At 31.9% G+C, this 72,089-nt stretch overlaps 3 protein-coding genes and 2 non-coding genes across 7 annotated transcripts in view; 4 read left to right on the top strand and 1 right to left on the bottom strand.

Annotated features, from left to right (window-relative positions):
- Nucleotides 1–2,674, top strand: part of LOC114192670 (heat stress transcription factor A-7a-like) — a 2,694-nt gene extending 20 nt beyond the window's left edge. Inside the window, exons 1-4 of one of the 3 annotated variants that reach the window (XM_028082448.1) lie at nucleotides 1–664; nucleotides 976–1,872; nucleotides 1,979–2,044; nucleotides 2,140–2,674. The exon at nucleotides 1–664 is cut by the window's left edge and continues 20 nt beyond it. In XM_028082448.1, the coding sequence (XP_027938249.1) occupies nucleotides 371–664; nucleotides 976–1,743 (1,062 nt within the window). In that variant the 5' untranslated portion in view covers nucleotides 1–370 and the 3' untranslated portion in view covers nucleotides 1,744–1,872; nucleotides 1,979–2,044; nucleotides 2,140–2,674. Of the gene's footprint in view, nucleotides 665–975; nucleotides 2,045–2,139 lie in introns of all 3 variants that reach the window. The other 2 variants (XM_028082447.1, XM_028082446.1) reach the window with 2 other exon arrangements.
- Nucleotides 2,675–13,693: 11,019 nt separating this feature from the next.
- On the top strand, nucleotides 13,694–13,766 carry TRNAK-CUU. Its single transcript has one exon. It is a non-coding gene; the product is annotated as a tRNA-Lys (tRNA).
- A 139-nt stretch (nucleotides 13,767–13,905) lies between these two features.
- TRNAK-CUU lies at nucleotides 13,906–13,978 on the top strand. Its single transcript has one exon. It is a non-coding gene; the product is annotated as a tRNA-Lys (tRNA).
- Nucleotides 13,979–33,092: 19,114 nt separating this feature from the next.
- On the top strand, nucleotides 33,093–37,332 carry LOC114189868 (protein indeterminate-domain 12-like). The gene is made up of 3 exons (XM_028078589.1): nucleotides 33,093–33,983; nucleotides 34,131–34,527; nucleotides 36,086–37,332. Exons 1-3 carry the CDS (start codon nucleotides 33,824–33,826, stop codon nucleotides 36,873–36,875), a joined length of 1,347 nt encoding a protein of 448 aa, XP_027934390.1. The 5' UTR covers nucleotides 33,093–33,823; the 3' UTR covers nucleotides 36,876–37,332.
- Nucleotides 37,333–41,151: 3,819 nt separating this feature from the next.
- LOC114191112 lies at nucleotides 41,152–49,261 on the bottom strand. The gene is made up of 15 exons (XM_028080289.1): nucleotides 48,940–49,261; nucleotides 48,755–48,832; nucleotides 48,545–48,628; nucleotides 48,281–48,451; nucleotides 47,770–47,838; nucleotides 47,527–47,653; nucleotides 47,133–47,205; nucleotides 46,748–46,864; nucleotides 45,149–45,268; nucleotides 44,996–45,014; nucleotides 44,021–44,093; nucleotides 43,571–43,896; nucleotides 43,049–43,164; nucleotides 42,876–42,969; nucleotides 41,152–41,615 (listed from the first exon to the last, which is right to left on the bottom strand). The coding sequence occupies exons 1-15, from the start codon at nucleotides 49,033–49,035 to the stop codon at nucleotides 41,565–41,567; spliced, it is 1,614 nt and encodes a 537-aa protein (XP_027936090.1). The 5' UTR covers nucleotides 49,036–49,261; the 3' UTR covers nucleotides 41,152–41,564.
- Between the last annotated feature and the right edge of the window lie 22,828 nt (nucleotides 49,262–72,089).

Genomic DNA, 72,089 nt, shown 5'->3' with positions numbered 1-72,089 from the left:
TCCTTCCTTGGTAGGACACAACCAACTCTTTCTAACTGCATAAACGACTTATTTTCTCAGAGGAGAAAGGGTTATCCCAAAAACAAAACTTAATCATTCATTTCTTCTTCATTTTCATTCATAACTTTTCTCTTCAACCCCCTTTTGATTCCGCCTTAGACTTTCTTCTTTATATTATATTTGTACCTTTTCTCCCTTTTCATCTTAGTCTCAATTAAATTCTCCATCTTCCCTTTTAATACTAATACTCATCAGTTTTATACTCTATGGTTAAGTGCAGATTTGCTTACTGCCCAAGTTACCAATCTGCTTTAGAACCATAAATAACAATTCCACAAAACCCATTAAGTTAATCAGAAAAAATTGAAGAATGAATTATATGTATCCGGTGAAAGAAGAATGCTTGGAATCATCATCATCATATCAGTTAGGTAATGAGTATCCACCAAAGCCAATTGAGGGACTTCATGACACTGGACCACCACCATTCCTCACCAAAACTTTTGATGTTGTTGATGACCCAGTTACCAACCATGTAATTTCATGGAGCAGAGACGGCACAAGCTTTGTGGTCTGGGATCCACATACCTTCTCTGCAACTCTCCTTCCCAGATACTTCAAGCACAACAATTTCTCAAGCTTTGTCAGGCAACTAAACACTTACGTATGTATTATCTAATCACAGTATCTCTTTAATTATTATTTTCTTTAAATTTTAATGCGTATGTGGTTTATGATTTTGCTTGATTAGACAAATCTATAAAGACTCACGAACTGGTTTTGTTTTCTATTTCGATGACGTATACACCCTTTCTCTTTGTTTTTCTGAATTATGTTGTATCTTGATTTCTCTAATTCTCCTGATGATTGAAGTAGTTTGTGATTGTGATTAGAGTTCCAATTTATTCCTTGTTTGTTGTGACTTTGTTCAATTTTGATGGTTTGAAATATTGATCGTGGTGATCGATTTTACAGGGTTTTAGGAAAATTGATCCAGATAGATGGCAGTTTGCAAACGAAGGATTCATCAGAGGGCATAAGCATTTGTTAAAAAGCATAAGGAGAAGGAAGGCACCTTCCCAACTAACACAAAGTCACCACAGTGTTGAAGTTGGACGTTTTGAATTAGACCAAGAGGTTGATCGTTTGAAGCACGAGAAGATAGTGTTGATGATGGAGCTTATGAATCTAAGACAGCAGCAGCAGAAAGCCAGAATGTGCATTAAGGAGATGGAGCAAAGGTTACAAGTGACTGAAATCAAGCAGAAACATACGATGGCATTCTTAGCTAGAGCTATAAAAAATCCTGCCTTCATACACCAACTCCAACAGAAAGAGAAGAGAAAGGATCTTGAAGAAGCCTTGACTAAAAAGAGAAGACAAATTGAGCAAGGAGTTAGAGGTATTGGAGAATCAAGTAGTAGGGGTGAAGGAAGGAGCAGTGTTAAAGTTGAGGCCTTGGAATTTGGGGAGTGCGATTGTGATTTTGGAGTGTCAGAGTTGGAAAAGTTAGCTATGGAAATGCAGGGATTTGGAAAGGGTAGGATGGAGCAGGAGGTAGAACCTGAGGCACTAGAATCACAAGAGAGATTGGATAGAGTACTTGATGAAGAGTTTTGGGAAGAACTGCTGTTGAGTGAGAAATTTGAGGGTCGATTTGACATTCCAACTACTGAAGATAACGATGAAGATGTTGTCAACATATTGGCCAATGAACTTGGTTGCTTGGATTCAAGTCATTAAATGAACCACTGAATCATTTAACCTTTTCATTTTGTTCACTAGGTTCAAGACTTCAACTGAGTCCAGTATAAAGGAAGCGCATGTGGTGGAGCCTAATTGGGGAGACAGTAAATTACAAGAAGGGAAATAGTATTATCTTTGGCGTTTCTATTCTAACTTTATTACATGTCCTTTTGTAGCACTTGGTAAAACCCCATATTCTCACTTTTCTCGTTATCATTGTTTGATGAGGTAGGTTGCTGATGGCGCTTGGACAAGAGTCTTTGGTAGTGATATCAGTCACTACATATACCCAATTAAGGTTCAGTTTTTTAAACCCCTTTCAAACAATATGCATGTGTCAACCCATCTATGTCACTGCTTCTTGTAATTTGTTCTTCACCTCAATGAATGTAGATTAATCAGAAGATGTAGAATGGACAAGAAGTAGCTTTTCTCCAACAATAGTAACTGAAGATCACGAAGCAGGTTAAGGTTGTCGCTTTGATATTATTTCTCCCCTACTAAAATTTTTGTGTATATCTTTAAGGGAGAACACGTAATGGATGATGTCACTCATGTACTATCTACTTGGGTTTCATCATCATCACATGTTAATGGTTTGCAGTCTTCAAGATGAGTAGTGTCAAACATGTTCAGTATGTGATCACATTGTAAGAGGATCCTTCTCGTTCCTGTAGGGTGTGCATAACTATAGAATACTGGAGAAGAGATTTCTAGCCTCAATGATGAGATATCGGTTTTTTCTCACATTCACAGTTAGCAAATGACGATTCTGAAGAGCATAGTTCACATCTTATCACAATAAATCGAATTTGAAGCATGCATTCGATATCTTAATTATTTTGTTATCATTATAGTGCAACGAGAAAATAACTATTTCATTTTGTTCTCGTCAAAATTAAAAGAGAAACACAATTGGTGAAACAAAGACTTTCTTAGTAAAAGTTTTTTTTTGTCGGTTCTAGATCCGTCATAGATACACCGATATAAAAAGTTTTTACTTTCTATGCCGGTTTTGACTCGTCATAGAAAGTTCACTTTATGTGTCAGGTGTAAGATAATCAACATAAAAAAATCTGTCATGTTTGTAATAGAAAGTCACTTTCTATAACAGATGTGCTCCCAATCGGCTTTCTATGAGTGTTACAACCAAACCATCATAGAAAATGGATTTCTATGTCGGTTATGGCAATAACCATCATAGAAAATGGTGTTTTTTTTTTTCTTTTAGATCATTGGTTTCCCTACTCATGTAACAAAACCTGCATAATCATAATTCTCAAACAAAGATTTTCATATACAATCTTAATAATGTAATACAATCCATGATCATTTAATTTTTACAAATAAACTTGTTAAACTTAAAATGTTGATAATCCTAACATCATTTACCATAAATATTTAAAAGAAAGGATGCCCACTCCTCACAAACTTCTTGTAAGACTTTATCATTCAATGGAAAGGATGCCCACTCTCATGATCAAATATAAGGTGAAATTTACATTTATATATTTATTATATTTGAGTTAATTGTATTTACCAAACTCCATGACTCAACAATGTTTATGGATACAATTCTATGCATGTGCCTCATCACATAATATCCATACTCATAGCTCCTTGGTTGACGTGAGCACTACAAGTTAAATTCATAGAATATCATATAGATGATAATTGTATTTCAATAGTTATAAGATTAACTACTTATATTTGGCGCAATGCACTGCAACTTCTTTCTAGCAACATTTGGAAGTCCCGACAACCTCAAATGAGCTTCAAAAGCTTTGTAAAAGTTAATTTACATTCAAATTGTATAAGTATTAAACTTAGTAAAATTAAATTATATAACACAACAAATACATTAATAAAAAACTTACAATCTAGTATATTTCTAATTGCCAAACTATTAATTGTTTTTTTATGTAATAAACACGAGAAACACAAGAGATTGTTGAGGAATAATTATTATCAACCGCTAGTGACTCTTACAACTTAAATTAATACTAGTAACAATTAAGTTTTATATAAATATGCATTAATTTATAAAATGTATACTTACTGATGCAAAGTACACTTCTTTGGATTCGTTTTCAAATGTCTCTAATAAATATGTTTGCACCTCACTATATAGGTTTATTCCCAACACTTTAGATGGCAACATGGTCAATAAATCAATGTATGTGAACATTCTTCCTCTCAGTGCATGCATAATGTAAATACCTTAAGCTTTGAAAATAAATAATGTTAGAATAATATATTGAATATATCAATGCCAATGAGAATATAAAAATATCCATTTGACATATAAAAAGGTACACTTAAGGTTACGATAATGACTTCAGGAGACACACTTAGCTATATAGGTTGCAATGTGATAGATTATTGTTTTGAACATCATATGTGACTTGTACAATAAATATCAATTACATATGTTAAACATAAGTTGTATGTTCATAATAAATTAAATAAGTTAAGATTTCACACAATGATGTAATATGCCAAATATAGTTCTTCAGTGTCTCTGGAACATGGTACCAATCATATATAAGAATATTAACCTCGCTTTTACCAAGTCAGGCCACGTAGTTAATGAATTTTGTGTTATGCTTTCCCAAAGCTTTACAATTTTGTATATCAAACTCAATTGGCAATCTTTGATCAACATTATAGATAATTGTCAACTCTCTTAACCTATTCCCACACCTACCTTTTTTTTTGGGTAGACATTTGAATCTTGTCCCCACCTTGTGAAGTTGGACACTGCTAATTTGATGAAGGATTATCTTGTTCCTTTTTAAGATTATTGAATATAGTGTGAGTTGATTAAGAAAACCAAGGAAATCCCCACTGGACATTAAGATAGCAAGCTATCTAGATGTGAAGGTTCCTTTCCAAGGTTCTAGAGAGGAGGAGAATGGATTGATGGGGAGTAAGAAATCAAAAGGAAAAACATATAATAGAAATAATATAAACCAAGAAGAGTAAAGAAACATAAAATGAAAAGCAAGGGAAATGGGAGGAATGGAGGATTCACGCCACTACAAGGCTAGGCTAGAAGAAGCCATGGCAACCTTGAAGATGAGTGGTGTATGCCGCCACTTGCCAAGGCAAGATAAGGCTTGAAAGAACTCCACTCCCTAAGGAGGAATGCTCTCACATAAGGTTGAAACACAAAGTGTATAATTTCTCCAAAATGTTCAACCCTTGTACAAGTGTTAGAGGTCCCCTTAAATAGACAAGTCTAGGGGCCCCTTAGCAAAACAACTAAGTTAAAGGATTACAAAAGAAACCTAGCATGTTCTAGAAACTAGGTCATCCTAGGGTGCACATGGGTGAATTTTCGTCCAAGCCATCTAGGTGGCAAATCTTCATGGCCTAGGCTCCCAAAGGAAGGTTCTAGAACATTCTAGAAGACTTGGTGTCCAAGGCATGTGGGCCTCCTCTTTCTAGATGCTTCTAGAAAGTCTTATTCCTTCTCTCTCTTCCTTAGGACGCCAAGTGTCTCCTATGTGGCCCTCCTCCTTTCTTATTCCTACAAAAGCAAATTAAGGAATTTATTAGCATGTTGGTTTAAGGTTAAGCTAATCTTTTGAGTCAACAAGTCAACCCAAAGTCAACGTCAACAAGTCAACTCAAAAATAGTCAACCAAGCCAACTTAAAGGAATTTTAAACTAAAGAAAATAAAGGTAAAGGAAGGGATCAAGGAACTCCCTTTCTTTAAGCATGTGCCATGGGCCATCACCCTTGGTAGGGATCAATCCTTTATCATAATTTTTTTCCACATCTGTATGTTTCCTATGGTCCATTCTTTCCATCAATTATATGTTTAACGTACAGATCAATGACTTAATAGATTTCGGTATTATTTGATGGGGAGAGATGTGAATTTTGAACTAATTTGTTGATCAATTTCTTGTTATCTTTATATATTAGGTGAAACCACATGTGCATAATAAATCTGCTCTAATACTATTACAAGAATTTAAGAATTCTATTTAGGAAGTATGCAATGTTAGAATATCAAGTTTTGTCAAGATGCATAGTTTTCCAAACCTATGGTTGATTAGCTTCATATCCTAAGTCCCACTACTACAAAATGAGATTTCAGTGATGGTTAAAATGGTTCTCCAACGATAGTATGGAAAAAATGATGACAGTTCAATTGACCGTTGTTGAAAGATTAAAAACCACAACATTGTGGTCTTACTCGTACTAAAAAAAAGGCAAAAACATACAACAATGGTTCAATATAAAATCGTCATTAAAAGTGATTTTTTTTAAAATTTTAATGATTATTTTTACGAAAGTCACATAAATTTTGAGATACATATTCATTTTTCAATCATTCAGGAAAACAATTCATTAGATTATAAACAAAGTTTAATAAATATATATAAGGAATCAGCTCAATTGAACATGTGTATAAAACATTATGAGTAAAACCGTAATAAATATGTGTGTGACGTTGTCACTATTTTGCAAATCTCTTTAGAATTGTCCAAATTAAACTGGAACATCCACAAAACTCCAAAATTATGTTCTAGTACCCGAATTAAAGATAGTTGTGTCTAGAATCTAAGAAAAAAGGAATCAAATTATTTCAAGAGTTTTGGAAAAAGTTATAAGCAAAATAGTAAGAAAAGGTTAGGGCTACCAAAATTCAGTTTTAACTAGCTTACATTGCATGTCATTGCTTGTAGCTTTCATTCTATAAGATTGCTTGTAAAATTGACTTTTGATTGCATGATTTCATGTTATGGAATGTGGATTTTGTTTATTTGGTTTTGTAATACATGAGTTTGAGTCAGTGCATGTGAAGTTTCAGATGTATGTTAGATGCTGGTGATGTATTAGAAGTTTTATAGTATTGCTATTTTAAAAATTAAAAATGTTGTTGTCGTTTTAAAAATTTGTGTTCGTTGTTTTAAAAATATTGTTGTTTATGTATTATTTGGTGCATAATTATGGTTGCTAGTTTTGGTATTAAGTGGTGGAGAATTATGGTTGTTATTTTTTGTTTAATTGTGTGCATAGTTTTTTTGGGAATTATGTGTTAAAATTATAAAGTGCAAGGAAATAATGCTTGGTTTATGTTACGATGATTGTAAGATGTCAACATATTGATATACATGTGATGATGAGGCCTTGAGGTGCTTGTGTGATTGTTGATCACTAGTGCGGATAATCATGTGATTGTTGTAACATCCCGTCAAGATATTACTAATTTATAATTAAATAAATGGAATAAATAAGACAACACATTTAATAATACCTCATTTTCCCAAAACGCGGGAAAATTTAAAGCTTTATTAATTGAGCGGATAAAATTTAGAACGTCCATTACATAATTAAAACCACAATGTTATTAAGTCACCCATCCGGGTTTACAAATGTTTCCAAAACCAAGTAATACAAGTAAAAGTTTCCCCAAATCAATCCCCTCTCCGCGACTAAGCTGCACCAGAGCCACCTGCATCACCAACATCTGCTCCCGTGTACCGCGTACACGATCATCGCCACACACACACAGATAGGGTGAGCTTAGCAGATAAAACACATATATATACAAAGCTATAAACATATATATATATATATATATATATATATATATATATATAAATCAGTATACATACACATAACATCACTTAAATTAACTTTCCACATTGCCCTATATTTTTATTCCCTCAATTCGATCTCCAATACGTTTATTCGTGTTCTACTTCGACTGCTGATTACTTCAAGGTGACTTGCTGCCATACCTATCGGCCACAACCGATAGAGCACGTGCGGGAAAACATGCTACGGATCATACACCGCAACGCCAGGTAGAGTTCCCATATACGAACAAAGCCCGTATCGTCCTAAGACTACCAAACTCGTCAGCCAATAACTGAGGAGGGCAATCTATCTGGACCCATCCGTACTGGCCACAACCAGCACACTCATACCGGCAACACTCGCCAACCCGAGCCACAACTCAAGGGTTTCTCGTGTTCATCCGCCATCCCGAGCCACAACTCAAGAGATGCTATTCTGAGCCACAACTCAAGGAATACCACGTGCTTAACCCCTATCCCGAGCCACAACTCAAGGGATACGTTCCGAGCCACAACTCAAGGAACTCCAGCAACCTCACCTCTAAAGCACTACCAGAAGCCTTGTAGAACACCCTGCGAAGTCCAACAACTAGGGCTTACAGCAGCTAAATCGCCTAGCGGGGGACACGTACCGCTAGGCGCCACAGCTTCCAGACCGCCTAGCGGGGGACACGTACCGCCAGGCGCCAAACGCCTCAAACTCACAAAGTCTGCAACCACCGCCTGGCGGGATAGTCTACACCGCCAGGCGGACGCTGTTCCAGGAACCACTGTCCGTGTCGCCGCCGCCTGGCGGAGCCTATCCAACCGCCAGGCGCCATCCAGTCCAGAACCCCACTAAGTCCTTGCCGTCGCCTGGCGCTACCCACTCCCACCGCCAGGCGCTGTATCAGTACAGCAGCACTCCACTTGAGTTCCCTGTCACGAGTTTTCATGGTTCACTGCTTCCAGCTTCCAATGCTATTCTCACTAACTGACTCATAACAAGTCCCTTAGACTTGACCATTCACAATGCCCTTGCATCAATGGAAGTACCTTACTTGAAACCGTTTTCCTAGTCTGGGTTCACATACTCTTTTTATAATTTTAGTATAATTCACCCTTTTCTCCAAACAGTACTCCTGCTCCTACTATACTTGTCCTCTTTTCCTTCCCCTTTTTATAACCTACTTAGATACACAAGTTCATCTCACTATATTTTATACTTATTTCTACTATACCCAGATTACAGTCCACTATCTAACAATACCTCTCAAGATCCAATATTGCCCTCACCCAATTATATCACTCATACCAAACCTCAATTTCAATTATCCTTCGTTACTCTAATATACTCGTCCTTGCATATCTTATCCTCCATCTATATCATTCCATTCCATCAACTCCTATCTCTAAGACTCCAAACTTCAACCAAATGCACTCATTTTTACACCCAAGCTCCTACTGGCACTCAACACTCGCTCCATCACAACGAGCACTCCCTCTGCGCTGTCACCTACGTCGCCTGGCGGCCAGCTTCGCGCCGCCAGGCGGTGCGTCAGTTTTGGAATTTTCCAGACTCCACCTGCAACCAATTTCTCAGCCATTTTTCCATCTTTAAGAGTACACACAAAACTAACCCCTGCACAATCATAACACTTAATTTATTGATCACTAATTCCTATGTCCAATTCATAGTAATCCATTCCAACTCGTGATTTCTGATAACATTCGCTCAACCCTAACTCGTATTCACTGTTCCATTCGATTAACCTTCGATTAGGTGGTTATACCTACTGTTGATCATCATTACCCCTCTATAAGGATCACCACTACCTTTTGCTCCGATCAGATTTAACCCAGAATTCCAGAAAACCCAAAAACGAGTTAGATTACCCCGCGCCGCCTGGCGGTTTAACCAGTCCCGCCAGGCGCTTCATCAACAAACCCAGTAATTGGTTAAGACGCCTTGCGTCGCCTGGAGGCCGGGAATGTGCCGCCAGGCGGTTCCTCTTCCAGGAACCCAGAACACACCAATTTGCATGAGTCGCCTGGCGGTGGTTCATCACCCGCCAGGCGGTTTCTGGAAAATCCCAGAAACCCAGAATTTCGAAGACTTTAACAGTACTCAAACAATCAATATACCATACAGTTATACACTTATAATTATATGCATAAAATTACGGAGTCCAGCTCCCCTAACCTGGTTCCTTAGCTTAAATTTGCACAATTGATGAAGCTCTCCCTTGATCACCAATGGCCAACCTTGGTTTCCCTCAATTTTGCCTTCAACTCCCTCACGTCAGCCCCTCTCACTCACTCTTGCCTCTGTTTTTTTTTCTAAGTCTAAGTTCAGCCTTCCAAAACCTTGCCTAAACTCCAACCTTTTTCCTTTTAAACTAGTACTTTAGGTTACTTAAAATATTAAAACGAATTTAATTTCATTTACCTTTTAATAACCCTCCATCTCTCATCATGAATGGGAATGCAGCCCCCCCCCTTGGCCGTACTGCTTCCCATGGCCTCTGTTAACCTTTCCCATTTCCCTCTAAAGTCACCATTAGCAAAATAAAAACAAGCATAATTTCCATTTAGCATTTCCAAGGTTTGAACCCATGACCCCTTTGTTACCACTCAAGTGCATAACCATTTCAACCAATCATGTTTCATGCTAACCATCACAATTCAAGCATCATATCATAACAAAACATGCTTTCATAGATTGAAATAATAATAATAACACAAAATGTATCATGCATAAGACTCGAACCCAAGTCCGCTCACACAATCAAAGTACTCTCAACCACTTGAGCTAGTACTTTTCCACGTCATACCAACCATAATTTAATGTCATAATTATTACCCCTCCCGTATTTATTAATTAATTATTTATTTAATTAATTAAATTCTACGGGTCTTACAATTGTTGATTGATGAATGATCATTATGAGATAGTCTTATACTTAGATGTGAATATAATGAAAGGTAACTCTGCGTAATTGTATTGGAGGTGCAGTTCATCGGGGCTCTCAATAAAAGTAATGGCAAATTGCATATCTCGCTAAGCTTTTGATACGAGTAATGGGAAATTGTGAATTTCGTCAAGACTCTTGATATGAGTAATGGAAAATTGGGTATTTTATCGAGGCTCGTGATATGAGTAATGGAAAGTTGTATACTTCGTCGGGGCTCGCTATGAAAGTAATGGGAAGTGGCATCATTGGTAAGTTGCATACGAGAATTACAAATCAGTTCTTGATACCGAGTTTACTAGTAGTCGTATCATTTGTGACTATAGCATGTTTTGTATGGATTGTGTGGAACACCTAGTGTAATTATATGACAATGTGAGGCAGTGGTTATTTAAGGATTTGTGATGTTATTATTTATACCTTGATGATGTTATTTGGATTGGGTGAGAACTTGTTTGGTTAATTGATGTTATTTGTGATTGATGTTAGCTCACCCTTTCTTTTGTTTATGTTTGTGTGATGAACGTATAATTTGTGTTTTACGTGAGTAGTGGATGATACAGGTGCCATTTGAAGCCTCAATGATGAGAGATGTGCTGGGAAAAGCTTTGGGATTTTATTTGGATAACTTTTGTACAAGTTTTTGGAAATTGTTTTAAGTTAAGTTTTGGAATTTTTGTTTTACAATTTTAGTTTTATAATATTAAAGATTGAGGTTAATTTATAAATATTTTTGCAAGAATTTTTATTTGAATGAATTTGGTAGGTATTATGAATGGGAAGTTTTAAATTTTCCCATGTTAATAGGATGGTATCAGATGTGTATGAAATGATTTTAATTGAATTTAAACTATACCAAGTAACATCTGGACGCGATGTTACAGATGTCACATGTCAACTTCTAATTGGCTAGCTTTGTGAGTGTGACCCATAGGAAAAAGGGAGTGTGTAAAATAGAACTAGGGTTGTATTTAGCTATGTGTATATTTTTCCCTTTCTACTTTTGGCCTTATTTTGTAGCTTGGAATTTATTTTCACACTTTGAATGAATCAAAACTTAACTTCAGTTGCATAAAAATCATTAGAACATCCAAAAATATTTCATGCAACTAAAAAACACTTTTTAAGACATTTTTATCGCACAAGCTCAATAAGTCAAATTATCACAATTCCTAACTAAATTAATCTTTTAAGCATAATTCATAATTAAAGCTTAAATGAAAGCATAAATATGCACTCGTCGTCATATAAGAAAAGCAATTTCTAAGCATATAACAACCCGACATTACAATACACGAGTTCAAGAGAGAACGTTCCCCAAGATATACCTAGTTTGGAGAAAGTTCAACAACACTCGAGACTTTAAACTAGATGAAAGCTTGCACCTAATTGAGACAGACCATATCACATTACAAACTTCCTTCAAAACAAAGGCTACAAACTAGGAGAACTTAATGAAAAGTTATCACTAAGGTCACATCAAGAAAAACCTCAAGGGAAATAAGTACAAGACAAATGTCCACTAATAGAACGCCTACTAATGAAAAGCCGAAGACCCCACCTGCCTAAGACGACAACCTAACGAAAGCTCAACAATGCCCACCAAGTTAAAGTAGAATACCAAGGGCGATGACATTGATAAAACCACGCCCCCTCTTTCCATAATCACATATCCTTTTTTTCCAATAGACAAAGCAAACATCTATTCTTAAAAGGGCTTAATTAGTGATTTATTCCTTTAATTTGTTGGTTTGGTTCATTTTGGTCCCCTTAATATATTCTTGGGATCAATTTAGTCCTCCAATTTAGTCCTCTAACTTTTCAAAAATTGTTTAAAAGGGTTTTATTTTCTTAAAAAAAATCAATTTAGTCTCTTTACTTAAAATTTTGATTCAATTTAGTCCTCCTAGTTTTTAAAAGGTTAAATCATTCCATTGGTCCCCTTCTTTTTATTTATCTCAATTTGGTCCAAATTTTGAGAAATTTGTTTCAATTAGTTACTTTCCGTTAGTAATAGACTATGTGTCACATGTCTACTCGTAGTTTTTATAATTTTTTTTTATTTTTTTATTTTTTATAATTAAAAAGAATTGTCACGTGTCAAGCTGACGTTGTGCCATGTGGCAGAGGTAGTGTGATGTGGTAGTGGCCGCATGTCACTATTGAATGTGAAAATTCTCAATTTAGTTCCTATATTTGTCGTTTTGTCTCAATTTGGTCAAATTATTTTAAAACTGAAACAATTTCATCCCTATCCAAATTGAGACCAAATTTAATTTTTATATAAACTTTACAATTGTATTTTTATTATAATTGATATTTTTAACCAAATTAAGTTTATTTAAAGTTATATTTTGCATTGAACTTTATATAAATTTTGTTTTAAATATTTATATATCTATAATTTATAGATAAATATTAAAGTTGCTTTAAAAATAACAACTTTATAAATTCAAATACAATTAGTGATTTAATCCTGTAATTTGTTGTTTGGTTTATTTTGGTGTCCTTAATATTTTTGGGTTCAATTTAGTTCTCTAATTTTTTAAAAAGGTTCAATTTAGTCTTCCAATTGTTTAAAAAGTTCAAAATGAAGGACCAAAATCCTTTTTAAAAAGTTAAAGGATATAATAAAACCAAAAAATAATAAGGGGACGGAAATGAACCAAACAAACAAATTAAAGTATTAAATAATTAATTAAACCCTTTTCTAATTTAATAACCTGCTTTTTTTTATCAGCATTTAATAAACTATTATGATAGCGGTTGTCACGATGGACAATGTGTTTTTATGCTAGAAACATTTTACGTTGTTTTCTTGCATAAGCCTTATTGCTTTGCACATCAAATAATGTAGTAAGTCTGTCTAGCTTAGTTGGTAGAGTAGAGTGCAAGGTTCTTAACCTTTTCTCTTGAATATTTTTACTATTGATTTTATAGTTTTTTCCTATTCTCTTGAATATTTTTACTTTGTTCTCTTGCTACTTATCATAAATTTTAGATAGAATTTCTTGAAATAGGAGATAATGGACATTTGTTAATTTTTTACCCTAAAATCTAAAGTGGATCTAATTTAAATTTTATAGTCCCTAATTTTTGTATAATTGTGGCCAAATTTTGAATGTGAAACTATTGTCTGGTTTTTGTACAATCGTCATCACTTTCATGTACAATATGATTATGATTCCAACCAAAATTGCTATTGTAACTCCTATAATTAATGATGATTTGAGTCGTTGTTGTTAGTGTATAACTTGTAATGACATCGGAAAATTGTTGTTACATATCATAATATTTGTACCTTTAAAATATTTTAGGAATCACATTTGCATATTTACAAAACTTCATAGCTAAAATTGAATGTGGAATTGAATGATAACATTAAATGAATGTAATAAGCCCGTCTAGCTCAGTTGGTAGAGCGCAAGGTTCTTAACCTTGTGGTCGTGGGTTCGAGCCCCACGGTGGGCGTTGATTCTATGGTATTTTCATAGTCTCTAGAATATTTTTACTACTTGTTAGTGTATAACTTGTAATGACATCGGAAAACGAAACTTCATAGATAAATATGAATGTAGAATTGAATGATAACATAAAACAAATGTAGTAAGCCCGTCTAGCTTAGTTAGTAGAGCGCAAGGCTCTTAACCTTGTGGTCGTGGGTTCGAGCCCCACGGTGGGCGTTGATTCTATGTTTTTTTCCTAGTCTTTTGAATATTTTTACTTTGTTCTCTTGCTACTTATCTTAAAGTTTGGACAAAATTTCCATGGATTCGAGCTTGTCTAGTTTTTAATATTTGTACCTTTAAAATATGATAGGAATCATATTTGCATATTTACAAAACTTCATAGATAAAATTGAATGTGGAATTGAATGATAACATAAAATGAATATAGTAAGCCTAGGTTTTAGCCCCACGATGGGCGTTGATTTTATGTTTTTTTCCTAGTCTTTTGAATATTTTTACTTTGTTCTCTTGCTACTTATCTTAAAGTTTGGACAAAATTTCTTTAAATAGGAGAAATAGACATTTGTATAATTGAGCCAAAATTTGAATGTGAAACTATTGTCTAGTTTTTGTTCGATGACATCAGAAAATTGTTGTTACATATCATAATATTTGTACCTTTAAAATATTATAGGAATCATATTTGCATATTTACAAAACTTCATAGCTAAAATGTGGAATTGAATGATAACATAAAATGAATATAGTAAGCCCGTCTAGCTCAGTTGGTAGAGCACAAGGCTTTTAACCTAATGGACGTGGGTTCGAGCTTGTCTAGTTTTTGTTTAGTGACATCAGAAAATTGTTGTTACATATCATAATATTTGTACCTTTAAAATATTTTAGGAATCATATTTGCATATTTACAAAACTTCATAGCTAAAATATAATGATAACATAAAATGAATATAGTAAACTTGTCTAGTTCAGTTGGTAAAGTATAAGGTTCTTAACCTTGTGGTTGTGGGTTTGAGCCCCATGATATGTTCTCTTGGATATTTTTACTTTGTTATCTTGCTACCTATCTTAAAGTTTAGGCAAAATTTCTTTAAATAGGATAAGATAATAGACATTTGTATAATCTTTTTACACTAAAATCTAAAGAGGTTCTAATTTAAATTCTATAATCCCTTATTCTTGTATAATTGAGGCCAAATTTTGAATGTGAAACTATTATCTAGTTTTTGTACAATCGTCGTCACTTTCATGTACAACATGATTATGATTCCAAGCAAAATTTCTATCTTAACTCCTATAATTAACGATGATTTGAGTCGTTGTTGTTAGTGTATAACTTGTAATGACAAATCGAGAAATTATTGTTACGTATGATAATATTTGTATCTTTAAAATATTTTAAGAATCACATTTGCGTATTTACAAATCTTTATAGCTAAAATTGAATGTGGAAATGAATGATAACATTAATTCTCTTGTATCACATGTGATACGAGAATGAGCTTGTTGTGCTAATGTTTGCAAAGCCTTGCTGCTAGATATATAAACCCTTGTAAATCATTGTTCGGTTAAACTTATCAAAATAACTTAATTATTCTAGTCTCATTTTATAAGAGAAAATGCCTCAGCTATATCTAAAGAATCATATTTGCTTACCACAATCAGCCTTATGATTCTTAAAATATTGAACATCATATATAGAGTTAGGATCACAAAAATAAAATTTCAATGAAAGTCAAAAAACAAGATTTATTAAAACCTTTTTTCTGTTAATAATTTTTTATTCCCATTTCAAGTACATCTTGTAGTATTAAAAAACATATATATTTTAATAGAAGTCTTTATTTTTCAAAATTTTCAAGGTACACATTTTTAACATCAGTTAAAATTAGGGTAAAGAAAAGACAAATTTTATCTTTGTCCTTTGTGAAAATTCTTTATTGAATTTTAAGTAATATTTAAAATAATACTAATTTACTTTTTTAATATAATTTATCATATAAATATAACTTCATGGATTGATTTGAAAGCGTATAAAAGAAATGGAGAGGAACTTGGCTCAACCATAATTTCTTGGTTAAATAAAAAACTTTCAAAGAAAGTGTAAAATTAACCACAACTTACTTATAGAACCAATATCATAAAATTTATAACCCAAAAATAAAGAAGTTATAATGGAAAACTACTTATTTTGATCAATATGACACTATTGTCTTGGAAGCTTATAAGAAAATTTTATTCATAAGTTCTTTGAAATTGAAACAAAGAAGTAAATTTTCACTAATAACTAATACTCACTAACATTTATTTTTCATTGACCATTTTTTTCTTAGTAACTAAATGATAAGGGTATAATATGGATATCAAATCTAATGGTAAGGAGGTGTTGGGTATTAGGCTCCCTTCAGTGGCGGATGATTTTGGAGGCAGGGAGGGGCCTTGGCCCCCCCAAATTTTGAAAATTTTTTAATTATATATATATATATATATATATATATATATATTATTTTTTTGGAAATTTATTAAAATTTTTAATTGTAAATATTATATTTTAAGAATTGATCAAAATTAAATTGTGTATTTTTTATTTATTTTATAAAGCACAACATTTAATATTAATAGATAATAAAGAATAAAAATATTTAGGTTTAATTTCTCTTTTAGTCTTTATTTTTGTCAAAAAAAATGAGACTAGGATTATATTAATTACATCAACAAAGCAAATCATCCATATTAAAAGTTTCAATTTTAATGAAAGAATCATTAATCCGTTTTAAGAGATTTAAAAAAATTGATAAAAGACCAAATTGCATTAGTTTTTTAAAAAATCTAGATAAAATTGAGACTAAAATAAATTGGAGGACCAACTTAACATTTTTAAACAAAATCATGAATCAAAAGAGTAATTAAACTAAATATTTATTAAGATAATTTTTATTTTCATTCTTATTGTGTTTTTTAATTTTTCACAAATTGTAATCATCTTTCACTCTCATATGTTTTCTTTTCTTTTCTTTTTCTTGAAGAAAAAAAAGTTAGACACAAACATTTTTTTTGCTTTCATTTCTCATTTATGCTCTTCCTTCCTTGTCTCTTGTCTCACTTGATAATAAAAACATTATTTTTTATCTCATCAGCTTTTTGTTCACTTTTGTATGAATATAGAAAAAAAATGTATCACATATTTTTTGCATAACCGATTTTTAATTGTGACTTAATTATAATATATTTTTCTTTTAATAATTACGTGTCTCAATTGTTTATTAGATTATGATAAATTATTTTTTAATATTATTTACAAAAAAAAAAGAATATTGATAAAGAATAAAAGAATAAATTCATCATTTAAAAGTGATAAAAAGAAACTATTAATGAAAACAATATAGATTCTACTTCTTCACATATTTTGAAGCATAAGCATTATACTAATGATCAAATTGTTTAGTAGACAAGTGATTCTTTGAAGCATTATACTAATTGTCAAATTTAATGATTTCAAAATTATATTATTTTGGCCCCTTTAATATTTTTTGTCAAGATCCGCCACTGGCTCCTGTGGAGAAAAGGCCAAAAACTTGAAAAGCCCATGTCTCACTTAACCCAGTGGAGATGGGGCTATAAAATACATAGAGAGGCAGAACAAAAGAGTCAGAACACATTGAAAGCCCTAACACATAGAGGGAGAGGTAGAGGGAAAATTTTGTTCACGTTTTTCACAGAGCTGTATCCGTAAATTCGGCACTACGGATTCGTTCACCGTTGGATCGGGCTGAAATTTTTACAGCAGGTTTGAAACTCATTGCTCTTCATTCTGACCGGTCGGATCGTTGATACGAGATCTAAGTTGGGAGATATTAATTTCGCATTGCAGCAGTGATATTATAGGTTTTCCTCTCTTGTTCTTCTCTATTTTGAAAGCTTTGTTGCTTTGTTATTTGGTTGGGTGTTGGTACTAATTTGTGCTATTGATTGAGACTCTTTTGTACTCTTATTGATCATAGTGGAGCTATTTCTTTGGTTTGGACGACTCGTGGTTTTTACCCTTGATTTGAGGGTTTTCCACATTAAAAATTTTGGTGCCTTTATTTGTGCCTTTGGTGATTTATTATTGCTGCTCTTTAATTATTGCTTCTCATAGATTCTTGCAAGTTAGGAGAAATTATATTCGCTGCATTCTCTGGTATATTTTTTGTGTTATTGTTTTCCCCATCAGAGTGGTATAAGAGCTTTTGGTTGGGCTATATTTACTTGCTTGAATGACGGAGGCAAATGCAAAGATGGTTGCTTTGAATGGTACAAATTATCATTTATGGAAGGGCAAGATGAAAGATTTATTATTTGTCAAGAAATTGCATCTTTCGGTCTTTACTACACAGAAGCCAGATTCTATGTCTGAAGAAGAATGGGACTTTGAGCACCAACAGGTATGTGGTTTTATTCGGCAATATGTTGAAGATAATGTTTATAATCATATTGCTAATGAGACACATGCCAGAGCTTTGTGGGAGAAGATTGAGTCTTTGTATGCTTCTAAGTCGGGCAATAATAAATTATATTTGTTAAATTGCTTGATGAATTTGAGGTACAAGGAGAATTCTTATATTTCTGATCACTTAAATGAGTTTCAATGGCTCCTAGATCAATTGTCAGGAATGGGCATAAAGTTTGATGACGAAGTTATGAGATTATGGTTGCTTAATACTCTACCAGAGTCTTAGGAGGTATTTCGGGTTTCAATTATGAACTTTGCCTCAAATGGTGTTGTTTCTTTTCAGATGGTAAAAAGCGGTGCTCTTAATGAATAGATGAGAAGGATGGCACATGGTTCTTCATCTCAGTCTGAGATGTTTGTTACAGAAGCTAGGGGGAGAAGTCAGAAAAAGGAACATAAAAGTGGTAGAGAGAAGAGTATGAGCAAGTCCAAGTCAAGATACAAGAATTTAGAGTGCCATTTTTGTCATAAAATTGGGCACATTCAAAATATTGTTTTAAGTGGAAAAAGGAGAACAAAGACAAGAAGGGCAAGCAGAGAGAGAATGACCATGATGATGATGATCATGTCACTACTGCTACAGATGGTGATCTTGTTCTTCTTCGTGACTTTGAGTCCGTTAATCTTGTATCTGATGAGAGCATGTGGATTATTGATAGTGGTGCTACACTGCATGTTACACCTAGGAAGGAGTTCTTCACATCTTACACTTCTGGTGATTTTGGAGTGTTGAAGATGGGTAATGATGGTGAGTCTAAAGTGATTGGTGTTGGTGATGTTTGTCTACAAACCAACATGGGAGTGCAGTTGTTGCTTAAAGGAGTCAAACATGCTCCGGATGTCCGTTTTAATTTAATCTTTGTGCAGTTGTTTGATGATTGTGGTTATGACAATCACTTTGGTTCTAGTAAATGGAAGCTCACTAAAGGTAACTTGGTTATGGCCAGAGGGGAGAAACAATCTAAATTGTACTGGACTAAAGCTTTGGTTGCTAAAGACAATGTGAATGCTATATATATGGAGGCATCTTTGTGGCACCAGAGGCTTGGTCATATAAGTGAGAAAGGGCTTAACTACTTAGCTATAAAGGATGTGCTTATGGGATTGAGGAATGCAGAATTGGAGAAATGTTCTCATTGCATGGCTGGTAAACAAACCTGAGTATCTTTTAAGAAGCATCCTCCCTCAAGGAAGTCAGAATTGCTTGAATTGGTGCATTCTGATGTTTGTGGCCCATTAAAGGTAAAGTCATTTAGTGGTGCACTTTACTTTGTTACTTTTATTGATGATTGTTCCAGGAAGCTACGGGTCTATGCTCTTCAGCGGAAAGATCAAGTACTTGAAAAGTTCAAGGAATTTCATGCTATGGTTGAGAGGCAATCAGGCAAGAAGATGAAATGCATCCGTAGTGATAATGGTGGTGAGTACCGTGGACCTTTTGATGTTTATTGCAGGCAGCATGGTATTAGACACGACAAGACTCCTCCTAAAACTCCTCAGTTGAATGGTCTAGCAGAGAGGATGAATAGGACCTTGGTTGAAAGGGTTACATGTATGCTTTCCGAAGCAAAGTTGCCTAAGCACTTTTGGGGAGAGGCATTGCTTGTTAATCTCAGTCCCGTAGTTTCTTTGAATACTGAGGTGCCAGATAAAATTTGGTTTGGTAAGAATGTTAGCTATGATCATTTGCGTGTCTTTGGTTGCAGGGCATTTGTTCATGTTCCTAAGGATGTAAGATCCAAATTAGATAAAAAGACAAGGCAATGCATCTTTATTGGCTATGGTGAGGATGAATTTGGCTACAAGTTTTATGATCTTGTTGAGAAGAAGCTTGTTAGAAGCCGTGATGTACAATTCATGGAAGACCAGACCATTGAAGACATTTATAAGGTGGAGAAGACCACACCCGAGAAAGATAGTAATCTCACCGATGGTAATCCAATGAGGTTGCCCGCTCACAATTTGGAGAATGTTGAAACGGAAGCTCAAGACAATGAGCAACATGGTGATGTTGATGATCAACAGGTTGGAAGTGGAATAGAGGTTCCAATTGATGATGCTCAAGAGGAACATGGTGATGATGATCTTGGTGATATACCTGAATCACCTCAAGTCCAACTCAGGAGGTCTAATAGACAGAAACAACCTTCTACAAGGTATTCTTGTGCTGAGTACATAACCTTGACTGACGGTGGAGAACCTAAGTGTTTTGAAGAGGATTTGGATGGTGAAGAGAAGAAACAGTGGCTGGATGCAATGCAAGATGAGATGAAATCTTTGCATGACAATCACACTTACGACTTGGTGAAATTGCTTAAGGGCAAAAGGGCATTGGAAACTAGGTGGATTTTCAGGGTGAAACAAGATTCAAATTCTACGCTTCCAAGGTACAAGGCCAGATTAGTGGTGAAAGGTTTCAGACAGAAAAAGGGTGTTGATTTCAATGAGATTTTCTCACCTGTGGTGAAAATGTCATCCATCAGAACTGTGATAAGTTTAGCTGCTACTCTTGATTTGGAGGTTGAGCAGATGGATGTGAAGACAGCTTTCCTTCATGGTAATTTGGAGGAAGAGATATACATGAAGCAACCTGATGGTTTTCTTGTTAAAGGTAAGGAAGATTATGTGTGTAGGCTAAGGAAGAGTCTATACGGTTTGAAGCGGGCTCCAAGGCAGTGGTATAAAAAGTTTGAGTCCTTTATGTGTGAGCAAGGTTACAAGAAGACTACTTCTGATCATTGTGTCTTTGTTAAAAGTTTTTCTAATGATGACTTTATTATCCTGTTATTATATGTTGATGACATGCTTATTGTTGGGAAAGATATTTCCAGAATTGACAGGTTAAAGAAGACACTTGGCGAGTCTTTTGCCATGAAAGACTTGAGAGCTGCTAAAAAGATTCTTGGCATACATATCTCACGTGATAGGAGAGAAAAGAAGATTTATCTATCACAAGAGCAATACATTAGGAAGGTGTTGTAGAGATTCCAGATGGAAAATGCTAAAGCTGTGAGTACTCCTCTTGCTACTCATTTTAAATTGAGTGTCAAACAGAGTCCTTCAAATGAAGTTGAGAAGACCAATATGAGTAGAGTTCCTTATGCATCTGCGGTGGGCAGTTTGATGTATGTGATGGTGTGTACAAGACCAGATATTGCACATGTTGTTGGTACAGTTAGTCAATTTTTGTCAAACCCAAGTAGAGAGCATTGGAATGTTGTGAAATGGATTGTGAGGTATCTTCATGGTACAGTTGATATGAAGTTTTGTTTTGGAGGTGATAAACCTACTTTGATGGGTTACTTAGACTCATATATGGCTGGGAACATTGATTCCAGAAAGTCCACTTCGGGCTATTTGATAAAGTTTGCAGGGGGAGCTGTGGCTTGGCAATCAAGACTACATAGGTGTGTAGCGTTGTCTACTACAGAGGCAGAGTTCATTGCTATTACTGAAGCATGCAAGGAGTTGCTATGGTTGAAGACATTCTTGCAGGAGCTTGGTTTTAGGCAAGATAACTATTCATTGTTCGTTGATAGCCAAAGTGTTATCCATCTTGGTAAGAATCCAACTTTTCATTCTAGATCCAAACATATTGATGTAAGGTATCATTAGATACATGATGCTTTGGATGCTAAGTTGTTGGAGTTGGAAAAGGTTCATAAAGATGATAATGGTGCTGATATGATGACTAAAGCATTGCTAAGAGGGAAGTTTGAAGTTTGTTGTGAGATTGGCGGTTTGGCGGTTATCTCCACATAGTTGTGAGGGGGAGATTTGTTGGGTATTGGGCTCCCTTCCTATGTGGATAAAAGGCCCAAAACTTGAAAAGCCCATGTCTCACTTAACCTGGTGGAGAGGGGGCTATAAAATAGATAGCAAAACAATAGAGTCAGAACACACTAAAAGCCCTAACACATAGAGGGAGAGGTAGAGGAAAAATTTTGTTCACGTTTTTCACATAGTTGTCACCGTAAATTCGGCACTGTGGATTCGTTCACTATTGGATCGGGCTGAAATTGTTACAGCAGGTTCGAAACTCATTGCTCTTCATTCTGACCGGTCGGATCGTTGATACGAGGTCTAAGTTGGGAGATATTAATTTCGCATTGCAATAGTGATATTATAGGTTTTCCTCTCTTGTTCTTCTCTATTTTGAAAGCTTTGTTGCTTTGTTATTTGGTTAGGTGTTGACACTAATTTGTGCTATTGATTGAGACTCTTTTGTACTCTTGTTGATCATAGTGGAGCTATTTCTTTGGTCTGGACGACTTGTGGTTTTTACCCTTGATTTGAGGGTTTTCCACGTTAAAAATCTTGGTGCCTTTATTTGTGCCTTTGGTGATTTATTATTGGTGCTCATAAATTCATGCAAGTTAGGGAAAATTATATCCGCTGCATTCTCTGGTATATTGTTTGTGTTATTGTTTTCCCCATCAGGAGGTAATATTACACATAAAAGAAATGTCTACTTGTGACTAACTTAGCTTTTTCATTCCTTACCAAAATTAGTTAAGTTAGATCTAGGACAAAAATGGATCATTTGCTTTTACTACAATTGGTAAATCAATTGATATTCTTATGAGACTGAATATACTTTGTAAAGATCTTCTCCAATTTCACGTATGTCCCAAGCTATAGCTTCACATCAAGATGTTCCAAGTACTCACATTTTTTGAACTGAAGTAGAGGTGTACCTACAGAAGATCTGTGACGCCCAAGTTAGCCAAGTACGTCATATAGAAATAAATGCAGTAATAATGACGAACATATTAATTACCTCGTAAACAATGTTATATTATAGTAACTACTAGGTTTATGGGCCCTTACCTGATTTGGCCTAATATGTAAAAATAATTACTAGGATTAATTTCCTTAATGATGTTAGTTAAAATGATTTAACTTTTAATCTTATCCATACAAGAGATAACAAGGCTGATATGATCTCGACTATCACTTGGTTGACATGGTGTCGACTAGTCGAGGGTGTCGAAAGCACCTACACTAATAGGGACTTGTATCTCACGTTCTTCTTGGTACTTACCAGCTTGGACAACACGTCAACTCTCATGTTATTCGCCTCATGGGGATATGCTTCAATTTAACATCTATTAAACTCTCCAACATAACCTTGACTAGATGATAATATTGGAGCAACAACTCATCTTTAACTTGATATTCTTTAGTAAGATGACCAATAGTGAGTCGGGAATCTATTTGGCATACCCTTTTTGTTATTACCATTTTGTGGAATTTTTATTATTTTTTTATTTTTTTAAACTTTTATTTTAATTCTTAATTTTTAATTTTTTTAATTAAACTGTCATGTGTCACGTCATGATTGTACCACATGTCAATTCATGAAATTTTTAATCTTTTTTTAATTTTTTAAATTTTAAAAAAGAAAACAAATTGTCACTTGGCAGGTTATGATTGTGCCATGTGTCATACTAACCGTGTTTGTTTTCAATTTAGTTGTCTTATTTCTTAAAATGATCCAGTTTGAAACCAAATTAGTAATTAAGTTTAATTACAACTTATATATACATGTTAAAATAACTTTTTAGAATTTATACATAAAATTACTTCACCTAAATATTCAAATTACTTTTTTAGAAAAAAAGTTCAAGTATAAAAAACTACAAGTGAAAAAAGTAAGAAATAAAATAACATGAGTGAAAAAAGTTAGGAAGTGATTAGATGTATAAATGACAAAAAAAAATATTTTTACATAAATATATAAGTTATAATTAAGTTTAATTACTAATTTTGTATCAAATTGGAGAGAACAAAGTTGAATTATTTTAAAAAATATGAGGATTAATTTGAATTAAAATCATAAATAGAGAAACTAAATTGAGAATTGTTAGTCTAACATGTGAAACAACCGTTACACGTCACGTGATAAATTTCTTTTTATTAATTTTTTTTATAAAGATTTAAAAACTTAAGAAATAAATAAAAAAGAAAAAATTCCACAAAACATGTGATATGTACGAACCGTGTCAACTTCAACTCTTCTCGACATAGACTTATAAGCCATTATCCAAGACTCTGAAGCTGTCAGTGTAAACCTCTCGTTAATCACTTAATTATTCATTTTATTTTAGACACCTAATAATCACTATAAAGTCACTATATCTGTAACCAAATAAACCTTTATCCATTACACTGATAATCATCTTCATCACAAACCCATACCCACTCCAGAGGAAAATGTTGGCTTAAAAAATAAGAGTAAACAAAACTTAAAGAATTAAATTGAATTAGAAAAATTAAAGCAACAAAGTGAAATTTAAATTTAAGGATTATTTTTTTTTTCAATTATATTTTCTAAATTTTAAATTCAGTAAAAGGGTGATATAGTAATCAATGATCAGTTTAGAGTTTTTTTTTTTTTTTTTCAAAAACAAGGTGTTACAGTATAATAAATAAGTGAAACATTTATTTCTCAATTCTCCTTAACTGGTTATTACATTTATTGGAGGATGTATGTTTTTCCCGATTATTAAGTTCAAATTACAAATAAGAAAAGAAGTGTGCTAAGTATGTAGAAGTTTATTACACGCATTATTCTACTAATATCATTATTGCTTAGTAAAGTTCAATTTTTTGAGTTAGTTAAGGAGTCAAAGATGTCTATTCCTAGTAAAGCTTTTTGAGCAAGTTAAGGAGTCAAAGATGTCATGCTAACTAGTTAACACTAAATTGGATTTTTTGTGAAAAATAGCATGAAGCACAAATCATATTTCATTAATTAAATTACTCTTTTGCCCTTTGAATATTCAACCAATATGAGCCGATAATGTTGAAAATTCACTCAAGTTTTATTCTCCGCAATGGTTTTATAAACACATTTATTTTATTGGAAAATTATGTGACCTTCATTTTCTTCCCACTGTCAATTATCCTTCTCTAATTTTCCATTTTGACAACATTTTATAGGTCATTGAAAAAGGCCACTAAACTTGGGACTGCCTTAGAACTTGGGACCCATAACCCTAATAGTCAATCATCTAGAGAAACAACTAGGCTTTTTGTAACCATTCACCAATTGGGCTTAAATGTCCTAACTTAACCCCTACGATGACGGTGAAGGAACCAAGATAACCCATAAAAAAGGGTAGCTTAACATATCTTCTTCTGTATCTTTGTATAAAACAAAGTCTTCACTGTTAAGGTGTCAACACTTTCTCAAAATTTTCCCCTTCTGAATTTGAACTATATGTCACTTCGTTGCTATCACCATGTACTGCAAAACTAAAATTTTGTATTGGAAAATAAATCATGTGATCATTCTTTCTTTTCTTAAAAACCAAGTTTCTTCCATTTCAAACTTCTTCAAATATATTGATAGCAATCTTTGTCATTCTAACATGACACCACAAATTTATTGGGTGGTAAATTGGAGCAAAAAATCCATTTCACTATTCTCTTAGAAAACCATCTTTTAAAGTTAATTTTCGTTACAAATGCATGGAAGAATCTTTTTCAATATTGATATTATAGTTTTAGAAGAGAGTAAAATTTCTTTGTTTGTAGTAAAATTCCAATTTTCTTTCTTTGTACGTTTTATGCTGTATGTAAAGGCTTATTTGATTATAATTTTACCATAGGTTTGTTTTGTAGTAGTTTTAGAATAGGTTTGAAATTTTTTGGTTTAATTATTCGGATGGTACCCATTTTGGTACATGTGTGTCAATCTGGTATCCGCTTTTAAAAAAGTGTCAATTGCATCCCAATTTTTAAAAAAGTGCTTCAATTAGGTCCCTTTCAGACGGAGTTGATTAACGTCGTTAGTCAACGTGTCACGTGTCAGTTTGTAGTTTTTATGACTTTTTTTTATTTTTTTTATTTTTTGAAAAAAAAATGTCACGTGTCATGTTCCTGTGTGTGACATGTGGCATTGTTAATGACACGTGGCATTACAATGCCACGTGTCAATGTCATTATCAGATGTCATTGTGTTGATTTCGATTAATCCCCATATATGTCTTTTTGTTGTTTCAATTTAGTACCTACTTATGTGTATCTGATTCAATTTTGACCTAATTTCTTTTAATAATTAAAATCTATTTTTTATAAAATTAAAAGTAATTAAGTATAAATTTTTTACAAAAATTAAGTATTTGATATTTATATTAAAATTTAGTGGTAAAAGTCATTTTATTAAGTCGTTTTTAATATAAAAAAAATTAGTATAACATTCAGACATATAAAAATTTTGGTTTAAAATTAGTAAGAGACAATATTGTTCTATTTTGGAAAAAAAATAATAATTAAAAAAACATGAGTACTTAATAAAAAAGTAATTAATAAAGTAATATGTTAAAAAGTCATTTTTAATAAAAAAATATTAGTAAAACATTTTATACAAATAATAAATTTAGTCTAAAAAATATTAGTAAAACAATATAAATATTAGTACTTAATTTTGCAAAAATATTTATACTTAATTAGTTTTAATCTTAAAATAATGGATTACAAAAATAATTTTCTTATTAAAAAAATTAGGACAAAATTGAATCAGATACACATAAGTTGGTATCAAATTGAAACAAAAAGACATTTATAGGAGGACTAAATCGAAATCAACACAATGGCATCTGATAGTGACACTGACACATGGCATTGCAATGCCACGTAGCATTGACAATGCCATGTGTCACACACAGGGACCTGACATGTGGCATTTTTAATTTTTTTTTTAAATTTAAAAAAATTTCAAAAATTTTAAAAAAATATATAAAAAAAAAACCACAGACTGACACGTGGCACGTTGACTAACGACGTTAGTCAACTCCGTCTAAAATGGACCTAATTGAAGCACTTTTTCAAAAGTTGAGATGCAATTGACACTTTTTTAAAAACGGGTATCAGATTGACACACCTGTATCAAAGTGGATATCATCCGAGTAATTAAACCAAAATATTTAATTTCAAAATAGAGTTTTTGTTCAAAAATAGGAATAAAACATGATAAGGAGTGCACCATTTTGAGAATAATCTATAAATTTTATCAAAGGTTGTGTTGCAAATCAAGCGTAGAAACGGGAGTTTATATTCTCAGCCAAATTAAGCAAAAAGAGAACATGAAACAAGGAAAATATGTGCATTTCAGGGAAGGTGAAGTGTGATTACTTTTTTAATTTTCAAACTTTTGTGATGAAAATGGATAAGAAAATTTTGAATTAGATATGAAATTAATTAATACATTTTTAATCTTGTTTTAAAATTAAAAAATGGTATTTAAAAGTAAGAATGTTCTAAATATTTTTTGGCTTTGGTACGTTCCTCTTTATTTTAGAGTTTAGCCTCAATGCATCACAACTTATAAATGAATTGATCTTCCTTTTGAATTTGAGAATTTTGTCTCTTAAGAATAATGTAATTTTATATTTTGTTATCTTAAAGTTATTAAGAATTTAAGCGGTGACTATCCCTTATTTTAAGTTAATTCACGAAAAGTGTTCTTCATTTCTTTAAATACTCCGTTTTTTTTATTTTTTTAAATTACTATATTGACACCTTCATCCTTAATTATTGACTCATATATCTTAAACATGAGTATTCTCATGTGGCATAACAAAGGGGAGTTTTTTATTCCTTTGGTTATCATCTTAAAAGGAATTGAATTAATTGATTCGCTTCCATTGCCAATTTGATTCAATCGATTGTAATGAGTGTATTTGTGAAATATCAATTTTTCATACTCTTTATTATTACATGTTTAAGTCAAAGTTCTTCTGTCAGTTTGGTTGTTCACGGTTTTTACTGTTTCATTGAACTTCGTTTGTGACTCTGCTGTATAAATACATCACATGTCAATTTATAATGAATCGATATTAATGAAATCTATTCATGCAAAAAAAAAAACATTTCAACTGATTAATTAAATCTACTAATTCCAAACTTCTGAACTTATCTAGTCATCCATACCTATATAACTCAAATAAATAATTAGAATAAAATATAGCACACGTGTGTGTATATTATGCATATATAATGTCCAAAATAATTTTATAAAAATAAAAATACAGATTGTAATTTATTTTTAAAATATTATTCTTATGAATATGTCTAAAAGGTGATGATTAGTACAGAGCCAATTAGGAGCATAAGAGAATTGTCCCCTTGGTCCCTCCTTTTATCTTTCGTCATTCTTATCCTTATTCTCTACATCTTAAATCTACCTTTTCTTTATTTCTTTATTATTTTGGTTTCCTTTTCTTTTTGTTTTCTTAATGGTCCCTTTATGTTCCTCGTCCTTCTTACCTGAGTTTTAATTAAGAAGATTAAGGTAAATGATGATTTCATCGATAAATAAATTTAAAAAAGCGTGTGAGAAAAACAAAAATATGACAATTGAAATTTACTCCATATATTATATTATTAAAATGAAATCATTAAATGCAAATGAAGTGAAACGTTGTGGTAAAGGTCGTAATGCCAAATAACTATAAATGGGTTATAGAATTTCATAGTGGATCGGCAAATTCTTGGGCCGAGCTGGATTTGAACCAACGTAGACATATTGTCAACGAATTTACAGTCCGTCCCCATTAACCGCTCGGACATCAACCCAACACAATAGGAAGAATACATTTCAGTTTTTATTAAAATTTTTTGATTAATTTCCTTTCGTAACACCCTACCCACCTCTGACTAATCTTCTTATAAATGAGAAAAAAAGAGGTTTCTCTATAAACATTTTTAAGATAAAAAATATTAAAATATTAAAATTTAAAGCAAGTAATTTTTTGTATGTTAAAATTATAATTTATGTGTAAGATAAAAATAAGGATTAAAACAAAATATAAAAATATAGTTTTTACATATAACTTGATATATACTAATTTTAGCTTTATTTTATTCTTTCATATTTTTACTTCCTTAAAATATTTACCTAGGATCCAAACCATGTCTGAGTACAATGTTGAGAATGGATTAATTAATATCTTCAAATTTATTTTTTGTGAAATTCAACCTCTTTGATATAGGTCGTATGAATGGTGAATACAAGATTTCAATACCACTTTCAATTTTTACCTAATAATGCAGGAGTAGGATCCTTGCAGATAAAACACCAGAGACAAAATTAATTAGAGACACATATGAAAAAAATATGCACAAAGATGTCTTTCTTACTGACAAAGTCTGAGAGAAAGTCAATAATTGAATCTCCACAGTGTTTATTTTTCACTGCTGAATTTCTCATTATGTGTGTATGAAAACGACAGTTAAGGGTTGTTTGGAGAGACTTAAATTTCTACTGTTAGTAAATATGAAATAAGAGACACATCTTAAAATGAAAACTTATTTTCTGTTGTACGCATATATAAAAACAAATATACTTTTAATTTTAACATAATTAAATGATAAAAAAACTTTCATAACCTTTCTTGTAAATAAATATGTCTTAGTATAAAAAAAGGAATTCGTTCCCATACTTTACCAAGGTAACAATAACTATAATATATATATATATATATATATATATATATATATAGTTATCTCCTAACAAAACGTTCTTATATACATTTAACCGAATACATCAAAGATGAGAAAAACAAGTTAAAATTTGAAGTATTAAAACGGTTTTGTATTATTCAATAATAACTTATTAAGTTAATTATTTTATAATAAATATACCTATTTTGGATTTTTTTTATATGATAACTTAAGAAATAGATTTTAAACTTAACTAAGTCTTATAAAATTGGCTTGTAAGATTTTAAGTCTATCAAAGTTATGGATTAGAATATATCCTAGCGAGATTTGACATTTGTTATGTTCACTGTTTCACCTATTATATTAGAGTCTATCCTAACGAAACTTGATGTTCGTTGGGTCTATTTTTTCATTCACGATGGAACTGTTATCGGATTACCCATTATGATGTGAAGAGATGTGCTACAAGTTCCATATCAAATAGAGATAAAAACAAATTAAAATATATAAATGAGTGTGAATCTCATTTTACAAGCTAATTTTATAAGATTGCATTAGATTAATCTATATTTAACTATGAATACAATAAACAAATTTATAAATACTCGAGTCCATATTTATATAATCCGATCCCTATCCAACTATACTAATTTTATTTGATTAGCAAAACCTTATCTATTAATAGTGATTTTATGTCTATTATTCATTGAGTCTAAATTATCTCTCTTTAGCCTTTGGCTGAAACGAGGTCTTATATTCAATGGTATGCATGATAAATTAATTGTCCGTTTTACGTTTATAATTATTTATCCTAAATAGTTGTATTTTTTTTCTGTATACAGTGATTATTTTTAGTTTTTTTTTTTAAAAAAAGTGTTAAAACAGTTTTCTTCTTTTTACATTTTAGGAAAAGCAAATAGTTTTCAATAAATTTTAAGACATATTCTTTAGTAGAAAATACTTTTCAAAATATACAATGGGCCATTAATCTAAGCTTGACCTGAATACATGGTTGCATCTATTTTTATCCAACTATATTTTATATATATATATATATATATATATATATATATATAAACTTATTTTGATATGCGATGATGAGATGGAGAATCTAGTAATAGAAGAACCCGTGAATAATGTCTGGCCCGCATGGAGATAGATGAGGTTTTCTTTTCCACTCATCATCACTACTCTTTCTCTTTCTCTCTCTCTGTGCATGCAGAATATTGCAGAACAACAGTAACAGGAATATATATTGTAAGAGAATTGGATCAAATTACAAAACCAAGAAGAAACACTGAAACACTATTATGAGATTGTTATCATCATAACCTCAAATGTGTGCATCAATCACTTAGTAAGGAAACAGAATATATATCTATTAACCGATCCACTTGGGAACATTCATTCATACATGCTCTCATCATCATCATCTAAAAACGTCATATTATTTGGAATCGTGCACCATTCATAAAGTAATTTTCAGTTCCTCTGGAATATGTTATGTCCATAGCATGCATGTTCATACATGATTGAGTGTGTACTGTTCTAGGAATACGTGTGGTTTTACTTTTCAAATCTCTTTCTCCAAAATCAATCTTATATTATAAACATGGATATTCCAGATCGTGTTTGGTATACTACCCACAATTAAGTAACCATCACAGATAAGGAAAACTAAATAATTTTTTTCTCTTTTCTTATTATAATTGCCTACTCTTATTACTACTGATTTTCTGCATAAACTGATAAAAAGTTAGGCGCCCACCATTTCAAATATATATATATATATTAAGTAATGAGTCAAAATTGAAAGGCCGCATCATTATTCATTAAATATAAGATTTCTCAATAACTTCCAAAATTTTTAATCTATCAATTTCCTGGTAGAATTTTGAGGGATGGAAAACTACGTGCCAAATCAAATTGTGATATGGTTCTAGATAATTAGAGATATAAGCTTTAAATATTTAAATAATATATTTTGAGCTGCTAATTAAAAGTGAAGTACTTCAACATATGCAATACTCTTGAGATTCCGCAGAAACAAATTAAGTAAGTCTAATTAAGCATTGATCTAATCTTTGTTGAGGCTGGTTCCAAAAAGATTGGATCAATGTAAAGAACACACTAACGAGTGGTTGGTCAAAAAAGAATGGAATTGGGAGTCTTTAAAAGGTTTGGAATTAAAATTTGATGAATGATGAAAATATGGTTAAAAGGGAGATGTCACTAAACATGACCTAATTAAGTTATTTATTTAAATAAATGTAAAGAGCGCACATAGGATTCCAAATGAATTATATGATATAGAGGAAGAGAAAATGTGAAACTTGGTGGGTGTAGTCACAAAGATGTAATTTGTGATGGGTCCCTATTCCATACACGCCTATGGTTTATGAATGGCTTGCATGGCTGCTTCCACGGAAGTAGCCCACGCATGGCCCCTAAAGTTAGCGAATGCCAATGTTGATGTCCAAAATGACATCTTTGACCTTTGACGCAATGCAGGTTTAAACACCAAACCATAGCCCATGTTGATTACAGAAATGGCAAAATGGACAATTTGTGATATCCTTCCGTAGCTTTAGATTTGGGTTTGGAATAAAGAGCAAGGAAAGAAGAAAAGAAGAAACCTTTGCAAATTCTCTCCTTAGTGGGGTTTTTTAAGCACTTTCTCTACAAACTAGGATGTAAGAGAATAACACTGAAAGATAGAGTGCCAGAAAATCATGGCTATTATGGACAACAATTATTTGATATTACATTCCACGAACCAAATAATAAGCTTGTGGAAAGTGTATATACATACATCACCGAGAGAACATGCTACTTTCACATGAGTTATCAATTATTGTGTATATCATCCAAAAGGTGCAAGACCATCACAACTTTAAAACCATACTTAAAGAAGTTTTTTTTTTAATTTTTTCAGAGTCATATACATTACATATACGGTGTTTAAATTTTATATTAAAGGAAACGAGTGACTGTATGTATATATATTATTAACTTATGCATGCAAACTACATGACATGATTATGTTCAGATTATTACATTCACAGTTCGCAGTAATGTCAATCAGTGAATCAATCATGTTAGTTGTGGGGTTATCTCTTCAAATTTCTTAATTATCTTAAGCCATCTCATGAGTTATTCCTCTCTTTTAAGGCCCTTTTAAAAAGATTTGGGTGTTTATTACATGTAACAAAAACAAAAGACAGAAACTGCATCAGAGCTCGCTAAAAGAGAACAAAAAGATAAAAAATAAAAAATTATAAATAAAATTAATTGAAGTATTTGTTAATAAAATATAAAAGTAAAAGGGGAATTTTACGAGTCAAGTGGGTAGGAGGATAGTTCCTAGTCTTTGCCCGGTCAATTCCGTCATCCACATCTCTCTTTTTCTCTCTGCAGACTTCTTAACCTTTTTTAGTCCTCTTGCCTTTTCCTTCACCAAAATTTCTTTCTTTGTTCAATTTTTTCTTAATGTGTTTTACAATTTGCCACCACTTTTGTTGTCATCATCACCTTCTCCTCTCTACAAATACTCAGTTATTATGAACTTCTCTTAACACAATAGATATATTAAGAAAACCAAAGTCAGGTTATTGAGTACTGAGATTGTATCTTCCTTTTTTCAATATGGTTGTTGATTGCATAGAGGATTCTATCGATGAGCATGGTTAATTTTACACATATACATATATCTAAAGTAATTGTTCAGAGTTAGCTCAGACAAACAATCCACACAGCTTAGACAGTGACTTCAAAAATAACCCACCATCATCATCATCATCACCTCCTTCCTCTCTTCACGAGATTACTTACTCATTTTACCTTTTTCTTTTATTGTAATGTTTTACCACAAAGTAAATGATGTCTTTCTCTGTCTATGAGTCCCTGCCACCCCTTCACTAGCAAGGTTCTGCATATATAATTATTAGGATTTTGCATTTCTTGCCTCAACAAGGAGCAAAAAGTAGCCATCACCAAACCAAGGTAATAAATACATAGCTACGGTTTGGAACAAACAAACAAACCAAGACATTAGAATATCGTATCTTGCTTTTCTTCTCTTTCCTTTTCCTCCAACTTGGAGTTTTTCTTCAAAGCCAATGTTCCCTTCAGTTATGTCCAATTCCAATTCCTTGTCCGAAGAGGCCACTGTCTCCTGTGGTACAAGAATCGCTGGACTCAATCACGTAGTCACAACAATCATTTCTCCACAACACCCTCAAAAGATCAAGAAAAAGAGAAACCTCCCTGGAAACCCTGGTAATCAATTAACTATTTTATCATTATATGTATAACCTCTTTTGGAGTTTCGATTATATATATGAGATGTCAATTATTTATTATCAGATGACATGTGTGTGCTGGTTAATTAGGTTCGTTTTCTGATTTAAACTGTGCACGTTTCAGACCCGGATGCTGAAGTGATTGCTTTATCACCCAAGACTCTTCTAGCTACCAATAGATTTGTGTGTGAGATCTGCAACAAGGGTTTCCAGAGAGACCAGAACCTTCAGCTTCATAGGAGAGGACATAACCTCCCATGGAAGCTGAAGCAAAGGAACAACAAAGAGGTGAAAAAGAAAGCCTATGTTTGCCCGGAACCCTCATGCGTTCACCACAACCCCTCAAGGGCTCTCGGGGACCTCACAGGAATCAAGAAACATTACTGCAGAAAACATGGAGAGAAGAAGTGGAAATGTGAAAAGTGCTCAAAGATCTATGCGGTTCAGTCTGATTGGAAAGCTCACTCCAAAACTTGTGGTACTCGAGAATACAGATGTGATTGTGGAACCCTTTTTTCCAGGTATTTTATCAACAAAATACTTTTATAAACTAGAGCTCATGCAGACACTCAACTTCTATTTATTTAGAAATTTTGAAGTGTGTTCATATGTTAGATTCAACTCAATTCAAAAGGGGTTCTCTTAAAAAATATTGGAGGATCTTTGCTCTTTATAAGAATGGAATTCAACCTGGTTTTAAATGCTCAAGTGCCGTGGTAGGTTGCATGAAAGTGGACAGAGAAAAATACAAGTGTCAATTTGCAGGAGTCACTGAAACTTTACCTGTTTCTGAATCCTAAAACAGCCAAATGAATGCGCGGCAATTAACAACAAAAACAAAATCATACATCGTTTGTTTTTATCTACTGTTTTATCTGTGACTCAATAGCATTTTGTTGTTCATTTTTTTTAACTCGTGATAATACATTCACATGCATGTCAGCATGAAGGGCATGATATGTACTATGTTTACATTATGTCAAAAAAAATAGTGTTCAATTCGTAGGGTTTAAGGCTACGAAAAAATTTCAAGGGTGTCAGAGAGTGATCAATTGTTTTCTAGACTTCTATTCTCTCTCTCTTAACATGTATGCACAAATGAGCGTATATGGAGTGGATGCAGTCTCTAAGAAAATGATGGGATCTATTTTTGTCTACTGAAAAAGTAAAAGAAGTATAATTAACATCGTTCAAAAATTTGTGATGATTTCTTACTTTTTCTTAAATTTTTTTAGTTTAGCCATTTTTCTCTGAACTTTCATCATTGTGAAACCTGATAAATCTGCAAAAATATCTGATATGCTAAGTTGCTTTCCTCTAGCATCATCAGTGCGTATATGGGATTCATTTACATTTCTCACCATTAAGTGTCGTGCATGAGCTCTAGTTTCCCAAGACTTCCGCCATCATCACAACAATGCCAATTATTCTTTTACATTGAATCGGTATCAAATTTTGGACCAACTTTGGATAATTTCCAATTCAAATCTATATACACCAAAATAAGATTTCATTTTTATAGTTCAAAAGGCTACTAACATATATAATGTAAGTCTTTTCCAATATTTTTTTGTTATCTCCATGCATGAAGCACATGAGCATTCATCAAATTTCTACATTCATTTTCTTCTCTCTCCTACTTTAAATTTGACCCTGAGACATGATTCATGCCCCATTAGGTCTAATCCTTTTACACTTCAATCCGTGTATGGATTATTACCTCTCTCCCATGCATGATTTTCCCCACCTTTTTTGAAACGGGGCACATTCTACAAGGATATGTAATAAGTCCTTCTTCGGTTTTGCAAACTCCACAATTGACATGCATGATTTCACTTCATTCATTAACACCCCCAAAGAAAAAGGAAAAGAAAAAAGAAACTCCCTTGCTCCTATAATACCCTAGTTTCTTAAAATGATATATCTAAAATGTGAAAAGGGAAGATTAATTGATTCATGTTTTTTAGTAAAAGTTTATTGGTTTTGTTTTGTATAGTGTGATATGGATGGAGGAATATATCTGTAGGGTTATCTTGTGCAGTGGAAGTAAAATTTGTATTATTTGTGTGAAAACTGCAGGAAGGACAGCTTCATAACTCACAGAGCATTCTGTGATGCATTGGCTGAAGAAAGTGCAAGATTGTCAGCAAACCAATTGGCCACAAGCACCACAAACCCTTTGGTCCAATCCCTCTTTCTTTTCCCAACCCAACAACACAACAACAACAACATCAACACCACCAACTTCATCAATCCCTGGGACCCAAACCCAAACCCTAACCCTAGCAACCTTCCAACCCTTCACAACACCATCAAACCTGAATCTCACAACTTCCACACCCCCATCTTCAACAACACCAACAACATCTCTTCTCCTTCATTGCTTCTTCATCATCCCCCCAAGACCGTCATAACCTCACCCTACGGTGACCTCCACGTCCGCCCCTCCAACGCTGCCACGTCAGCGCACCTCTCCGCCACTGCGCTGCTCCAGAAAGCTGCAACCTTTGGCGCCGCCGCCATCACGGGCCCCACTCACGTCACTCCGCTCAGCATGCCCGAGTTGGGAACCGGGTCGACTCAGCTGGACTCGGTGCCACCCGAACGCTACATGAACATGAGGGGCCTCACGAATAGCGACGGTCTCACCAGGGACTTTCTTGGCCTCACCAATGGCGACGCGGTGAACGTTAGCATCGACGTCAAGGACATGCTAACGTTCACGGGAGGGAGCGTAGAGTACAACCATTACCACCACCAACCCTACGATCACCATCATAATCATAGTAACTCGCTTTTCAAACCACAGCATGGGTTTGGATTCCTTGGGACAACCACTGGCCCCGAATCCTGGGGAAATTGTGAGTGAACTGCTTTAGTCTGAGAAAATTGTAAGCTTCGGTCACAAATTTTCGAAAAAACTTTACTACAATCCTTAATTTTACCAGAGTTGTTCTTTTTATATTACAAGAAATGTTAACAATACACTCCTAGCATTCTCTTTTAATACACTCGTTTTTATAGATTAAAATTTATTGAAAACCACTTTTATTAATAAAAGTTTGTGAAGGGGTGTGCTGCTAACAGTGACCGTTTGTACTGAATGACCTTGTTTAAAATCAAGGACTGAAGTAAAAATCTTGCAATGAAAGTTACTAAAGAGATTGTTGCTTACAATTTTAGGGACCAATGTGTTGCCTTTTTTTTTTTTCTGATACCCTTGCAGGAACTTGTATTTTTATTTTACCCCTTTGAATTACTACAGTTAATGCTTTGGCTGAGAGTTTGGTTGATGAATTAATGATTAAAAGGCTTTTTGGTTGTGATGTTGTTTTCTTAAGGTACTAGAATTGTTGTATGGTTAATGAAAGTATAGATTAAATGGTTAATGAATTTAGGTAGTTGATATGATAGGATGCATGGTGATAATTTTGCAGTAGGCATAGAATTTGTTTGTTGAATATGTGTGGAAGAGCAACGACGGTGGTGTTTCTTGTGAGTGTGGAAACAGAGAAAACGTCACATGCACAATTATAATGATTGGTCCTTTTGTTTTTATCACTACCCACGTCCCATCTTTGTCTTCACAGCTTTTAATCTGCTGCTACTGCTACTAGCCAAACTAGTGTGTCTCATATTTTCTATTTCCCTCTGCTCACCTATAATATCATATAAGAGAGAAATAAAAGGGAATCACACCATTTAATCTCATATTTAAAGAAACTAAAAACAACAAAACTCTTTATTTATTACCATTATTCAACATGTATTTCCTTAAGTAATGAAAGGTATTTAATAAGATACATATGCATTGCTTCAAAATACTCTTCATTCAATATTGTTAAAAAAAAAGAATGAAACAGGTGATAATGCAGAGTTATATATGTATAGGCACATCACATATATATACACGCAGTGGTTTTTAATTAAAATGGTCCACTTGTTTCATTTAAATCTCGAAGTCAAGCATTTTTCCAAACCTTTTCGTATTAAAGAGTTAATTTGATTTTGATTTTCAAAATAATTATTATAAACTGGTCAGTTTATGGAAATTACATTATTCTCAATGTATTTTAATTATATTTAATATTAAAAACTTGCTCAAAAATATCTACCCTCAACCCATTTTTTTGTTTTAATAAAGACACATGATTGAACCTTTATTGGGAACAATCATATTAAAACAGGGTATAAAAGACATTTTTTCTTAAGCCAAATAACATCACTAAATGATAAAAAAAATGAGGAAATAAATGACAAAAATTTTCTTTTAAATATTAAACACAACTACAATAATAATACCTAACTACGCTAAATGCCTTAGGTCATACATAAACTGTACTTGCTGTCTCCATTCTAGAATTTCATGAACGACATAGTTGTATGCATAAGTATATATATAATGATGCACCTCGTATGATAATAGTAAGAGAATGATAGATAAATGTACATAATTTTGTATGTATATATATTATGTTTCTAAATCATAATTAAATAAAGAAAAGATACTATCTTCTGTTAAAATGAACATGGTGAATAAAAGTTAACTATATCAGAAAGTTTACGAGAAAGACAAGTTCTACGAAAAATCAGAAGTATATATTGAGAATTCATAGTTTTAACATGAAGTAATACGCGTAGATTATCTCGAAATTAATGATCGTGAGGTTATCACATGTCGGCAAGGGTTTAGCAGTTACAACCATGCAAGCTTTTCCAATGACTGAAACACCCTTGCTGTGAACCCCATGGATGAGAGCTAGAGACCACAACACATCTAATAAACAATAAATTATTATACCCTATGACATGAATTTTCATATGTAAAAAAAAAAAAAATCATGTTGGTGAAAGATAGATATGAATTCCCTTCTGTAATTGGTCGAATAAATAACCACAATCTAAATTTGTGCATAAAAATCTTTGTGACAGTGGAACTTGTCATGCGTGTTGAACATTATTTGCATAATAATTTAGTTTAAGTCTGTGTCCGATAGCGAATGATGCAGATTGTGAAGGTCGTGGATTAGAAGTGACACCATTTTTGGATTTAGCAGCTAAATGCCAAAGTTCTCCGTGTCGCAAGCTTTTGTCTCCGTTTGTGCCATGCAACACAACACTCCAAAAGGGTCAAATAACCCATTATTGTTCCGATTAAATTTAACCAAAGAATTTTCGTGAATCATATTCAAACAGAAACAGCTCATGTATCTGCTTTTTTGTGAAACTGAAATCCAAGCCCGTGAGTCAATGAGATCAGTGAGTAATTGTAATTACTACCATGTACAAGATCCATGTGGGTCCCATCTACTGATTAATTCACGTACGGTGAAAAAGGTGCAAAGACATTGCAGGCTTTCAAGTCAAGAAAGAAAGCATTAATTTCTACGGTGTACATTCGTTGTTCATTTCATATATAGAAAATTTTATTTTTCTTCATTGATCGATCCACTTGGGACGAAAATTGCAAATTGCAAATTCCAAAACCAACTTGGATTTAGCTACTTTGAGGGAGATGGTGCTGCCCACATATTTATTGCGTAGAGCATTAACCAAATTCCAAGAAATTCTTTTTTCTTTTGAGGGAGAAAATGGATATGGTATAGTTTTGAGAAATGGAGGCTTTTTTTGTAAAGGGACGCTCCAAAACATGGAAGTGAATGAGGTTATGAGCGTGAGTGAAAAGGCAAGATAAATTTTACGATGTGTGTTTGTATATTTGTGCGGAGTGTTATGGTGGTCCGGTGGTAATCAATTAAAAGGAAAAGGGAAAAAGAAGAGTACAGAAAATAAAGGAAAAGGAGAGAAAAAAAATGTCAACGGTTATGAAAAAAATGGTTGATGCACGTTTGAAAGTTTAAATTGGCCTTCTTTTCAGTATATTCTTTATCAACTTTTGTGCCGCGTAGGCTTTGGCTGGCTACGTCCATAGATGTAATTCAATGTCATATATGCTGTCTACACTATTTATATATCATATCATGCTTTTGCATGAACCACCGTTTTGTCAACTTTAATTCATAACTATCATCTTAAACATGATAAAGAGACAGAAAATCAATTTTGATACGCATCAATAAGTTTTTAGTTGTTATTTATACCTTAAGTAATCTATTATTTGACATGCACGTTCATATAAGCTAAAGAAAAGGAATGAAGAAAGTTCTTTGCCACTAAAACTGAGTAAAATTCACTGCAAGAGCACGGAAGAGAAAGAGCATAGGGATTAACGAAAGAAGGTGGTGTCGGATTTTATGGTTTATATTTAGGTGTGTGTGTGTGGGGGTGTTATGGTATATCCAAGCTTTTAGAAAGTATATTCACAAGTTGCAGGGTTAAGGTACAATCCATTCCATTTGCCTACTTAAAGAGACAACCTCTTTTCATGTCCCTCTGCTGTAAAAGAAGAAAAACCAAAAGCCTCTTCTATTCCCTCCATCATCCCCTTCTTTATCTCTCAACATTTTACATTTTACATTCTACATTCTTGCATATGTCATCTTCCACCACAGATTCTCATCTCATTCACCTTTCTTTTTTTCATCTTTTTCTTCCCCACACTGTTAATTATTACCTCAGCTTTCTTTTCCCTGCCATTCTTAGATACTGTAACAGAGCTATTCTTGGACACTGAGTGACATACATTCTTTCTATACCCACTTCCAATATTGATTTCTCTACACTTTCTTAATTTTATTTCTAGAGTTCATGCGTTAATAGTAGCTGTCCAACTTTTTTCAAGTGAAGAATGTTAAACATCTATTATTTAAGAAAACAACTAAGTTTCCTAATAAAGAAGTTATATTTAAAATAGTAATTAAGATAACAATGTGGTATTTCTAAATATTAATTGACAGATTTTTAACAAATAAAATAACTGTTTTACAGGATACAGATTTTGTGAAAATGATTGGGTACTCATCATTTTTTAAGATAATAACCCAATAACAAAAGTATACTAGAATAAAGCACTTTACTAAAAGAACAATGCTGTAGAATATTGTCAATAATAATTTGTCTAAATTAGGCTTCTAAAGCTGCTCACTGATCTGGTACCTGTTTCAAATCAAGACCACGCATTTTTTTTTTTCATCCATATATGTTTCTCACGCCAGTTAAAACATTCTGAATTATGGGTAGAAACATCAACACAAATAAGGTAACATTGTTTTAGTATTTTCCTAATCCAGCGTCCAAACTGAATTTTTTTTTTCGTTTAAGGAAAAGAAGCATATGACGGGGACAAAGAACTTTGGCATGTTAATTGAACGTATATACACATCTGTTGTAACTTGTACAAATATGAATACAGTTCAAAATAGTGATGATGGTCTACTGAACTATAAACGACAAACAAAAGTACAGGCCCAGACGAACAGCTTCAGTCTCCTATATGCATCAGTTTGTGGGCCAATTCATTCATATGTTTCACTTCACTTGGCATCTAGGGACCCAGACGAAGAAATGCTTCAAGCATCAATTTACTTTTTGGAGGTACTGGTGGGCCAATTCGTCCATCAAGTTTACTCCTTTTTGAATCTCTTCTAACACCCAGCTTTCAGCTTTCCAGATTCACTCCCACAAATTTATCCAATACGTTTTTAAACGCCTGAGCCATACAAGTAAAGAAAGTAAAAGAATCAATGCATTTGAAACGCCTAAGCCTATTTTAAATTATGCATGTACTTTCATGAGTTGTTCAAAGTTTAATAAAATTAGCTTCGATCAGTTTTTATTAAAACATTCCACGTTTATATGACTAAGTAATTTTCTGAACAGAGAAAACTCTTAACCCATTTGCATATTCTCTCTCATATACATGAAAGTGAAACTAAAGTCTCAATGCACATGCAGTGCAACAAATGCAAGACTCATGCATAGCAATAATGATGAGGATAGAGACTATTGAAAAGAGAAAGATGCCACCATCAAAGTATATTTAGGAAATCTGTCACTCTCAGGCAAAAAAAAAATACAGAACATGACAGTCAAAATTGTCAAAATCAATTGATTCTGAGAAATAAAAAATAGTTTCTTTGGTCAGAAAATCATCGATTATTCAAAACGAAAATGACAGAGAGTATATAGAATGTTATAAATGTTGAGGCAAAGCGAATGAAAATATCAGAGGATATGATAAAAGCGCCAAATGCAAAAACAAAGATAGAATAGCGGAAATATGACATCAAATGCATATCGAGCTTGATATAGTGCAATTATTTAAGCACAGTCGAGTAATGACAGGCAGATAGTAACCTCTGTCATGCCCAATTAATTTTAGATAGATAGGCAGCAATAGTTATTGGAATGAGAATAACCTCTACGTGATCCTAACATTAATCCATCCAAGATAAGTCACAAGTCTGGCCCTAGATTGCAACAACAAAATAGCTTTGTCATATAATAAACTACCGTTCAAATATCAAGGCATTTTGATCCTGGATCATATACCAGCATTGCTGTTTGCTAGGCATTGAATGCGGCCAGAGTGGAAACAAAATGGTGTAACTTTGAACTTAGTGAAAACAACTAAAAAAGAGATTGGCAATCAACAAGTGTTCACTTTCTTTCACCCAAGTAAAACTGATATAGTAATATTACATCAACCATGTGGGCAAAAGAAACAGATGTAATTCCTCAATAAGCTTTTAAAGTCGGCTATATGTTCATGGTTTCTATAGAGCATGGAAACAAATGTTTGACTTGCTTATTGGCAGAAAGTTCTAATGAGCGAAATACCATCTTGCTGAAGCTCACAACACAAGCTAAATGGCTAAATATAGAACTAAATTTTGCAAATATAAATTATAAGCTAAATTCAGAATATTAAATTCCAAAAGATAAAGCTAGAGCACAGCTCAACAATTACCTGTTGAGTGAACAACTCCTTCCCTTTTAGAATTGAATTCATTGCTGCAGATTGGTCTTCAAATACACTGTAGAAAGCTTCATAGAATCCATTCCTAAAATTACAGGGACAAAATTGGATATTATCATTTTGACAACTACAAAAAAATAGATGTTATCTATACGAGTAAGTACCGATCTTCCTCAAGAGTATGTTGATCCATCTCATCAAATTTCCGAGTAAGGACTTCAGCCCCAACTGGCGAAAGTACATGCAGAACAAGAGCCTCTAAAGTTCTTGGGAAATTGTGCTGAAAATAGTAAATAATCCAACATGCTTCAAATAATATATAAATGCATACAACTTAAATGATCAAACAAACAACTAAAACCTAAAAAGATTAGTATATAATTCAAGTTGCAGAAGTAGTAATAGCTCCAATATCATTGATAATTGAAAAAACGATGGAAAGCACAACATATAAAACTAAAGAAGCGGTCACAATGCCCTTATCCTAATACAACAAACAAAAATCTCAATCTCATCCAAACATGTTTGTCAACTCATAAGGAATGAAAATTTTCATTGTTATGACCAAGTAATATATCTAACCATAATGAAAACACCCACCCCACAAGTTCAAAGTACCAAGAATTGCATAAAGAATATCAAACTTCTTTGACATTTGCAAGTTTAGTAGGTTAATGTAAACCAACCGCCATAGCAAGAAAGACTTCTTGGAGAGTTTGTGGATTGATGTCCCAGAGAAATTTAGCAACTGGATCATCTTTATAGTCAGCATTCACTATTTTCTCAAATTTATCATTCAGTACAAGCTCATAACCATTTGTAGAAGTTGACAGTGATTGCCGATCCTGGTTGGCGTTGACACTGTTGTGAACTAAAGACACAAGTTCATGAAGCACCTGAACTGCAGCCGGTTCCAATTCTTGCAAAGTCTTCCTCTCTTTAAGTCTTTTCTCTTTTAAATCCATCCCTTTCAACAACTTACCATCATTTACATCGGCATGATCGGCATGATCTGACAATCAGATTATCAATACTGGGTTAGACAGCCACTGGCAAAAAGATAGAAGGGATATTCTTCTCACAAGGAGACACTCATAAAAACAAACTTCATCAGCACCTTCTTGTAATTTACCTACCTGCTTGTTCATTATTAGGCAACTCGCATACCCGCATCCTAGTTTCCAACCCCAATTTACGCAGTAGTTGGTCCTGTCTATTGAAAAAAATAAACATGTCACAAGTTCAATACAATTACTTCGAATTTATGAAGACTAGGGAGAGAAGCACTAATAACCAGATGGTTTAACTTTATAATGAACTTAGCAAACCATTCCCTTCTCCAGACTTGAGATAAAATTATAGAGAAAATGACAGGAGTTCATAAGTTTGTGCTTACTACTTCAACAGCTGTTACTCCTCAAATAGCAATTAAAACCTTTCATAATTGTAATTTGACAACAAATAACTATCTAATCATAGACTTGATAGAATGACAAGGACAGAAAATTATTGATTAATAAGGAAATGAACTACTAGGTCTCTTACAATCAAGAAGCCTAAGAAATATTCTGCCAAAGCTCCTACATGAAGATAACCCCCCTGCAACAGAAAAATACTAACCAATGATATCTCCTCTCCAATAAACCATGTCTCACCAACCAATCCCTCTCTCCTCACACTTGCTACATCAATAACTCTCAACTCACTCAGTCTTTTTCTTTCTTCTGGAATATACTTTCCAAGTAAATGACTTATTTGGGCTCATACCCAAAATTGATCCACTTCACCATTGGTCTCAATGACCAATCTGAAACTTTTTAAACCAGTGAGTGATACTCTAAATAGAAAAAAGGCACAAAGAATAACACTAAAAGAAGCAACATACACATCAGAAGATTTCTAAAAAAAGGAAATAATTTACATGTATACCTCTCTAGGTGTGTTCAAAAGTTACAAAATAGTATACTAAAGTATCAATTTTTAGCTTTATAGCTGTATCCATCCTCCAATACCAACCACCCAGTACGTGAAAAGGAATAAAGAATGAAGTAGAATGTACACTTTATTAGAACTTTCATCAGTAAATGACACAATTTTAACCAGGCACGTACCATTTCTTTGTCAATCAATCTTCGTATGTGTCCCATCCAATAGGTGAATTATAATTGACAAGAAAAAGAATAACATTCAAAAGTCAGTATATCTCATAAGCATTATTTGGGGATAAATTATGCATAAAAACTACATCATCACCAATATCTTACCTTCTCAATATTCTGCGTAAATAATAAGCATCCATGTGTTCCAACATGCAAGACATCATGTTAGATCTCCACCAAAAGTTAATTGCAATGGTCAAATCATCACTATCTACCTGATGGAACCTATAGCAAAAAGTATTAATGAGACCAATGAAATATAAATAACAAATGCGAGACATTTTAAGAAGTTTGTAGATATTTAGATACAAAAACAATAACCAAGGCTTTGCACACTAGGTGGGGTCAACTGCATACATCAAACAAAACCAAAAAGATGTCATGAATCATATCAATAGAAAACTAATTGACCTCTAAATCCTTCTTAATTATTTTTTCTACAATTTTTCTGTCTCCACCAACCTCTAGCGATTGTTTTACCCTACATTTGATCAACTCTCCACAATGAGGCTTCTATAATTATAATACAAGTCTTCTCCACACACCCAAACCATCTGATCCGATGCATGTTTCAACCACATTTTCTACAATGCATTCCAATGCATTCATTCCTAATTCTATCTTGTCTAGTATGTCCCCTCACATCTACTACGTTAAATTTATTCTCCAACTAGCTATTTTACACCCAACATTCAATTCCATTCAATTTTCCTTTAAGCTTGACTGCTGGTGCCTTTCTATCATAGAGGACACCACAATTTCACCTATCCTGCTTAAATCCTATGTTTTACATCTCCCGTTTTTTGGTCATTATGTACGAAGCACTCTAAATACTTTAACCATGTTACCTGTTATATTGTCTAATCCAACTGAGTTGTGTAAAATAAATTTATATTGTCAGATGCGCATAACCAACAAATCTAAGGGAAATACACTAATAGCATTTTAAGCACCAAATACACAGAAATTATGACAAAATATGAACACGAAGCTTAAAGTGAAAAACGAAGCATGATGCTTTGTCTCCAGATGTATAAATAACAAACAGAATTTTAAATTACATTCAGTATATCTTAATGCTTTCCATCCTACAGGAAATATTATACTCTCTTGGCACAACAACCTTTAACAAAGTGTTTTATGCCAATGAATAAAATATGGAAATCAATCTAACAAGGCCACATCATATAAAACAGTACACTTTCAAATGTAACCATTCCAACCTTAAATAATAAGATGGTCCTGGAAATGAGGAAAATATAATGCAACACAAATATACAAAAGAAATGAGAGAGTGGCCTTTAGAAATGTTAGTGTGAAGATTCGTTGGGCCTGTAAGGCTGTATGAATGGATACAAGCAGTTAAGACACAGACACAAATATAAATTGAAAACAAAGCACGCCTATATTTACAATTTGACAAGCATGAAACAATTCAAAGATTAACAACCATCATTGAAAACCTCAAAAATCTCAAACAAATATGTATAGATTCTTTCTTGGGTATATTTTACATGATCTTTTTTCTTTCTGATCAGCAATGGCTGCTAGAAAGATTGACAAAAAATAAATGACAACTTATACTATTATCATGCAACAAGTTTCTCTGTCCAAACCATCCAGCCTAAGCCAAGTTCCCCTAGTTCAGATGACAGACACTGAGAAAGTCATATCCTAAAGACATTGTCAAATTTTAGGGCTTACCAGCCTTCGGGAATGAAAAGTCCATCACCTGCCTGAAGAACAACCTTTTGAGCAAACTCCATTGAGCATTCTGCCCTTGGATAAATTGAGTAGTCAGGATTTTCTAGAGATACAGAACTGCCACATGGATTTTATTAGGAAAAAACAACAGAGATGTCAGAATATAATGATGCCTTGGTGACTACTAACTAGTGAGTTGTGTTTTGTGGACTTCACTTCTAAGAGTTGAATTCGTCTCATGCTAGTAATAGCGCAGGGTACAACAACCTATTCAACACATTGATAGAGATAGGAGACCTAACAATCACTGAGTGCATTTGGTCATACAGTAATTCTCTATTTATTCTCTCTCTCTCTCCTCTTAATATTTGTTTTTAAATAATACCTGTGATTAGAAGCCTCCCCGTATATGGGCATTGGGTAGAGTGAGGGACTGGCAGAAGGAGGCCACAAAACAACTACAAAGAATTTGATTGTTAGAGAAGGTTGTAAAATAAATTGAATAGAGGGAAATGAGAAGACTCTTGAAAACAAAGCTTGAGGGAGAAGTAAATAAAGTTCCAAAACCCTATTGGGGGTGATACATTGTTTATCGTCACATTACTTTAGACATTAAATAGACTAAAACATCAGTAAACCATACCAATGTACTGAAATTTACTAATAACTGATACCCTAAGAATGTGTAAAAGAAAACTGAGAAATACCACATCCATCACTCAGAAGAAAAACCACACACTGGCAAGGTCATAGGATACATCAATAAGAGGAAGACATACCTCGTTTGCAGCCAGAAACTATACAAAGAAGATTGTGGTGTGGATCATAGTGAGTACTTGATCTGGCTTCAGCATTGTTCATCCACAAATTTATAGAAGATAACTCTTTTGATGCCAAAATCGAAGGCTGCAGAAAACAAAAAGCCCAAATAAAAAGGGTAGTAATAAAAGCTCCTATTACAGAGAACAACTAGATATACATAGCTGTAGACTACAACAAATAACAGGGATAAATGCACCAACCGTCTGAATGTCTTCCTTTAGGGTTTCTAACTGAACGGTTTCCTGACTATCGCTGTTCATTATTGGTACCTGAAATATACATCACCAACATTCATTTGAAAATATGCCACCATCACACTATCTAAAAAGAAAACAAAAAAACTCACCTTCTAGGGAATTATTTTAGAAATTGTGAGGGTAAATTTTCTTACAATGAAGACGAATATATAATCACCCAAGGTAAGCAGATAGCACTTAGGTTAGATGGTACTCATGGAGATGAATGCCAATTCAGGTAGCTTTTATCACTAACTATTATATAATAGCATTGATTTCACATGCTATACTTTATGCCTATGAATATTCTTCATTGTCATTTCATCAACTTAGGGACAGCGCCAACGCAGAGATGACAATCAAATTCAATGAAATATAACAAAGCACATAACCTTCATAAAAAACAATTAAGAAAATCTTTTTATAAATCAGTTGGCAAAATTACCGACTATCTAATAGATGTTGGATTTTGAACCTGTGCTAAATAAATTTGTTCGGGAGCATCTTCCAAGGATAAACAAGCATGTTTTGTATCATCGTCAGTTTGTGAGGCAGGACAATGATCAAGACCCTGATGGTGGCGCTTACTTTGCATCTGCATCCGCTTCTTGCAAAAATCAAGGAAGTTAGAAAATGGAAGAGGAACCTGCAAGGAAAGAAAAACAGATTAATCACGCATCATTTCATCAGTAGACCGAAAACCATATATAGATAGTTTTTGAGAAACGAAAAAGAATACCCTCTGATGGCTTCCAAGATCACCATAAAAAACAGGTGCAGATTGAGATATCATGGCCTCCACCGTGCAAGAGCCCACGCGTGCCTGGGTTTCAACACATAGCAGCAAATGAAAATGTTCAACAGACTGTTAACTTACTTCAATCAATGATACAAGACACAAGGAGATGAACGATGCAGAGAAGAGAATGTGAGTAAAGTGAAGAGGAACCTGCAAGTAGTCGAGGCCACCGTTGGATGGATTCCAGTGCGAGAATGCCTTCCAACTTTTGGTGCACCCGCGAAAAACCTTTTTTTCCGGATTGAAAAAACCACCAATTAATTAACTGTAAATAATAAATTGCGCATGAAAGAGAGAAGAGAGAGAATAAAGAGTGTTGTGTGTTGTTTACATACAGCGGGAACGTTTGAAAGCTCTATCAGAGAGTCGAAGTCTTTGGCCGTTGGAAGCTCATCGAATCTTCGGATTCGAATGGACGACGACGACTCCATTCAATTCGAAACCTCTTCTTCTTCTTCTTCTAAGGTTTATTATTTGTTTACTCTCTGAAGCAGCTAGCAAGAATTGAATTGAATGTTCCAATTTCCTGGTTTCAGAAGCTGAGAAATGAATTTGCTGGTAGCATTTGTGTGACCTGTGACCAATGATAATGGTTTTTTCTGGGGTTTCTTCCTTCAGCCCGTTGTGTTCTTCCTGCACCCCCAACTTTTGTTTTGTTGCATTCATTTTACCCCTAAAAAATATATATTAAAATAAATAAATTATTATTATATCTTTACTTCTTCAGACACTTTGAAACCTTATTTCTGTTTTTTTTTTTCTCACCGTTAAAGTTGTGTGAAGGTTGTTTGCCATGGTTAGTACAAGATCTTTCAAGTGAAGGATTTATCCTGGTATTTTTGTTGATTTGAAGTAGTTAGTAGTTGAATTCATGGTGTGCTTTTCCAGCGTGGTGGTCTCGGTGTCAAGGGTGATTGAGATTAAGTGTAAGATGCATCGTACTAAGAAATTCATTTTCTTTTTTATCAAATTTCAAAATTCGAGTTATGAAGCTAATCTTATGATTTTATTCATATAGATTCAAAATGTATGATGCTAGTCTTTTTATTTGTGCAATGCGCAGGACTTTTTCAAATGTAATTTTTTTTGTTATTATAATGAACAACGAGTGATATACAGATTATATCTATGATGAAAAATGACATCTTTTTAATTTGTAAAGTGGATGATGCATAAAGATAATATGTCATCTCCAAAAATATGATAAACATTGAATATCATTTTAATTGGTGGACAAAAGGTGGTTCATCGCTTGTAATGTACAATTTAAATAAGACAACCACCATAATTAGGACGATATGCAATTTTCATCATTGTAGTTAATTTCAATAAGTTTATCTATGTTTGAACAATTGAATAAGTTTAAATAATAATCACAAATACTGAGATACATACCTAAAATCTCTTTTTGTTAATGAGTTTCAAAAATTTCTTTGTAGAGAACGTTTTTAGTTGTGTTGGTCACATTTTCATCTTCATCTAGAATATGTATTTTCAGTCCTTTCTTTGTTTTTACCAAAGAAATAGCAACATTTAGTTATCCATGTGTGAATATTGGACGTGGAAGATAAAGTTCAACTCTAGAAAGCGACTGATGTGTTGCTACTTTCATAACCATTTTTTGTATATTTCTTTTTTCTTCTTCGATTGTCTTCTTTATTATCTGTCAGAAAACAAAAATTTTAGTAATACAAATGAGCACTTCATATCCTATTGTTACAAACTTATACCTCTTTATTGAAGTTGTTTTCAAACTACATGAGTACAATCATGCAACCTGAGTACAATCAAATGTTACAAACTAACCTGAATAATTCTTACTTCTTGTATGCAATCTTTCATCTAGTAGCATCTTCCTTCTAATCCTTACACTTTGGCAATGTTTTTTCTCCATTCCAGAACTATACTTGGAATACTTTGAAACATTACAATTTGAAGAAGAAGCAAAAACACAAATAAGTTCAATAAAGGGTTGGAAAAATGTTTACTGATTTGGTGCTATATTCATCAATGTATTTCTTCAACTTTTTATTTGACATTGTACATGTAATCACTATTGTAGAAACAAATATATTTGTATTTGTAATATAAACTAGTTATAATAGTACAAAAAGTTTTCATCAGTAAATAAATCCTACAAATAGAAAGCACATGCAGTGTACACTGTTAATAAGACAGAAACATCATATAAATAGGAATTGTTTCATAGTTGTTTTCTTTTTGCAGATAACAACACGTGTTTTTTTTATGTAAGCACTAAAGATAGTACAAACCACAACACAATTTAATAGAAACTTGATTCCAAGTTCTATGGTCAAACATGCGGCAAATTTAATTTGATTAATATAATAACACATTCTTTCTCTAGATAACTAAAATAAGGTCTTTGTGAAATTAATAATCTTTTTCTAAAATATTTATCAATTCAAACCAATGTTTAACATTTATGTTAGAAATATGCATAACAATTTACTAAAAATTTAATCGAAATTTATTCATTTCCGTTCAAAGTAATTGCACTAAAAGTATGTTAAAATAGCATACCAAAATGTACACAAAGAATTAATACCAAGTAAAAGTATAAATACTCATTGATGAAAATATAAAAATTAGTAGTTTGACAAAGTATATAAGCAACACATAGTCAAAAGAGTACTATTGCTACATTGGCATTTTCAAAAAAAAAAAAACATAAAACAAAATATAAATTAAAAATTACAATATGTCAGCACTTTGACGTTCTGATTGTTTTTCATCTAGTTAACTTCAAAAACCAAGTCCATAGTTTCATCAAATCCATGAGAAGTACAAAATTTCTTCCAGCCACTTCCAATTTTACTAGACTTCTTTGGAGTATTCATTAACAATAGTTTGCACTTCACTATCTTTCGTGATCTGTAAAGAACAATCTTTTTAAATCTTCCTTGTCAAAGATAATTGTCAAAATCAGTTGGCAAATCCTAAAGAAAGAATAAGTGAGTTGATTAAATCAAAACTACAAATATATATAAAAAATTAATATAAATATAATCAAATAATAAAATTAAATCTAAATATAAATATCAATATACAATATACAATAAACATGCATCGAATAATTTATATGAATCTAACTAGATAGCTAGCTTGACATTAGTATGGGTTGAGAAATATGCAAAAATGCATCTTGGGTCCTCTGAAAAGGGGTTCATTTGTCACAAATCTTTTAAAAAACATACCAAAAGACAAAGGTTTGCATTTACTAGGAAAAACAATTATCTGGAAGCAAGAACTTCCGACAAACAGTATACCACCAATCCCCTCAACCAAAATATGTTTAATGATTCCAAACAAAACGTAAGTAGTTACTTTCCACAATAAATAAAATTTGTCAGAACAATCATTATGTGAATAAAAATTGTAGAACTGCTGATATATTCTTACATATTTACAATCTTTGAGACCATGTATGTTAGTTCTAGGTGTAAGCCTTAAAAAGTCATCTTCAACACTATGTTTGGAGCTTTGTGACAATTGAGATAATCCTTGTGATGAAGATTCAGTGTTCTCACACATTTTGTCATGTAATAAAAAAATAAAGACAATATATATAATCAAAGATTTTAAATTTATAATTAAATTAAGAAATATTTATAAATAAATTAGAATAACATAGAAATAAAATATCATTGTGATTTTAGTTCAGAGGCCTATTTAAAACCATTAATTTAAAATTTCAAGCCTCTTAAAAATTTAAAAATGGAAAATAACACCATTAGTTTAAGTATTTTTAACCTCTTAAAATTTTAAATTAATAGTGTTATTGCCTACTTTGAAATTTTTCGTTTTAATTTTAAACCAACTCTAACTCTAAATTAAAAATATTTAATAAAAATATGCATTTTAATAAGAATATCCATATAACATTTATATACAAATTAAATTTTATCTCAATTTGGAGAAGAACAAAAAATGTTAAATTAAAAAAAAAAGATTATGACAAAATTCAATATAATAAGCTGGCCCTAACATGTGACATGATATTGACTTGACATGTGAAAATTTTTTATTGTAAGAGGTATCGTACTGCGAAATCCATTTTCTTTTTTATCAAATTTCAAAATTTGAGTTGTTAAGCTAATCTTATGATTTTATTCATATAGATCCAAAATGCATAATGCTAGTATTTTTATTTGTGCAATGCACGAGACTTTTTTAGATATAATTTTTTTTGTTATTATAATGAACAATGAGTGATATACAAATTATATCTATAATGGAAAAATGACATCTTTTTAATTTATGAAGTGCGTGATGTATAAAGATATTATGTCATCCAGGTTATGTAATTAATAATTATTGTTTAGAAAAATATGATAAACATTGAATATCATTTTGATTGGTGGACAAAAGGTAGTTCATCACTCGTAACGTACACAATACATTAACTATTTTAACGATGTTAGCGAAAATGACAAAATTGAATAAAATTAACGAATATTATGACCAAATTGAAAAAAAAAAGTAGGACCAAATTGCAAAAACCAAACGAAAACTAGGACCAAATTATTATTTAAGCCTTTAAAATATAAAGAGTCTTCAATAAAAATGTTAGAAAAAATTAAGCACAATATTACCTCTTTGTCTTGAAGAACTAACTCTATGGAGAAAGCACATCTTTGTTTACTGAAATCTGGAACAAACCATAAACATATAACCCTAACAATGATATTCCAGTTTTCCTTCTCTGGAGTAACTTCACTTATGTTATGACTTTGCTTTTCAATTTCACATAGGGACTTACTGAACTCCAAACAGTGGTATGCAAAATTCAAAAGTGCATAAATGAGTTAGGATTTTTGACCTTATACATATATATAGATATATAAATATAATTAAATAATTAAATATAAATAAATAAATACACAAATGATTAAAACAAAATAAATATTAAGATAATAATTTTTTAATTTTATTATTTATTGAATGAAAATTTTTAAAGAAAACATAGAGTTTTGTTTAGTGAAACAATTCACAAAAAAATAAAGATGACGTCCAACTTCAAGATTAGTACTAACATGGATTTTGTAACATCCCCAGGGAATATTACTTAAAAATAAATAATAAAAGAAACAATTATATTAATAGTCATCTTTATAAAAACCCTAACGTAGGAAAATTTCAATTTATTAAAATAGCGCGCCAAAACTCATAATTGAATTCAAAAAATGTTACAAGTTCCCAAAATTTGCATTTAAAACGTAAAATACATATGAGCAAAACCCTAGCTCTAATCCCATGCTAGCCCTCACTCCGCCATCTGAACATCCTCAGCACCACCTGTATCAACATCTGCTCCCGTGTAACGAATTACACGATCATCGCCAAACACAAACAGAAAGGGTGAGCTGAGAAAAATAAAATAACAAGCATAAACAAAACGAGATGAATCATATACCCATCCTATTCATTATATAAAATTCTTGGCCAAGACCCTAACCCCAAGACTTAGCAGTTTTCAAATCATACAATTGGTTAGCCTTGGACTCGGGAACATGATGCTCACACGAACCTGCCCGCTCGTGGTTCTGCCTCTACAAACCTCCCCGCTCGTAGTCCTACTCTACGGACCTGCACGCCCGTAGTCCAACACATGTGATCCACCAGCCCCCGTACCTCCCCGCATGTGGCATCTCTCAACGTGAGCGCGGAACATACGAACCTACCTCGCTCGTATCCCTACGTGAGAGTAACTGGATATGAACCTCCCCGTTCATATCATCACATGTCAATCACCATCCATGAACCTACCCGCTCATGGCACAATATCTCCCGATCCAAGCAAAACATCATTATCAGTTAAAACAACACACACAGCTCATAACCTGCCATACAAGTGCTTGGCGCACCCACCAGTACCGCCTAGCGAAACAGGTTCAGGCCGCCTGGCGGTTTACGTCCCGCCGCCAGGCGCTATGTCCTCAAATAGAAGCTCGCTATGTCACACCGCTTTAACGTACTCTCTTTCGTAGTCAACCATTCATTGTAATAACACTATTGTGGAAACAATATGGATCTGCAAATACTAACATAAAAAGCATTCATAAACAAAAATGTTGAAGAATAACCTAATGTTTGCATAGATAAAATAAGAAGAAGAAACAACTCATTTATTTTTAAAAACACTGTCGTAAAAAACATTAATGTTACAAAACGTAAGAGAAACCCTAATTTTGTAAAGAACAACATATGAAGTGCATACCTTATAGGCTTTTTCTTCTTCAAACAACATTGGTAATTTATACATTGACAAGAGATAGAAAAAATGAACAAAGACTAATTTTGTAAACAATGACACATGAAATGCATACCTTTTGTTAAGGATGCTTTGTAAGAATTAGATTCGACTGGTCAAGAGTTTGGTTCACAACTTTTGGTACTTGTACAAAGCGTAGAAAAACTCTTGCGCAACATAAATAAGTATGCAAAAAGGATAACATTTGAATCCTAATAAAAATTTATTGGAGAAGCGATGTAAATCTCTTCAAAAATTTAATTCATTATTATATAAATAATGATGTGATTGTTTGGTGTGCATTAATTAATTGTAAAACGTGTTGGAAGATGAAAAAAAATTTGAGGAGTGCAAACCATCATAAACGTTGAAATTGGAAAAGGTTTTTGATAGCTACAAATCCAATTTATTCATCAGTTTGAAAATCAGATTTTAAAACTTATTACTATAATGAAATGTGAATGATATAATGGTTTGGTGTGACATTAATTAATTGTAAAATGTGTTGGAAGATGAAAAAAATTCCTTGAACAACATAAACCATCATATACGTTGGAATAGTAAAAGGTTTTGGATAGCTAGAAATCTATTTTAGTCACTAGTTTCAGAATTCTATTTTAAACCTTATAAATTAGAGAAAATTGAAAATCTCAATGATGTGACAATTTTATATGGGACATTAATTACCTACAAAAGATTTTCGAATATGGAAAAAGATATTGAGTAGTGTAATTATTAATTGTTAAAGAAGCCTCCAAATCTAAAAAAAAAAAATGTTTGGTTTTTTTAAAAAAATGTTAAATGAAATGTATACTAAGTTGAAAGTCACACCAGATAAACGTAGATATAATATAATAATTAATACAAAGTAAATAAAAAATGTCTTTCATTGGAGATGATACGATTCATGGAGATTATAAAGAACTTTGACATCATTGCTTATGTTTTGACCGTCAACCTCGAAAATAAGTACATCTTCTTCCTTTAGTCCATGAGTAACCAAACTTTTTCCATCCACTGCCCATTTTGACAGACTTAGGTCTTACCAACAACTTGCATGGTACTTTCCCTTGCGGTCCATGTAGTACAATAGTTGACAGTCCATGGTTGCGAAAATATTTTGTTGTCTGAATTGAAATCCTGTTTAAAAAACAAATTATTACAAAATTGAATTACGTATGAAAGAATAGATAAAAATAAATAAATTGCAAGTTTAAATAATGTATGAAAGAATACAAACGTTAGTAAGGAATGAAACAAAAAAAGAGAAGAGGTAATTTATTAGTCAAAATGAAATTAAAGGTAAGAAAGTAGAAAATCTCACCAAGTGGCTTACTTTGGAATTATATTTAGAAAGCCTGGACATAAAATGAATTAACTGCAACGTTATGAGAGGGGCATTTGTTTAAATGTTGTTTAGAAAATTACCAATATTTGAGTTGGAACAGAGTTCGTAGAAATGAATGTGAAAAGAAGAATTTCCTAAATGTTTTAAGTAACAAAGATTTTGTGAATCTAAGTTATAAAAAGTTCTTAAATTAGACCAACCTTCAGTAATCATGGGATTGTGAATATCCATGTTGAATGTAACCTAGTGAACATTACTGTTGTCATCAGGATAGTCCATCTTGCACTGAGTTCAGTCCCTAATCTTACTACAAACAATCTATTAATGTAACAAAAATCCTTGTCAAAAAATGAAGAAAAGAAAAATAGTCAAGAATAAGGATAAATTATGGACTGTGTAAAGTAATTCAAATATTGAAATATGTAAAAGTAACTTTGTCTTTCAGAAAGATAGTGAAGAATTTGCACTTAAACTTTGCAACCAATATAGATTGTGAAGCAAGTATGGAGTGTGTAGTTGACATCTCTTTTATGGCTAAGAACAAAAATACAACAAAAGTATTTAAGAACACAATACAACTTAAACATCCACACAATTTTGTTTCTCAATTCATTTTTTGCCAAATTTAATGGAAAAGATGGAATGCATAATAAAAAATATAAACGGTAATACTTCGTAAAAAATGAAAAAGACAATGGAATTGGTAATAATGGTGATCAAAGATGGAAGTAAGGGAAGCAAACCCTAATTTTGTAAATGAAAAGTAAAAACAAAAGAAGATTTATTTCTTGAAGATATCTTTTGGTTAAAATTTATTTACAAAGATTAAGTGCATACCTTTGTCTAGATGATAGTCAAAATCAGTGAAGAAGAGGTCTGATGAGAGATGGAAGTGAGGGAAAAAAACCTTAATGTTGTAACACCCTAGATGGATATTACTAGATAAAGCATATATCATAAAATTTCTTTCGGAATTAAAACATTATATAAAGTTCCCTAAGCGCGGGAAAATTTAAAACTTATCTCGCAGTAGTTCAATCACACTACTCCATCTTTATTACATGTTCATAATAGAGAAAAAACATCATAAAATTTATTACAAAATGCATAAAAATAAAATATAGAGAAAAATCCCTCGTCGTCTGCCTCGCTCTGTCACTATGCATCAGCGTTCTCACTTGGATTCACATGTATTGTTGCATTCCAACCCACCAGTATTCTGCATCACTCACCAAGAGAAAAGTGGCATATGCCAGTTTTTGTTCATCTGAGCAAGCTAGTACACAAAATATCTTCTCGCACTCCCTGATCCACGCATCTGCGTCATCAGGAGTGGCCTTGCCATTGAAATTGGCTGGTTTGTGCCTCATGAAATCATCCATGCTGACAGGTCGTGGTGCAGGCTGTGGTAGCACCACCTGTTGTGGCTGCATAGCGTCAACCAATTGGTGAATTGCATGGGCAATTTCATCAGCTAAGTTATTGGCACCGATTCTTCTACCTTTTCCGCCAACCATTTTCTAGTTCTGGAATATAGGGTATCATACACCATTGTAATTTATCTCAGAAAAATGCATTAGCAATACACACCATGCAATAACACATATCTCAACAACTCTACAATTCAATCAATTTATACTAATCTCACAATCGCGATAAGCTCACTTCCCAATACCCAAAAATCATTTTGAAATCATATGCTCTAATACCAAATGTATTAACATTAAATAGTTAAAATAATATAATTATGTGTTAGGAATAAAATAATATTATTTAATTGAATTATACATTATCCTAACGTAAAAGAAAATTAATGCGTATAACTTATGAATTGTAAAATAAATACATATTATTCAAACTTCCAACAAGTTATAAAATATGATATAATTTTCATGTGACCATATACCAGACTCCTAGATACATTATACTAGGCCTGAGCGTTGGTCGAGTTGGATCGGGTTCGGGTCCAACCTGACCAATCCGACATAATCCAAATTCAAAATTTTAAAATTCAACCCGACCATTTTATTTGTCGGGTTAGTCGGATATGGATAAACTCAAATACGGTTAAATATGGATGGGTTATTCGGGTTTACATATAAATTTTACTTACACAAATATGTTTAAAATTCAAAAGTGAAAGACAAATAATCACCCCGAAAATAAAACCCCAAAAATAACCATCAATTGTCTCTATCACCAAATGCTTGCAAATTAACTCATCAATAAATAAGAGGAAACAATCCAGAACGAGAAAAAGGAAAAAAGAAGAACCTTTTTGGAAAAAATCTAACATTGCTTATTATGAACCTGTTGATGTAACTCCCTCCTTAGTGATCCAGATTCACACTGGTTATCGTTCTGCATCCCCATTCTGCATCCCCAACAGCTTCGGCAGCGGTAGAGCTTGATTCGATTGGAGACTTGTAGCTACTTCGTGCAGATGATAGAAGAAGAGACGAGAGTGTATCAAAAGAGCAGGGAGAACGAAAACTGATTTGGAGGCGGCTAGGGTTTTCGAAAATTACTTATCTTTCACCTTTAAAATCTATTCCTAAATTTTTATAATAATTTAATAATACTTACGGGTCGGGTCGGGTATTTGCAAAAAAAAAATTTCACACCCGTACCCGACCAATTCAATCCATTAAACCCGTATTATTTTATCCAGCTTTACCCGAACCATATGTAACCGACCCATACTTTATTTTTTTACACGGATTGGACGGGTGCGGTCGGGTACACATTTGTTGCTCAGGCCTACATTATACCATACATGCTTCTTTATACAACTTTAAAAAAATTATCTCGTATTACATTAACACACACACACACACACACATATATATATATATATATATATATATATATATATATATATTCTAAAACAAAATACCCCATCTTGCATTTGTGTTTATAAAACTGAAAATGCATCCTAACAATTGTTTATTCCACATAAAAGAAAAAAATCTGAACCCAAACACTTATAACTCATTCGGAAAATTTAAGAGAACCCATCCCCTGTTTGTAAATCTCACTTTTGAAACCAAAACTAAAATAATACTATAATTCTCTTTACTCATTCATAGCATTGTACTCCTGACAACTACTATGCCATATCATGATATATATATATATATATATATATATATATATATATATATATATATATATAATATGTTATCTAATTATCATGTACTTTTCCAACTACGTGTCTTATAATTTCAAGTATAGCAAAAGAAAGATCATTTGAAAAGTACACACAACTTTTTTTTATACTTTTAGATATATATATATATATATATATATATATATATATATATTATCATACATCGTCTTTATTTTTTTTCTTTTATCATATGCCCCTATACCTCTACAGTAACCATATTCATCCCACCTTGTCCACGTACTCAATCAATCCCATCATAAAGCTATGAAATTCATGATGAATCAAAGACCGAAACAATCTAATAACATTAAACAACTTTACCAGTATCTACACCTTCATAACACACCGCACGAAAACAGAACCAATTAAAGAATTTACACAAACCACACATCGAACACAAACACAGAGTCGAAAATGTTTTAATTCACTTCTGCATCACCCACACAACGATCCAAGACTTAAGATAATTCAATTTCCACAATACCTTTAGGATAATAATCAACACCACGACTATCGAGGATCTGAATCACATATATACCATTGTATACATCGATGTTATTTCATATTCGTTCTAATCCAAATAATTTTTTTTTTAAAAATTCTTGTCAAAATCACAAGACCATACATATCCAGAAAAGAGGAAGAAGAAAAAAAAAAACATCTAGTTAGCTCCCCTTACCTGGTGTTTTAGCTTCAAACAATTCCAAATGAATTCTTCCTTGTTTTCCAAAGCTCTCTTCCTTGCCTCCATTCTAATTTACTCTCTTGGATTGCAATTTCTCAGAACTCACTTGCCACACACTATGACTCTTTGTTTTCTCACTCACTCCTCTCCCTCTCACCAATTCAGCCCAAAATAAATAAATAAAAAATTATAAAAAACGAAATTAATTTAAATTTAAAGTTTAATAGCCATTACTACACCTAAACTGCTACCTTTCTGATTTCCAGAGAATTTTTACAATTTCTAGATCATTTTTAACCACTTGGCAAAATAGTAAAACATAAGGATAATATTCACTTTAACCAAGATTTGAACACACATCCTTCCTACCAATCAAACACATGCACACCAACAAACTATCACATGATTCATGTTAATTTACACATACATACAAGCTTAAACCATGCTTCCGCACTCATAATATATTGGTAAAATAAAACACAATTGAAACATCACACTAATGACACATCAAGACTCGAACCTAAGTCCTCTCAATAGAACTAAGTACTCTCAACCACTTGAGCTAGTACTATTTTTTATATAAGACTTGTCAAGAAATTCTCTTAGTTTATTCTCAACCCACAATTACTTGTACTTTATTAGTTATTATTTATATGAATTTACTGGGTCTTACAATTGTTACCCGTGTTGTTGTTTGAAGGTGTTTTTTGTTGTTTTAGTATCATTTTCATAAACCTTTTTTGGTTTTTCAGGTGTTGTAGACCTATTATTAGATGAAGAAAATGTAATAACTTTCGAGTGTTTTTTAGTTTCTTATTCATCTTGCATATGTATTGTTGTTTGAATTATTGTTTGAATGTATTTTTTGTGTGTTTCTATTTCGTTTTGATAAACTTTTTTTTTTGTTTTTCAGGTTTTCAACTTTTCTTCAGAAGTTTCAACACCACTCACACACTCACCTACCACTCTGCCACACTTCTTTTCTCTGTTCTCTCTCTTCTACTCTTTCTTCCTCACACTCTCAACTTCTCTTTGAAGCTTCTTCTTCCTTACCACCGCCAAGCTAAGTGTTAGCTTCTCTAACTATTACAAACTTAACCCAGCACAAATGTGTATGAAGGTATTTTTGTTGTTGTTTCGATTTTATCTTATAAACCTTTTTTTCAGGTGTTTTGAAACCTATTTTTGGTTAATCAAAAGGTAATAACTTTCGATTTTTTTTGTTCTTCTTTTTTCATATGCATTGTTACACGTGTGTTGTTTGAAGGTGTTTTTTGTTGTTTCAGTTTTGTTTTCATAAACCTTTTTTTTGGTTTTTCAGGAGTTTCGTAGACCTATTATTAGGTGAAAAAAAGGTAATAACTTTCGAGTGTTTTTTAGTTTCTTCTTCATCTTGCATATGTATTGTTGTCTGTGTTGTTGTTTGAATGTATTTTATTTGTGTTTCTATTTCGTTTTCATAATTTTTTTTTTATTTTTCAGGTTCTCAACTTTTCTCCAGAAGTTTCAGCACCACTCACACACTCACCTACCAGTCTGCTACACTTTTTTTCTCCGTTCTCTCTCCTCTACTCTTTATTCCTCACACTCTCAACTTCTCTTTGAAGCTTCTTCTTTTCCTCTGTTCTTTCATGTTTTCTTCTTCTATTAAAAAGAAGATCGAAGATTTTTGAAGATCCAAAACGAAGTTCTCAAGCATAAGGATGAAAAATCATTATTAAGAGGTTTTATTTTTAAAAGGTTTGATTTTTATTAATTTTTTCCATTTTTTGAGTTTGATTTTAATCAGTTTTGTTTTGTGAGCCAACCCATCCTCCTGGTGGTGTTTCAATGGTGTTCCTCACATGTGGATCTACGAGGTTAAACTTGAAGGATCTGTTGTTGGATCTGTACGTCATTCATGAAAGTTTTTTTTATATGGATTTTGTGTATATATAATTTGTTTGGTTTATATGACGACGTTATTGTTCAATAAATATTATACTTAGGATGCAGATGAGGTTCTGAAGCAAATTCTTGAAATTGAATAATTTGGATTTTTTGAAAAGATGAATGACTTGCTTAGTTAAGTTTCTTCAACAATAAATGATAAAGTTTCTTCAATGAAACCTCTGGATGTTTCAGTCTCTTCAAATCAGTAGCATGGAAAACATAAATTATCATTGAAGACCATTTAATAGCATGGGAAACATAAATTACTATTTAAGATCATTTAATGCAACTAGATGGTAAAATTTCTTCAATGAAACCTCTGGATATTTCGGTCTCTTCAAATCAGTAGCATGGGAAACATAAATTACTATTCAAGGTCATTTAATAGCATGTGAAACATAAATTATTATTCAAGACCATTTAATAGCATGGGAAACATAAATTACTATTTAAGATCATTTAATGCAATAAATTACTCTATCAATAAATCTTATGTTCAATGAAACCCTGCACAACTTCCAATGAAAATCTAAATTTATCACTGCATTGGAAATCTAAATTTATCACTGCTCAAGAAACCCTACACAACTTCCAATGAAAATATTTTTAAATATATTTGCACAACGTCTAAATAATGAATATGAAATCTGAATAAACTTTTGTATAAATTTTTGTAATTATTATTTGCACTGCTCTAGATAATCATCATTGCACCACTGGTCTAAATAATTGAACTGCTCCATTAATTTGAACTGCTCGGAATAAACGTTCTGATGATTCAATTGATTATGATTCAACTATTGAAGTAATTCATTAATCTCTCTTGATATCTTGATATGGTGCACAATTGTATAAATATTTTTTCATTATTATTTACACTGCTCAAAATAATCATCATTGCACTGGTCCACATATTTCAATTGCTCCATTTATTGTTTCATCTCCAACATGCTTTCATGATTCAACTTATTTGGATTAAAATATTCAAAAGATACATTTACTTATCTTCACATTTCACATTTCACACTTCATTTACGTCTCTCATCTAGAACTTCTCTTCTTTGTTTGATCATCATTGCATTGTTTCAGATATTGTCGAATCTCTCTAACACACTTTCATCATTTAACAATTTCGGATTTCAACACTTAAAAAAAGACCTGAAAATGATATTCACAAAATACATTTTCAGAAATATTTATTAAATGGTTTACATAAATAACTCATAAATGGTTTCATATTCCAAAATTATAATTGTTTTGATTGCATTGCAAATAAACGTAATCTAAGATAATGTGATAGTGATGACTGCTCATGAAACAATGCAACTATCTTCGTATTAGTAAATTACTAAATCTGAGCGTACTCGAACTCATGAAAACACAACTTTCAATAAAGACATTTTTAAATTTATTGGACCATTAATATGATTATTATGTTTGCATTTTTGTTTAAGTTGATTACTCATGTGTGAACATTACTTTTGCACGAGACCAAAGTTCTCAATATTCCTATATTTTATTTTAACAACAATATGTACATATGCATTTCATTTCAATATAATATATAACTCAATGTACATTTTAAACAAAAATAAAATAAAATGTGTGTACCCATCAAGAATTAGTTATTATAAATTTAATGTCTACATTGATAACAATACATGCATTTATTTTTGTTTAAAAATGTTAACATCAATCTTACATTATGTTTGCATTTTTTTTAAGTTAATTATTCATGTGTGGACATTACTTTTGAACGAGACCAAAGTTCTCAATATTCCTATATTTTATTTTAACAACAATATGTACATATGCATTTCATTTCAATATAATATATAACTCAATGTACATATGCACAGAACAAAAGTTCATAGGACACTTGATTACTATACTTTGCCGTCAAAACCACACCCTTCAGATTTATTCTCAAATGTAATCATTTCAATATAAATTAAGTATAACTATAAACTATGTATCATGTAACTATGAATTATATCAATATATAATGAACATAATCAATGGTCTTGAATAATTAGATAATGAAGCAGATTGTCATAATTAGCTAAAATCTAAATGATATATTTACAAATCAATATAAATTATATCAATAATAACAATACTTTAATTTAATTTTTAACCAATATAATATATAATATTTAAACAAAATACATGTAACAACAATAACACAAAAACAAAGAAAACCCGTGCGTACGCACGGGTCTCATACTAGTACTTAATAAATAAAAAAAGGTATTGTATGCATGTGACATTTTCTTGTGAAGTTTAGATGGGAACATGTTGGATTACCAAAAAGTGCAATGAAGCATTCTTATTACAGATGGAAGAATATCTCAAGGACGAAGCATTCTTATTACAGATGAAAGAATATCTCAAGGACTACAATGATGATTTTTTCATTTAAAGTCTTTCCATTACGTAATTAATGTTTATTAATCAATATTTACTAATTAAACATTTTCGTAGAAGGTCTAAATCAATTAATAATAATTAGTTATACCAAATTCAAAAGCAATTAATAAAAAACACTCTTTTAATGACTTGGAATACGAAAAGATTTTGGAATACCATATGATTATGCAGTGTTTCTTGAGCAATGTACACCTAAACATTATCTTTGAATATGAAAATATTTGATTAACTTCAAATTATTACCATTTAAGTAATAAATTATAAAGTAATTCATAAAAAATGTCTTTTAATGCATTAGAATACATAAAGATTTTGGAAGCTTATCAAATTTTGCAATCCTTCTTGAGGAGTGTATAACAACATATCATCTTGGAATACGAAAAGATTTTATTAGCTCTCAATTATTATCATTTAATTTGAGATATTCTTAAAAGATCTAACATTTTTTCTGTACATTACTTTTAGTAAAAGGGAGATAGATAAGTGTTTATAAATTTATTCATAATTAAGAACTGGTTGGAAAGTATATAACATAATAAATGGACACTGCTATTAAAGTACATATATTATAACGCTATCTTCACAGACGTTGGAGTTATAAAAGTACATATATTATAACGCTATCTTCACAGACGTTGGAGTTATAAGCAACTTACATTGCAGAACAACACTTGAAAGTCCACTTTAAAATTTCTTTAACACTTTTTTTCCATTAGTTTGATTAAAGTACTTAACAATTTAATTAATGACGTTTTGGAAAGTATACAACATAACAAAAAAGACGTAGAACTTGTATTGAGATGATAATAAAGTACATATATTAGAAGAAATTTAAATTATAAAGAACTTTTACATGCATGCTTGTTTTTCACTCTCAACTTCGAAAATAACATCACTCTTCTCCTTTAGATCATGAAGGGCACAAAACTTTTCCCGCCACCGCCTATCTTCACAGATGTTGGTCTTATGAGAGAGTTACATTGGACTTCGCCTAGTAGTCTGTGGAGCACAAGAGCTGAAAGTCCATTGTTACGAAAATTACTCGCTAAGTCTTTTTTCAAATATTACAAACTAAAGTGAAAATATCTACAAAGATAAGAAAGTAAAATATCTAACCAAGTGGTTGGCTTGACATTAATATCTGGATAATTTAACTTGAAAAAGAAGTAACTTTGACATAGTCAGCGGATGACAAATTGTAATGTTGTTTAGGAAGTTGAATTCGATTTTTGAGTTTGAAGAACATCTAGAGAAGCAAATTTGGAAAGAAAAATTCCCAACATATTTTAACACAAGCAATTTGTCTAAAAGAATAGCATAGAAAGATCTTAAATGAGCCCAACCTTAGGTAATTATTGGATTGTGCATATCCATATTGTATGTAACGTTGTGAACATTACTATCATCAACAATGGTCCATTATGAACTGATTTCCTTCCCACATCGTATTATGAACATTCGATCAACGTAACCAAAATCCTTGTCAAAGGAGAAAGTTCAGAAAAAAAATACAAAGCAACTAAAGATAAAATATACAAATGTAATGAAATATTATAAAACACTCATGGTCTTTCAGAAACATGGTGTTGAATCCTCTAATATTTTTTGCATAAAGTATGAATTGTGGAGTTGCCATTGATTCCATTGTAAGATAAATAGAAGAGAAGTAATTGAGAGAATTGTTAATAGAGTGGTAAGTAATGAAGAAAATTGGTAATAGAAGAAGATTGGTAAGAGAAGACGAAGAAAATTGTTACTTGTTGATAACTAATGAAGAAGAAGAAGATTGTTACTTTTGACAAATATAAATCTAAATGAAGTCAACATTCAGAATATATATATATAAAGAGAATAGGATAATGATAATTATTCCAAGAGTCACAATTGTACATCATGATGGTTCAAATTTATTGCATGTCCTTGGGAAGTAAACACAAATAGTGCACACACAAGGCTTATTAAACAAAATTGATTATGGCTAAATAATTAAATATAAATTTAGAACTGATATGACATTTTAATAGAAAGTTATATATTCACACTACTAGAAATTTTCATATTACATGGGATTTTTCTTGCAAATTTGTTAAAAAATTTTGCAAGAAAAGACTTTTTTCTCCCATTTTTTCTAAGAATTTTAATTGGCAGGTAATTTCTTCGTGGATAATCATTTTCTACGAAATTATAAAATTTGCAAGTATTTCTTACAAAATTTGTTGCGAAAAGTGTTTTATACAAAATATTTTGCAAGAAAATTGGTAGTAATTACTTGCAAATTTTTTTCACAACAAACTTTATAGGTATTTCCTAGGAAAAAATTTTCCAAACAAAATTAGCAGGAAATATGAATTTTTTTAGTAGTGTCAAACATATAAAAGCACTCAACTACATTAAATTTATAGATATTGCAACAATCATAATTGTACAGCCTGATGGTTCAAATTGATTGCCTATCCTTGGAAAGTTCAAACAAATTCGACACTTAAGTAGGAGTTATTAAAATTTAATGCATAATGAACAAAAAATATATATTCATTTAATTTTGTTTAAATAATTAAAAAGAAAAAATAATAACGTTAGAACCATTCGTTAAATAATTTTTTTCAAATAAAACCTTCATTGAAAGAGAACTATGAGAAAATCTTATACCTTTGTGGTTTTCTTCAAACAGTTAATTCATCTGAAAGAAAATCTTTAGTCATCAGAGAAAAAAAGACATATAAAAATAATTACATATGGTAGAAGGAGAAAAAATCAAAGAGAAGAAGAGAAGCTCTTAACCTTTGTTGTTTTCTTGAAACACTTAATCCATCTCCCATAAAAACATCATTTAAGCAAAAAAAATACATACAAAAGAACTTAATATGTAGCAGAAAAAAAATTAGAGAGAAAAAAAAAACCATAAAAAAGTAGTTAAATATGGTAGAAACAGAAAAAATCGGATAGAAAAAGAAAAGTTGTTGCTTTTGTTGTTTTCTTCAAATAGTTCATCCATTTCCCAAAAAAACTTCATTCAAGTAGAAAAAAATACATATGAAAGAACTTGAATCTAGTAGAAGAAGAAAAGATTCCATACCAAAAATGACATAACAAAAGTAATATGGTATAAGAAGAAAACATTCCACAAAGAAAACCTTTACCTTTGTTTTCATCTTCAAAAAACTCATCCATCTCCCAAATAACCTTCATTGATGACATAAAAAAACCAACAAAAGAACTTAAATATGGTAGAAGAAGAAAATATTAGAGAGCAAAAAAAAAACTTAAAAAAGTAGTTAAATATGGTAGAAGTAGAAAAAATATAAGAGAAGAAGAAAAATTATTACCTTTGTTGAGCAGAAGAAAATCTTATAACTTTCTTTTCTTCATCTAATAGTTGATTTGTCCATCTCCAAGTAAACCTTCATCCATCTCCAGTAAAACTATCATCTAACAGAGAAAAAATATAAAGAAAAGTACTTACATCTGCTAGAACAAAAAGATTTGAGAGAAACTTACATGGACAGAAGAAGAAAAGATTCTAGCTTTCTCATCTACTTGAAACATGTCATCCATACCCCACAAAACCTTCATCCATCATCCATCATAGAAAAAATACATAGAGAAGTAGTTAAATCTACTACAACAAAAGATTCGATAGAATAAGAAAAGCTTCTACCTTTCTTTTCTTCATCCAACAGTTGATTCATCCATCTCCAAGTAAACATTCATCCATCTCCTAGAAAACTATCATCCAACAAAGAAAAAATACAAAGAAAAGTACTTACATGTGCTAGAACAAAAGATTCGAGAAAAGCTTACATGGACAGAAGAAGAAAAGTTTCTATCTTTCTTGTCTACTTTAAATCGTTCATCCATATCCCATAAAACCTTCATCCATCATCCATCATAGAAAAAATACATAAAGAAGTAGTTACATCTGCTACAACCAAAGATTCGACTTTTACCTTTATTTTCTTCATCCAACAATTGATTCATCCATCTCCAAGAAAACTATCATCCAACACGGAAATAATACAAAGAAAAGTACTTACATCTACTAGAACAAAAGATTCGATATAAGCTTACATCGACAAAAAAAGAAAAGCTTATACCTTTCTTGTCTTCTTGAAACAATTCATCCATCTCCCAAAAAACCTTCATCCATCAAAGAATAAATACATAGAAAAGTACTTAGATATAGTAGAATAAGAAAATCTACTACCTTTTCACAGTAGAAAACAACAAAGGTCTCCTGTCATTCATCTTCTGCATTGTTTTTGTGTGTTTTGATTGAAGAAGGTTTAGATTGAAGAAGACGACGTTGGAGTGAAGTACTTCCATAAGTTAGAGAAAAGCATTGTGGGTTTGTGGTTGACAGAGGGTGAGAGGAAAAGAGAAGGGTGAGAGGTTGACGAAATGAATTTGTGAGTGAAAGATGATTGCAGTTTTAGGACAGTAGTTTTTTTTTTTTTTTGAATTTTTTTGTGGGTGCAAAATTCTAAATGAATGACATGTTAGTGTTATTTTTGATTGTGGTAAAAAAATTTGAAGGATTGTGGTGCAAATATTTTATTATATTAAGAAGTTTCTAATTTTTAATTCTCTATTTGTATATAGTATTAGATAAATATATGTTGATCCTTAATGAATCCATATCTTAATTCATGATAAGAATAGAATGTAGAAGCGTACATGAATTTGTCATTGGGAGTAATGTGGATAATGATGTCAACAACAATAGGTTTGTGATCTTCCAAATGTAAAAGACCTTAGGTAGCACTTTTTTTCCCTCCTAACTGGGATGAAGAGAAAACAAAACCTAAATATAGTATGTAATGTTACCTTCTCTATAAATGGGACTATAACCAATTTTGTAACTTAGGTCAATCACATTCTAGATTTTAATAATTTTAATAATTTCAATAATTCCAATTTAGCCCTAATCAAATCAGAATATTATTTTAGGTATCTACACAACCACCTTCCATAACAATTATGTCTTTAGTCATAAACCTAATATTAACATACCACTTTATAATTTAATTAACTAGATAATGATCCAAAAATTTTATATATATGTGACCTAAAAATTAACATACCACATTTAAATAATATATATGTGATCTAAATATTTCAATATATTTATATGATTGTTGGTAATCAAAGTTAATATCTCATAAGTGTAAGATGAATAAGTTAAAGGTCCACATCATTAGATGGAGATAGTAATTGAACTAACTAGACTATTACTACTTGCTAATGCTAATCATGAGAAATCATATTATGGGTTTCAATTACATTCTTCGAGAGTTGACACACCAAAATTGACAACTTCCATCTACTTTTGTTAAAAAGAAGTGTCATTTTAAGATTGTGTCCTACTTAATGTCATTATATGACCTCAAGATTTCTTAAGGATATTTTTAGGAAAGAAATGTGATCATAGAACACGCACAAAATTTCTAATTTCAATAAGAGTGATCTATAAACGCACACGCACATACATAAACACACATGCACACCCCCCCCCCCCCCCCCAAACACACACACCCACCCACACAAACACAAAGTTCTAATAATAACTTGTCATTTCATCCTTTATAATTAGGCATTAGTTATCCTTGCAATATAAGGGACAGTCATATTTTTTAATTTCATCAAAATTTGTTCTTTCTTGTTGATCATTAATTTTATTTAACTTTAACATGGTAAAATCAAACTCAAATTTAAAAATAATGGTTAAATATGTTTTTGGTCTCTTAACTTTCTGTGAAAATTGAAATTAGTCCGTGTTTGAAATTTTGGTCCAATTTAGTTATCCAACTTTAGAAATGCATAGATTCAGCCATTTTAACCAAACTTTGTTAAGTTTATTTAACATTTCAAATGTGTTTCATGATAATATTTGAGTTGCTTACACTGTTTGACACATTTCCGCTTCAAAGTTAGTTGAGAAACGCATTTGAAACGTCAAATAAACTTAACAAAAATTGGTTAAAAAGACTACATTTATGCATTTCTAAAGATGATGACTAAATTGGTTCAAAATTTTGGAAATAAACTGATTCTAATTTTCGCTAAAAGTTAAGGAAAAAAAACATATTTAACCCTAAAAATAATATCTCAATTCGTTTCAATAAGTCATCTCACATAGTAAATACCTTCAAGTATTATATTATAATAGGTATGACATTTTTAAACTATGAAAATAATTATAAAAAATATATATATTATATAACTTGTTGTGGAATTATCACTACAATCTTGTACACTATTTTATCATTATTTAAAATCATAATAAACATAATAAACTTCACCGCCAACGTCCATATATAAAAACATACATATTTTGTATCATAATTTATTTCAAAATTCCACGTTCATTACTATACGAAAATGTCAGGCCACATTAGATAATCCATAACCTTATTTTTTGACTTTGTAGGAAAACCTTTTCAAAATAAAAGTGGAAAACATAACACATTCCGAAACATATAATTCAAAATTGTCGGTGCATAATTTTATAGTATATCTTCTATAGATGTTTTTTCACAGTTCCACAAGTGTTCCAAAATTGTTATCACTACCTTCTCAGATTGGATATTTCAAATTGATTACCAGAATCCATTTTTTCTTGAAAATCCAATCTAGAATAATCTCTCCCATAAATTGGAATTATATTATTTGAATACATATTTTCATTCCAAAAATGAAAATTTAGCACTTGAATAAAATATAACTCACAGGGGTATTATTGTCCTTTTCAATATATAGGGTGCTGGTGGAAAAAAAGAGGGGGTATACGAAAGAAATTGCCCAAATGACTGTAACCCAATAATAGAGCCCAAATTTGTTCAGTATCTTAATTACCATGGGCTGGCTACCTTCTAGCGGCGCTTACTGCTAATAATAATCTCCGTTACAACATTTCAGAAAAAATAATATTTTTATTATTTACTCCTTGATTAAGTATTAAAACATAGCTTTATTTCAAATTTCGAAAAAATTACTTAAAATTATTGCTTTCGTTTCTCTTTAAAAGGACTTTTAAATAAAAATAATATTGTGCGTAATGTTAAAAACGTAAAATTGAGTACTTAACTATTAGTATATATTGATAGTGTTTATGTGAATCTATGTCTGAAGCATTTCTTTTGTTCCAACATTTTCCTCATAAAATGGAACACTTGATAAAGTTGTTTGACTGCTCCAACTTGTCGGTTCGAAAGTAAATTTAATTTGTTTGACTCAGATGTCCATTTCCCAGCTTACGAAACTTACAATGTTCACATCTTGATGTATGCATTATATACTAAACAAGTTGCATTATAACTCATAATTTATTAAACCATTGATCTGGTTATGCTTAAAATGTCAACCAAACTTTATGACTCAATCCTCTATGGTAAAATGTCATCACTTTTTAAATAATTATTTTAAAAGTGTTGTACTATAATGAGATATACTCATTGTATTTTAATTCAACTTTATGCTAAAATAAACCCTTCTCTCTAGATGTGTTACCATTTATTGATAATATTTTTATGAATAACACTTCATGTAGGCTTTTTGGATTGAAGCAAAACACAATTAGGAGAGTAGTAGAATCATGTTGGAATTAAATTTATATTGAATAAAACATTTATTTATGTATTATGAATAGCT

This window comes from Vigna unguiculata, chromosome 7 (genome assembly GCF_004118075.2).
Source record: "Vigna unguiculata cultivar IT97K-499-35 chromosome 7, ASM411807v1, whole genome shotgun sequence".
NCBI lineage: Eukaryota > Viridiplantae > Streptophyta > Magnoliopsida > Fabales > Fabaceae > Vigna > Vigna unguiculata.
This window is presented reverse-complemented; position numbering and strand designations above follow the sequence as displayed.

Bases quoted from the DNA above. Each gene is read 5' to 3' on its own strand.
- LOC114189868 (XM_028078589.1), top strand. From the start codon at position 33,824: ATGTTCCCTTCAGTTATGTCCAATTCCAATTCCTTGTCCGAAGAGGCC. The intron at 33,984-34,130 runs GTAATCAATTAA...TGCACGTTTCAG, and splicing joins AAACCTCCCTGGAAACCCTG to ACCCGGATGCTGAAGTGATT. The intron at 34,528-36,085 runs GTATTTTATCAA...TGAAAACTGCAG, and splicing joins TGTGGAACCCTTTTTTCCAG to GAAGGACAGCTTCATAACTC.
- LOC114191112 (XM_028080289.1), bottom strand. From the start codon at position 49,035: ATGGAGTCGTCGTCGTCCATTCGAATCCGAAGATTCGATGAGCTTCCA. The intron at 48,629-48,754 runs GTTCCTCTTCAC...GTTGAAACCCAG, and splicing joins GTGGCCTCGACTACTTGCAG to GCACGCGTGGGCTCTTGCAC. The intron at 48,452-48,544 runs GTATTCTTTTTC...CTTTCCTTGCAG, and splicing joins ATCTTGGAAGCCATCAGAGG to GTTCCTCTTCCATTTTCTAA.